Source organism: Convolutriloba macropyga, chromosome 1 (genome assembly GCF_964194025.1).
Source record: "Convolutriloba macropyga chromosome 1, txConMacr16.3, whole genome shotgun sequence".
Taxonomy (NCBI): domain Eukaryota; kingdom Metazoa; phylum Xenacoelomorpha; order Acoela; family Convolutidae; genus Convolutriloba; species Convolutriloba macropyga.
Window position 1 is genome coordinate 30,301,137 of NC_134468.1, and position 72,089 is coordinate 30,373,225.

Genomic DNA, 72,089 nt, shown 5'->3' on the forward strand with positions numbered 1-72,089 from the left:
ATCAAAATATCCGTTGCCGTCTTTAAATTAAATTTGTTTTCTCTATTTTCAAGGGCAGTAATCTAATTCAAATTTCCTTCATTTTTTTCATTCATCCTAATTGTTGCAACTTCCAGTTTGTTCATGCTCGAGACAAGAAACTGTCTATTCACGTTGTAAACAAATTTCTTTTTCCTTTTTTTTCCGTGATAACGTTGTGATCTCCTAACTTCTTTTCTTATCTTAATTTTAAAATTTCATTTCATAGTTTTATTTGTGTTCCTCCAAATCAGTTGGAATTTAAAATTAGCAAATTGCTTTTCAAAAGCTATCTCAGAATCAAACTAGTCAGTCGCGTCGAGAATTTCCAATTTTGAAATTGAATTTCAAAATCAAACTTAATAAAGTTGCAATTGCACCGCAATTGCCCAATCTGACTAAGTGGTAATCAATCGTGGCACAATTGACAAACGATAGGCTTCAGCTATACAACAAACATCATGAAAAGTGAAATCAAATTTCAAACAGGACGTAATTTTAGCAAATATGTTACATTTTTGTTCGACACTTTTCTGAGCAGTACTTGAGTTGGACTATTACCTGCAGCAAAATTAGTGTCAAAACGTTGAGTCGCAAATTGATCTCTTGTTTAAAGAATTAATTTGAAGTGGCTTGTACAATGCTTACTAGGCAACAATGTAATTGAACAGAGCAATTTCATGCAGACATATTTGTTAGACTTCAACTCTTTGGTTTTACTTCAATGTTTCATGTTTTTGTCGGATAATAAATAGCCGTACATGAATCTGTTTTCTAAAGCAAATTGTGTGCAAATTTTCATGCAGTCCTGTAATTCCAACTAAAGCTTTAAAAAATTATGATATTTTCCGTCCTTGCTCCCAATAATTTCTTCGCCCCCAGTTACAGAGCACGCGTTCTTACATGGTGAATCATTATGTAAAAATATGACACGTGCTTCCTGGGGGAAGGGGTGTTGCAAATAATGAGCACTAACTAAGCACCAAGCTGGGGGGGGGCTAATACGGAAATAAGCCAAAATTATATCGATTTAGTTGTAATTAAATGTTGCAAATATTAAAAATGGATACGTTTGCTGTAAGTTTCAATATTTTGATTATCGACTTCGCTCTGACTCTCACGCGATTCGTCGTCTTATTTTCATCTTTTCCTAAGGTATCTCCACATTCGAGTATGTAAGTAGAGCTTGAATTACAATCACCTCAATCAGATGAATTTTAGACCTTGTGCTTACAAACTAGTATATCTTTATCAAATTTTCAAAAAATATATCACAGTTTAACTGTTTGAGAACCTCAAAGATGCAAAAGATTCACAAATTGAGAGAAAACACGTATTGAACTTTACGCTGCGAAAGTTCAAAGTTATGACATTTAGTAAAATTGCTTCAATTCTTTTCAATCTTGGTATGCAGTCAGGTTTCATTAGATAGCATACATTTTGAGCATTTTAAAGTTCAACGTTTTTGAGTTTATTTTGTTATTTTGAGACATTAAATAGTGTGGCGGTGGTGTTGTTTTCAGTGGTCGCAACAAAATTCTTTTGGTAGATGGTCGAACGCATTGCAAAAGGTTTTCGTGGTTTTAATAAGTCAGTGAGGACAAAGAGCGAAATACATAATGCGGTATGTCATGTTTTCTATTTGGTTTTAGTTTTAGTTTTAACTTTTCTCTCATTCGCTTTCTCTATCTCGCGGTATAAATATGAAACACGTCAACATATCGAAAGATTATTATTATGGCGAATAAGTTTCATGCTGTTTCTACATGGTAAAGGTATTTAAAATGCTGCTTATGATTTTCTATTGTGGCTCTACTATGCCATAGTATGGTAATGGCTATAGATTTAGCCACTGTGGTGGTGGTTTTGGTGGTGGTGGTGGTGGTTGTGTTAGCATAGTGAATAAATTTTTATCAGTGAATGTGTTTGCCCAGTATTTACTTTGTGTCATTTTGTCGTTATTTTTGTAAAGGAAATGGTTTCGGTAAAAATTTGCTGTGTAAACATTTGGGCTAGAATTACTATACATTTTAAGCTCTTTTACCACTAGAGAAAGATCGAACCATTGCAAGGTTTTAGCTCAAACTTTCAAAGCTCGATCTTTTATTTGAACTTGTTCAAAACTTTTGGCAAAACTTTTCCAATTTAATTTATTTTTGCACCCTTTAGAACTCGCCAATCTTTTACAGCCTTGGAGACTTTCAAAGTGGCTAATACTTATTTTATTTAAAAGCTAACACAATTAACTTGACTGTATGCTCTGTCGTGTATGTTTTCACGTGGACACAACAGCACACTGAAACGACAAGACCGTTTTAAATAAAACCCTATTTCACCGTTCTCTTTTTTGCCCGAACAATTGGGTTTCGAAGATATTGTGCTTTTAAACGCAGTGTAGTTATTTCACTGGGTTATTATTCATTCGTAGTACAGTGTCGTACATTCATTTACTACTATACATCTGTTAAATCACGCACATTTAACCCAAAATAAGTAATAGCGCAGCTCAAATCTTAAATTTATTTCACTAAATCTTTATCTGATCTTTTAAACAGAACTATATAGTTTGAACGTGGCCGGCTTTTGATTTTGAACTTATCTCTTTTCAATATAAAACTATCTAACTAATAACTAATTCTAAGCTCCTGTTTTGCTCGTTATAACTTTCTTACTTTCTTAATCAATCTATCTCACTATCGCCATTTTACTAAACTCACAAACCAGTGAACCCAACTTACAAGCAGGCTCAATTTTTATATTGGCATTAACTCGTTTGGCGTTTTCAAAATATTCTGTTTGAATTGTTGTTTCTCAAATTTTGACCCCTGAAACTTTTATCAAGTAGTTCAGCGCAGCTGTGCATAATTGTATTACTTTCAACTTTGTAGCGGCAACTTCTCAAACTTCTTCAAAAGTGGAAACTCATGTAAGTGTGATTAAAATATTATTTTTTCAGAACACAATCAATAGAAATTGGTTTGTGCGTAGAACAGGAGCAACAATTTTAGGCAAAATGTTCTATTGAAGGTTAAACAGCAACGGAAACTTTTCCTGGAAGACGAAGAACGAGCATTATTTGTTGCTTTCCCTCAAATGTGGGAAGTAATCATAGCTCAGTGAACTGAAACTCGGTACACCTTGATAAGCGTGCATGATCTTGACAACTCTTGACAACAGTCAACAGAGTACCTTCCTTGACAACAAAAGACCTCAAGTTACTTATAAACTCCACCACACAGCAAAAAAAAGAAACAGCCTAAGATTAAAACGAAAGCTTGGCATTTTGAAAGAATTTTAAATTCTTTTTCTTTCAAAATTTTGCACTTCCGCAACCATACAGATTTATTGAACACAATTTTCAACTCATTGCAAACCACAATTCGTAACAAATATTGAACAGTCTTTTTTTACAGATTTTGTGCTCTGCCTCTACTTGCGTCTAACATTTCAGCTAACTCTCTGCCATTAATTCTCTATTAAGCGCCCTGACCACACACATTGCACAGACAGCAATAGAAACACCCAAACAAGAGCACGCTCATGCACACTTCAACACAAAAACACAAACACAAACATGGAGACGAAAAAAAGCATAATTAAAGTTCTTTTTTCGGCAAAAGATTTTTACTCATGGTCCGTCTCCGTCAACGTTCACTTATATCGTTTTTTTATTTGCCAAATTAGATGTGAAGTTTTGGAGTTTTGGAGGCAATTGTATGGGTTATTTCAAAATTGACACTAAAAAATAAAACTTCAAAAACTTTTTATCGTTTTGATTTTTCACGAGAATAACGGATCTTAAATTTTTATATCTTGCAGATTTGTTGCCTGCGTTTTTAATAGTTACAGTCTGTTCTGATACCACTTATAACACATTAGGTAGTTGTGGATTTGAAGATATTTAAAACCGCAATTTTTAGCAACTATTACTTAATTTCTCTATTTTTCAGATTTCTAACAGTTTTTGCACTCTTCCTCTACTTGCATCTAACATGTAACGGACTATCATCTAGTAGTTTCAAAGAGAATTTGTGGTCAGTTAGGTTATTCCGCTTTTTCACTCTTCATAGTAATTTTAATGTAAAGGAAATTTTAATTATTTAATAAAAACTGTAAAAGAAAAGAAGTTTTTATCTTTCTGCAACACTCCTCGTTTTTAAAATGAAAACTTCACAATCAATAAATTGTTTAGCTTTTCAATATCAGAACCGCATTTAGTCTGGAAGAGATCAATTTGAAGTGAAATTTCAAAGTACAGAGAAGTGAAATTTAATTTTTTCTGTTTTTCAAAAAAATATATTAACCTTTGTATTAAGTTTTTTAACCTGACGATCCACAAATTCTCAAGCTCTTAGTTCATTTTGTATTGCATTATGATGGAGAAGTTTAGAACGACCGCTCTGACAACATAAGGAATACAAATAAAAAAGATAAGTTTGCCATCTTGACTCTTCAATACTGAATTTGGTTTATTTGATGTTCATTATTTGAAAACAATTTTTTATGTCTCCCTGGTTTTGACGGTACTGAAAATGATAGTTTTTAGGAAACGAAAAGAATCGCTAGCAAAAACAAATTAAAATTTAGAAAAGCATAAATTGTTCTGCTTTAAGTTTTGCATTTTTGCAAAGTTGGTTTTTGCTATTTTGATAGATCTAAATTGCCTCAGGTCTTCTAGTTTCCATGAAATGTGTTTTACACAGAGTAGAATTGAATCATACAATAGTTGTCTTCAAAAGAAGCAGAGAGAGACGGTAAAAAATTATATTAGACAAATTTTTTGGGAAAGAAAAATGAAATAATTATTTTTTCGAAATTTTGGGTCAAATAGTCAAAATGTTTTTCTTTCAGGCCTGCGACAGTACGGAATTACTCCAGATAATCATCAAAACGCCGTTTAATCTATCTAATTTTACTATAAATTGCTCCGTTTGTTTTGTCTATACTTTCAACGCAATGTTAACCCCCCCCCCCTCCTCCCCTAGCGATTTTTTTCCTTTTTGATTCTTCTTTCGAATTTTTAAAGCGTTTCCTTATTTTCAATTTTTTCATAAAAGTTTAATATAAACGATGGGTTTGGTATTTTCATTTTTAATCGGTGATTAGAATAAAGTTCATTTCATTTATAGACATGATGCAGTTGTTTAAATTTCGCCTGTAGCAAATAACAAGGGATGTAATTTTGTTCTTGTCGGAAGGTACACTACACAACAGCACGTGCTTACAAATGGAACGTTATAGCCAGCGGAAAATCATCTGTTGAAATCCTTGTTCCCAAATTTGAAACATAATTGTTTTAAAAATTTTAATTTTTTTAAGGTTTTCTGCACGTTGGTCGTTAATTTTTCTCAGCCTACATTTTTGAATATTTTTCAAGGATTCTTCCTAATCGTTTACAGCGCTTTTTTTATTCGCAACTTTCAGACTACTTCGGTTAAAAACATAAACTTATTACATGTAAGTTTGAGCAATATATTGAAGTCTGTTTTACAGGGCACATTCAGCTCTTTGAGCAAGAAAAGACTTGAAAAGCACTTTGAGAAGAGCATTAAGAATTTCAGATGAACATGAATACTTTTCAGCTTCTTTATATTGTTATTTGAAAGTTCTAATATCACTTCCGGGATGGTGGTAAAAAGTCAGCTACGTTTCTAAAAAGTGATTTTGATTAATCATTTTTGTCATTTTTTCTATTATAGTTACAAAACTTTGTCCATCGAGCACAGTTTATTATTATATTGTTATTTCATTTAATAGTCAGTAAACACCGTTCAATGAGGTAGATTTAGTTTCTTTAGTTGAAGAATTTCGTAGACGCCGGGCGCCTTTTGAGCTTTGGTAAGTCCGTTTGTCTTTTCATCTTTCGAATTCTGCAGATTTTCCTAAAAATTGTTTGCTAATAAGCTTACTGGTTCAGCTTTTATAAATCGAATTTTTTAACGAAAAAGTGATTTGAGGCCCTTACTGGCTACAAAATGACAAAATGGTGAGTTTTTGTTGGATTTTTTAGCCAGGAAGAGAAAATTTATTTGGCTCTTTCATAGGGTAGCGGATAAGAACTAAATTGCAGCAGTCAAAGTCCCCCAATTTTTCTCGTTTTTTTGGCAAGTTCGCCACCAAAGAAAATTTTTCGAGTCGTCACGGTCAGAAGTCACCACGGTTATGGAATCATATTTTCAAAGCACGTTTTCTGCAGTAAAAAAATCTTCCAGCAGTAAAACTCGAAAAACCCAAGTTTTGCGAGTTTGGCTCTCAAAAATAAGTCAGAGTCATTTCGTTGAAATAGGTGTTCACCTAACCACACGTGCAGCTGTTTTAAAAAACTGGCGTCATAAAAATTTAAATTTCTAAAATCAATTTTTTCCTGGAGACGTCAAGAAATGAGACATTTTTCAATGACCACAAGTCTAAGCTAGAATAGCAATTCTGGGTGGAATAAAAGATGTTTGGAATGGAAGCAAAACGACGGTATTGAAAGCCTTCCTATATTTCTAGTCTTAAGCAATTTTTTTGCAAACTGCTTTTAACCAATTTTCAATAATTTCTCAGAAAACCCAACGGTTGGTGACCGAATAAATTTGTTCATTGAAAACAAAATTCGAAAACTCATTTTTTGCAAATAAAAGGGTTCTAAGCATTGGTGAAGAAGACTCAAACTAGCATTGTCCAAAGACAATTTTGAAGTGAGATGCAATCAATTTCACGGATAAAAATTTATTAACGAATTATTTTGGTCTCGTTTAATAAATCAAAAGTTGGATGTTTTGATTCTTCAGAAATGGATTTTAACTGTTGCAGAGATGAGAATAGCAAAAACTTAAATTTCAACTTTTAAAAAGCTGTTGCGCTTGTTGTGTTTTCTGGCAAAAGGGATTTTTTTCCTATTATATTGATCTAGCTCTAGATTTTGTAAAGCTAAATTTTAAACAATTGTTTATCACCGCTAGCCGTATAAAAATGGAACAAATACAATTTTCGTACGTGGGAAGAAAATCTTTATTTTTTTATCCTAAGAAATTTGTCCAACCCTTTTGTCTAAGTAGCGCCAACTTTTAAGCAAACTTTAAAGCGTTCCCTTTTTTTCAGTTTTATCATAATTGTTTAATATAAACAATATGTTTGGTTTTTTCATTTTTCATCGGTGATTAGAATAAATTTCATTTCATTTATAGACATGATGCAGTTGTTTAAATTTCGCCGGTAGCAAATAACAATAGATGTAATTTTGTTCTTGTCGGAAGGTACACTACACAACAGCACGTGCTTACAAATGGAATGTTATAGCCAGCGGAAAATCATCCATTGAAATCCTTGTTCCCAAATTTGAAACATAATTGTTTTAAAAATTTTGCATTTTTTAAGGTTTTCTGCACGTTGGTCGTTAATTTTTCTGAGCCTATTTTTTTGAATATTTTTCAAGGATTCTTCCTAATCGTTTACAGCGCTTTTTTATTCGCAACTTTCAGACTACTTCGATCAAAAACATAAGCTTTCTACATGTAAGTTTGAGAAAAATATTGAAGTCTGATTTACAGGTCACATTCAGCTCTTTGAGCAGGAAAAGACTTGAAAAGCACTTTGAGAAGAGCATTAAGAAATTCAGAAGTACATGAATACTTTTCAGCTTCTTCATATTGTTATTTGAAAATTCTAATATCACTTCCGGGATGGTGGTAAAAATTCAGCTACGTTTCTAAAAAGTGATTTTGATTATTCATTTTTGTCATTTTTTCTATTATAGTTAAAAACTTTGTCCATCGAGCACAGTTTATTAATATATTGTTATTTCATTTAATAGTCAGTAAACGCCGTTCAATGGTGTAGATTTAGTTTCTTTAGTTGAAGTCTTTCGTAAACGCCGGGCGCCTTTTGAGCTTTGGTAAGTCCGTTTGTCTTTTCATCTTTCGAAGTCTGCAGATTTTCGTTAAAATTGTTTGCTAATAATCTTACTGGTTCAGCTTTTATAAATCGAAATTTTTAACGAAAAAGTGATATGAGGCCCTTACTGGCTACAAAATGGTGATTTTTTGTTGGATTTCTTAGCCAGGAAGAGAAAATTTATTTGGCTCTTTCATACGGTAGCGGATAAGAACTAAATTGCAGCAGTCAAAGTCCCTCAATTTTTCTCGTTTTTTTGGCAACTTTGCCACCAAACCAAATTTTTCAAGTCGTCACGGTCAGAAGTCGCCACGGTTATGGAATCATACTTTGAAAGCACGTTTTCTGCAGTAAAAAAATCTTCCAGCAGTAAAACACAAAAAACCCAAGTTTTGCGAGTTTGGCTCTCAAAGATATGTCAGAGTCATTTCGTTGAAATAGGTGTTCACCTAACCACACATGCAGTTGTTTTAAAAAACTGGCGTCATAAAAATTTAAATTTCTAAACTCAATTTTTTCCTGGAGTCGTTAAGGAATGAGACATTTTTCAATGACCACAACTCTAATCTAGAATAGCAATTCTGGGTGGAATAAAAGATGTTTGGAATGGAAGCAAAACGACGGTATTGAAAGTCTTCCTATATTTCTAGTCTTAAGCAATTTTTTTGCAAACTGCATTTAACCAATTTTCAATAATTTCTCAGAAAACCCAACGGTTGGTGACCGAATAAATTTGTTCATTGAAAACATAATTCGAAAACTCATTTTTTGCAAATAAAAGGGTTCAAAGCATTGGTAAAGAAGACTCAAACTAGCATTGTCCAAAGACAAATTTGAAGTGAGATGTAATCAATTTCACGGATAAAAATTTTATTAACGAATTATTCTGGTCTCGTTTAATAAATCAAAAGTTGGATGTTTTGATTCTTCAGAAATGGATTTTAACTGTTGCAGAGATGAGAATAGCAAAAACTTAAATTTCAACTTTTAAAAAGCTGTTGCGCTTGTTGTGTTTTCTGGCAAGAGGGATTTTTTTTCCTATTATATTGATCTGGCTCTGGATATTGTTAAGCTCAATTTTAAACAATTGTTTATCACCGCCTGCCGGATAAAAATGGAACAAATACAATTTTCGTACTTGGGAAGAAAATCTTTGTTTTTTTTTATCCTATGAAATTTGTCCAACCCTTCTGTCTAAGGAGCGCGAGGAACGCTCTCAGCTTGGCAATTATCACTATGTTTAATTTTTAACGCAATTTTTGAGTTAATATGTCTGAAAAGACTGGTTCGTGCAAGCTGACCAACCGTGCATCTCAAAATTTAGCTGTGTAAACTACAAACAGAAACACGGTTTTGTGTGGAATATCTAAAAACCTCATATGTTTTGACAACAGTCTAAATATTAAGCAGAATCAAAGAACAAAACAGCTCATATACAATAAGAACAAAACGGGGTGACAGATCACTGATACTAAAAAGCGCTCAGAAGTGCAACTAGTCGCCCTCAGGAGTTAGAGCTTTGATAGCATCAGTGTCATCATTATAATTATCTTTTAATAAATAACGCATGGTGAATTGTAATATGACATTTTTATCATGTGAGTGTTTTAGCCTACACTTATGTTTTTTTTAATTTACGTGATTCGTCCAGAAACTACAATAGCTATTGTTTAGGACACAGCTTTCAGTGACCCTTTCTGCTCTTTGTTAACGTTTTTGGGAGTCCTGAGGCATTATACTATACAGTAATGATCTTTTTGAAGCCTTTTGCTAGAACTGGTAGATTTGATTGTACATCGTATTTTTTTCAGTTTTGCTCTTTTTTTTTCACGAACAAAATAAAAAATAATTGGTTTAAAGGAGCGCATCATCAATTCAAAGATTTATTCTGAAAATTTATTACAGAACTCAAAAACACTGGTTCCTTGTGGTTGGTTAAATACGATTAAAAAAAACTTATTTAGCCTTAGATTTATTTCTAACGTTTGTTGATGAGATGGGTGGGAATATTATGAGCGAATGCGCAAAACGCTCCTCCAGGTAACAAGATGCAGAGGGAAAGCAGAATGTTCTTTTCAAAAAAAAAATCAATGGCATTCACGGTTTTGCTGAACTCCGACTGACATCTTTTAGTTTAAAAAATATTTTTTAGAAGAAAAAGTAGCTGCCAAAACCTGCTGCAAAATGAATGGAAAATTGGACTTTCATATCTTGGAATAAATTTTGAAGTTTTTCTTTCACATGCCTCTTAGAGTGAAGAGAACGCAAAGAATATGATGTGTGTTCCCTCATAGAAAATTAATGTTCAAACACATTCCCAGCCTCGTTGTTAGCTGATAAAAGTCGTAGTTTTACGTCTGTTCACAGCTATCATCTGCCTGTTTTAATTCCTCATTTTGGGTTTTTGCATAGTTCGGATCGGCTAGTTTCGCGTATAACAGATACAAATTTTTCTTTAAGAAATTGCCTGAGTTTTTTGTTGGCTTTCGAAAGTTCAGTCAAAGTTGCATCCCATATATGAAATATTCTAGCAAAATGTTTTTAAAATTGCATCTAATATATGTTTTTGCGTTTTAAACAGGGAAAAATATTCTATTCTTTCAAACGAACGCGGTTTAGCAGTTTTTGGTTTGGTGACAACGATTAAGACGAAGCTACTCACGCAAGTTTAGTTTTTGTGGTAAAGAGGGACTTAAGTGTTTTATGTTTTGCTTAAAACTTTTCCTGCTAAAGCCACAATACAATCTTTTGAACTAAAATTATTGATAAGGAGTGTGTGTGAGGAAAATTCTTGTCAATTTTATGCGGTTTGTATTAAAACAAAACAGTGCCATAGGTATTGCGAAACTTTTATTTTCTTTTCTTTTAGTAGAGCTGCTTTCTTAGCCAATTTATTTCCTGAATAATAACCCACTTTTCACTATTGCTCATATTTCTTATCACCCCCTTTTCAACGCCAGAGTTTTGAAAAGCGCGTGAAATATTTCCCCCTAAAACATGGCTGGCATGCGTGCGCGTACACACAGTGTGCTAAAACTACTAAAACCCAACTAAAACCTCGTGTAAAACAACACCGAACTAAAGTTGCCCAATTTGCTGTAGCCCTTATATAGTATATAGCTCTTCCTTTTAACTCAAGCAAGCGTGTGCTTTTAGCACTGTAATTGAAAAGTGTAAAAGTAAAATACTTTTATCCTGTTTCCTCAGAAATTTTCCTTAAAAGAACGAGCAATCCAAATAAAAGACCCAATTGCATTGTAGTTGCAAGTAAGAGCGTTTTAGCCTGGCAATTTTCCACTTTTTCCAAAACTGCCTTATCTCCAATTCTCAGTTTTATTTTATTTAATCCCCAAACCATTAATAAATCTATCCAAGCAAAAGAATTTTCTCGCTACCCCCTGTGCTTCGTTTTATTTTGTTTTATTATTTCAACATACCCAAAATTTTCGCTCCTGTTTCGCTTGCGAAAGTAGCGTGAACAACTTTACTCCCTATCTCACAAAATTGGGTTAACTATAATCGAAAAACTCTCCCTATAGAATATTTCTCAAAAATTTTGCGCTTGCTGTTCTTGGCCTCATAAAAAGAAGAAAGGTAAGCAGTTTGTTTTCTACGTGGGAAGGGATAGGATCGAATGAATCAGATCACCGGTAGAGTTTTCGCACTGAGTCATACTTTAAGCATGCCTTATTTTTGGGATAAATTGATTATTGTGGTTTTTAACTCAGTAAAATCATGGATTCAATACGACAAAATAAATTTGTAATCTTTCAAAACTAGGCAAGAGAATAAAAAATACTTCAGCATCTGTCCATATTGTGGAAATCAGTAGTCGTGTGAGAAATAAAACCTGATATCGAGTTCGAGTGAAACAATTTTTCCCAAAGAATCAGTGACCATTGCTACTTAATTTTCATACTATATAGCAAACTAGCTAAAAGTTAATTATAGCCGTCTCCAGCAAACTTATCAACCTTTTCCAGAGACAGACGTGTCTCCGCTTCAATTGATGACTCCGTGTTAAATATTGTCTAATAAAATGAGTGAAATGAGTCACTCAATCTCCAGCGCTTTTTTGTCAATCAAAATTTTGTCTTAATGACCAGTTTTCTTAGAGCCAAAGCTCTGCCTGATCAGTTTCGTTTGTTCTCCAGCTTAGTAGGTGTCATATTTTTGCACAATGATTTAGTATTCAAATGTCCCTTCTCTGTTTCTGAGGGTTACTTAACGAACTGGAAGAAAACAACCGTATAAGATCTATTTTGCTTTATTACCGAAGTTTGAATGTAAAATTAGGAAATCGAACTCTACTTGATGGCGTGTTCGGGTGTAGGATAATCGGCGATTATCGATTCCACTGCAATATAATGTAATTAACTGACTATAACAATCGACTTCGTAGAAAAAGAGCTGGAAAACTATCAAAAAATGAACAGACTTTTCAAATATTGATCATTTTCAAGATATAGTTTAACCCCAATTCCCCCAATCGTTTTTGCGTTTTTTGCAACCTGTAGTTTAAAATTATTTACCTTAAAACTATTGATAAGATTTTTAAACATTCATCATTATTTCCCTGTTACTTTTTTAAAAACTAAAATCATTGGCCGTGATGACACTGAGTAGAGTAAAAGAGGTGCAAAACATTGAAAACACTGCTACATTTTGCATGTACTTTTAACAACTCTTTTACATGTAACGGAGACTTTTAGGACACTTAATATCTTTATGACATCGAGTGGATTATGAAGTACCTCTTTAAAAAGTTTTAATTGCTACTCGCCTAATGTCCACAAAATTTCAATAAGGATTTTCATATAATGGCTATAAAGATCAAAGTAAAATATCTTGCAGCAAAGATCACTTTTCTTTCCCGGAAAACGATTGATTTGTGAAATTTGGAAAGAAAAATTAGCACTATGCTTCAAGCACTTTATTTAGAGATCAAATTTTTTACTATTAAAATATAGACCGTTTCAAAAGAGTTGCATATATATATGTACATATATATGTATATATATATATATATATATATATATATATATATATATATAACAGGTTAAAAAGATATAAAAGTTGGTAAATATATCTTGTCCGAGTGTTAACTCGCAGATATTAGGAAAATTAACAGAAGGATAAGTTCTGAATATCAATATTTAAATTATTATTATATGAATGAGTTCATACACCAAAGTGGCTGAAAATTTAGATTGAGAAGATCTTTCTATCGGCAAGGAGGTAAAAATTACACCAATTTTGTTAGCTTATTTTTGAGAAAAGAATTAGTGATTTTATTTAAAAGAGAGGGGATATGTAGTACATACTCACCTACATAAATATCTACTTATATATGTATGTATATATATATATATATATATATATATATATATATATTATATATATATATATATATATATATATATATATAAATTTATTTATATATATATATATATATATATATTAATATATATATATATATATATATATATATATATATATATAACAGGTTAAAAAGATATAAAAGTTGGTAAATATATCTTGTCCGAGTGTTAACTCGCAGAAACTAGGAAAATTAACAGAAGGAAAGTTCTGAATATCAATACTTGAATTATCATTATATGAATGAGTTCATACACCAAAGTGCTGAAAATTTAGAATGAGAAGATCTTTCTATCGGCAAGGAGGTAAAAATTACACCAATTTTGTTAGCTTATTTTTGAGAAAAGAATTAGTGATTTTATTTAAAAGAGAGGGGATATGTAGTACATTCTCAACTACATAAATATCTACTTATATATGTATATATATATATATATATATATATATATTTATATGTACTTATCTATATATATATATATATATATATATATATATATATAAATCTCTCTCTCTCTCTCTCTATATATATATATATATATATATATATATATATATTTATATATATATATATGTATATATATATATATATATATATATATATATATATATATTACATCGTGTCCTCTGGCACCTCTTTCTGTAAAAAAAATAATCACTAATCCTATTCTTGAATGTAAACCAACAAAATTCTTTTAATTTTTTTCGCCTTGTTGATGGAGACATGTTCTCATTCTAAACTTTCAGCACTTTTGTGAATGAACTCATCCCTACAATAATATTTTTTATATTGATGTTCAGAACTCTCCTTCTGTTAATTTTCCTAATTTCTGCGAGTTAACACTCGGAGAAGATATATTTACCGACTTTTATATCTGTACATAAATTTAAAAATTTGGTAACTTTCACGTTACTTCCCTTTATGATGACAGTAATATCTTTTACTACTCTGAAAGCACAGTCTAAGTGACCAAATAGTCGAAGTTTCTTTCTTTGTGATTTTCTTTTACTTGTTTTACCATTTTTGCACATATGGATTTTTTTTTCTACATTGCTTCCCTTTTTTTTCAATGGTGATAAAAATAATAAACCTCTTCTTTCATTTCCTAACTTTGACACATAGTGGCATTTAAGCTATACTCAATGCCAGGGCTGAAATTTTGCTGCAATCAAATGAAGGAAGCTATATTTATATATCGTAAACTTATTCAAATCATTGAGACCCACAAAACATTAGCATCTATAACTGGTCCCTTTTTACAAATTGATAAAGGTATGCATAAAAATAATGGTTATTACTACCTCGTTGGGCTACGCAGACCGTAAAAAGACGCTCATTTTTCATTCACATAGGGATATAGAAAAATTATAATTTGTTCACGTGGGGATAGCTCATATTATATATAAATATCGTTCTATAATGTCACATTATAGCATGTCAATTGTATTTGCGTGTGTTCTTATCTTTCCCTAATATACTAGCTATATAAATTTGAGTGATTAACTTAAAAAGAGATGAAAAGTACTTTGGATTTTTTTTGTTATGGTCCGCAAAAAAAGCAACGACTTTTTTGTTCAACATTTTTTGACAGCAGATGCGAGTTTTTAATCTACAATGCGTGACCGAGAATTGAAAATGTTTTTTGAGGCTCTCTGATGTGTTTTTTTCCTGTTTTTCAATCGAATACATTTTCGTGTATTGCTTACTGTTACGTACAATACAAGCATATAAGCAATTTTTCTTCAGCAAAAAAAAAATCTTTTTTTTGTTCATACCGATGTAAAAACACTGGTATAAAGGAAAAAGAGTGGTGACCTATATTTGTTTTTTATGCTGTGAAAAAAGAGAGGTACACAGTGGTAAAATAAAAATATTTTTATACTCAAGCCAAACTTATCTCACTTTTTACTTGTATTGATTTTTTTCAGTGCGTCTGTGAAAACACATTTACTCCTCTAATACCTCCAACTGAATATACTTCATTTGCGTTTAAATATTTCACTATAATATAACCATCTATTTATCTGTTCACCGCCATTGTATTTGTAGTACAGTCATCCTTTCATTCCCTTCTACACAAATTTCCCGGAATGAAGCCGAAAATGAACAGGTTAGAATGCAAATTTTCTTACTAATTAAGGAAAATAATCTTCAAAATATTGAAAAACTAGGCTAAATTTATAAATATGGAAACTAAATTTGTCTTCAAATTACATAGAACGATTTGACATCGCTTGCAAACGTTTCTGTAAAAATGAGACGAAACTGACGCATTATTTCAGAATTAACTTTGGAAGTGTTTTCTTGAATTCAATCTTCTTACATGTAAAAAAGAATCGTTACAAATGATTTTCTTGTTGTTTTGCTGTACTCTCCAAAGGTGATACAGCATTTTTAAAGTTATGGCATATCAAAATAACAGTATTCGTTTGCTAAATGTAATTATGACTTTAACAAGGTAACAAACATCTACCATTTTTGCATCTACGGTCATAAGAACGTAAAGTGCAGAAATTTTCTATTATTTTTGATAAAGAAATAGACTCAAGTTCATTGTTCAACCGAATAAAGCCAAAATTAGCCAGAGTCTCCTTCGTATTAGCCAGAATCTGCTTGTTTTAGCAGCCTTTATCATAGTTTTTTTTTAATTTCAGACTTTTCGTGTTTAGTGATTGCCGAGTATAATGAGAGCCAAGATAATGAATAGTTCCTCCATTTTTCTTGCAAGATTCTAGCAGGAATTGAATTTTTCCTGTTGACATCTTGATGGATTTTGAATGTATGAGAAAACACGTTGCTGATAAACATTGCCTACCGTATCGGCCCAACTTCCATCGGCCTAAAAACATTTAATGCTCAAACAATCAAACCAGCTGTCATAGAAAACTTAGAAATTGGAGACTACAGCGACACAAAGCGCCATGACTGACAAAACGTTATCTTAAAAGTTAAGATTGCTGCCTCGACTTCCTTCGTATCATGCTGACATTGCAAAGCAGTATCCACGTCTATCAGGAACCAATTTTTAGTTTTTTGAAAATTATTGTTATTTTTTAAGGTTTGAATGAGATTAGAATTGTTAGAGGCTATTTTTCCCACTATATAGATCAATACAAGAAAATGTGCTCTTTTTCGCATTGGAACTTTCTCTGCCAGGAGCAGACTTGTACGAGCCGTCTTGGTTCATTTGCTTTTTAATTGATTTGAATAGCGGCAGCTTTTGTGGGTTTCCATTTGAATTTTGGCTTTGAACTTTTGATTAATTTCTAGGAAGCAGAAAATAAAAATTTTAATTTGTTCAGAATAGTTGGTTAACGATACTTTTTTAGTAAGTGCTTGTGGTTGCTTACGCTCAAAAACAAAGAAAACTAGCTCATAACCAAAAAATTATCAAAAATTCAAAAATAAAAAACGTCTGTTTTTTTTCAATTTTGACCGATAATTCCCTTATAAGACAATTGAATTGGTGGTCAGTTTTGTGAACAACAAAACCCAAATTTATTTAACAAATTTCTGATGATTACAAAATTCAACAACCAAGCTTCAAATGATTTTTAGACGCTGGAACAACCTGAGTCTGAACAGAACACAATTTCATCAAAAATTGAAGCTTATCTGTGGGGAGACAAACTTGATACACTATTGTTATCGTACGAAATTTTAAAAAAAACTATTAAGTTGAGTTATTTTCTCCTTGAAAGCAATACAAAGTAGAAAAGTACATTAGAAAAACAACAAGAAGACGAGAAACATCGCAAACGAGGAAAAGCTTCATTTTATGAACACAGGATCAAAAAGATATTTGCTTTTACTTCAGAGCAATGTGTTTATGAGCAATTCTATTAAACGGCTTGAATAACACAGCCATGGAGCTTATGTCATGCAAAATGGAAAAAAAAACGAAAAGTTTATCGAGAAGTAACCAAGTTGAGGCCAAAAATTCATCCAATTCAATCAAAATTATTCTTCAAAAACAACATAAATCTGTTGAAATTAATGCTGAATAGGTCTAATTGAACAGGAAAAGGAGCATATTCAGACGAAGAGAACCACTCAATGTACCATAGCTCTTTAATGAAAAAAAACGCATCTTTAAAAGCTATGAAAGAAAATGGAACTGCTTTCAACGAACGATGAAAAAAGGCTAAAAAAATTTTAAAAAAACTATAGCTAACTTTTATTATTATGCCTATCTTGCAAATGACTATGTATTGCACCCATTTTACTTTTTGCAACTTTTGGTGTAGCTCTTTTCTTGGTTTTGTTCTGTATTGCAAACGCTGAAACGTACTGTGTCATATACAGACTTTTAACAGCCGACTTGTTTTAACTAATTTTAAAAGAGTTTGCGCATGTTTGAGTTTCATTAAAGAACTCTTTATTATTTTCAGGGAAGCAAAAAATATTAACTCTGCTTATAACAATTTTGCTTGTCATACGGAACACTACTAAAATCTTGTTCGGTTTTTTGGAGCAAAAAGCGACCTGTGAATTATTTTTTGGTTTGATTAAAATTTTGTTTTTTTGTCTTCTGTTTATTGGAATTATAAGATTAAAGTATTGTTGGGGAAATTAATAACTAGAAATTGTAATTTATTCTAGAAGACAGAATTTGACGATTTTCCTTGAAAATTATTATACATCGAGAAGTCTTGTAGGTGTATATGCATTAGTTTCATGTATAGTGCTGTAATTGGATTGTCGTTGACTAATGATTTGTGACCTTTTCTTAGTTCTAAAATAATATTTTTGAACTCATGTTTCAATTTTTATGTCACTTCTTTGTTTTTTTACGTTGTTCTTTAACGTTTGTGCTGCTAGTAGCCCACCTACACAACAGTTGGCATGTTATGGTCGGAATAGTGGGAACAGGTTCCATAAACATGCATTATCACAACTTAAAGCTGACTTTTCATAACAAACGCTTTTTGTCTGAAAATGTTTAGATTTTTTGATAACGTATAGCAAACGATGATTAAAAAGTGGTCCAAGCTGATAATTGTTCAGTAAATATTTCTGTTTTTGCGGTGCAACTAATCGGCTCGCAGATAACTGCTGGATTTTTTGTACTTTTTAAGATATCGCAATGGCTTTTCGTAGGTGAGCATTTAGAGCGTTTCTAATTGTTTCGAGGTATGTGTATTTCGTAAATTATACTAATTCAGTTTTTGGTTGCAATTCTCTGCTGCTCATTTTTGACGTGCTTGGCATTGTTTTAATTGTGAAAGAGTTCTTCTAAAATCCCCAATTTATTTTAGCGAAAAATTGCAGACTGGACTTTGTGGAGAATCTACTCCAACAAAACCAGGCCTGCAAAGCAACCACTCTTCAAGAATCGTGATCTCTTTTCGAAATATTGGGACAATCACCCCGCTAACTCTTGTTGATGGATTTGCATTAGTTTTTTGTGAAGTGCTGCGATTGTATTTTATATTTTTCGTCTGCAATTTTCGGGGACTAATGATCTGTCACCTTTACTTTAGTTCTGAAATAAATTTTATACACTCATGTTTCAATATGTTTTTGTCACAACTTTGTATTCTTGTGTTATCACAACTCCATAGTGATTTTCAATAAGTAACACCTTTTGTCGGAAAATTTAGAATTGTGCGATAACGTATACCAAACGGTGGTTAAACGTTGGTCAAATCTGATCATTTTTTTCAGTCAGAACCCATGTTTTGTCCAAAAAATTTGCTGGCAGATACCTGCTGGATATTTTGTTTTGTTTAAGATGGGGCAATGTTTGTTCGTAGGTGAGCATTTAGAGCGTTTCTAAATATTTCAAATTGTGTGTATTTCATAAATTGTCTGATTGCAGTTTTCAGTCGTCATTTTGCTGACGCGCTTGACAGTGTTTTAATTGTAAAAAATCGTCTCTAAGATCACCTTGACTTTAGTGCTGAAATCAAATTTAGAAAAGTTTTCCCGCCGATGGCTCGCTGAGGCAAATCAATGCTGACTTTCAATAAGTAACACTTTTGCCTGAAAAATTTTCAATTTTTGCGATAACGTATATCAAAGGGTTATTAAAAGTTGGTCAAATCTGGTAATTTTTTTCAGTCAGAATTGCTGTTACAGTGCAAAAAGTCTGCTCGTAGATACCTGCTGGAAATTTTGTTTTGGTCAAGACAGAGGACTGGTTTTTCTTAGGATAATGTTTAAAGCGTTTTCTATTTGTGTGTAGTTCGTGAATTGTGTTAGACGTTTATAGTTGTCGTTTTATTCTGCTCATTTTTGACGTGCTTGACAGTGTTTTAATTGTTAACAAATCCCTAAAGATCCCCAATTTATCTTAGTTACGGAAAACTTGCAAACTAGCCATTGGAGAGAACCTACCCCAGCAAAATGTGACCAACAAAGCAACCATTTTTTTTAAAATATGATGTTATCATTCTAAATCTTGTGACAATCACCCCACTAAACTCACTCTCTCTATCATATTCCTTTTCACATTGCTGTTTCCTGTCGCCCTTGTCTTATTTTTTTCCGGCCCGAAGTTCGAGAAACACGGGTGAAACGTTTATACTCAAACTTTTTGTGGCATTTTTGTATGTGCCTTTTCTTTCAAAGAACACATCGCGGTGTAACATAGTTATTCCTGTACATATTAAGCAGATCATTCAAGTTTGTAAATTGAAAAATAATGCAATCTTTGATTCACAGTGAGAGCGCAGTGCTGGCCAATAGGTCACTGAGGCAATTCTGCTGCCTGTATTGCATCGGCTAAATGAACTTTGTACGTTTTTAGACCGTTTTCAGCGCCAAGTTTTTCACCGCATAGCACGATCGGATTAAATTTCAGCCAATCAAATTTCAGCGTTTGCTTCGCTTTCCCGTTTTAGTTTCGCTGTTCACATTTTAAAATTTGTTTTCCTAATCTGTGAAATACGGCACGGCAATTTAAAAATGGCGATAGCCGAATTGGTCGACAGGGTGTTCAGCCGACAACCCAAATATAAGATAGTAAGCCGACACCCCACCGAACACCAATTGTAATGTCTGGACGCACTAGTGATATCTTGAACAATCCCTTTTCTCTATCAATCGGAATTAAGTCTCGGTTAACTTTTTCTTTTTCCTTGTCGGCTACAGCTACCATCGGCCAATATTCCTAGCACCTGAAAAAATATTTGGCTGACATTAATCTAGACAACATTAAAAACCCAACACCCCCACCCCTCGATTCCAATCAGAAACCGCTTCGAATTAAATTGTCTAACAAACCATGACGGTTTTTAATCGCAGACCCAATTTTGTTATTTTGGCCATTAAAATGTTGAAGAGCTTAAATTTTCATGCGCTTTAAAAACGCTCTTAATTGCTTCACAAAAATTAAAGCGAGGACAGGTCAAAAAGCGTTTTTTTTCATGAAAAAAACCAGCTTTGTTCATGCCAAAAATGTGATCAACGTTACACAAAAAACTTCTTTCATAAACCGACTGTTGTATTTTTAATGACTTTTGAAAAAAATGCAAAGCAAAAATTTTATTTACGAGTCCTGCTTTTATGAAAGTGTGTGCCTTTTGAAGCTTGAAAATTTACATTTGTTTTTAAGTACTTTGCTAAAAAAGATTTTTTTCTCATACTACAATTATAAAAGGCCGAATGCACAACTTATTTTGCGTTATTATTTCACATTCTTTATAAAGTTTTGTTATAGCTTAATTTCGTGAAAAAACGTGCTTAATTATAATAGTTGAAAAAAAACTTGTTCGCCGACTAGTTAATAGACATAGACAATCCTACACGTTTTGTGTTCAAGTTTTTGCTGCAAATTTATTAAACATTACTCTAATAACTTTTTCGTTAACACTCGTGAGCAAAAGACGGTTTTTGATCTAATATTTAAGCAATTTTTCATGAGACAAATCTAAGTGACTTGCTGTTTTTGTTTTTATTTACTCATTATTTAGTAAATTTACAATCGTGTTTGCGCACGTTTTGCTTCCGATAGAACGTAATTGTAATAGTAAAAAGTGTAAAAATTGCACCACTTTTTTGTGTGCTTACTGAGTAAATTCTGAAACCAAACATTATTATCTCTTGCTAGATTTACTCTCTTTAGCTTGAGGCTGGCGTTTGTTTAATCGTTCTATTTATTTCTTGCGTCCCACTTTCGAGGGTCGGTCGGTGATTCAGATTAAAAACAAAAAAACTTTTTCTTATTAGTTCCTTTGCAAACATTGAGTACACGGACGCGTACTTACAAGCACAGCAAGCGTTATATAGTTAAAAGTTCTAATTACTATCCCATATTTTTACGGCTTTTGCACTTAAATACTGCCATAATTTTAGTTATCAAGCTATGAGTGTTGTTACAAAGATAATTGCTTTCTAAAAGGACTGTATTCACTATAAAAAATACCAGAGCACAAAAAAGAGCGCTTTCCCTTAAAACGAGTATTTTGTGTATAACAAAACAGCATCTTATTTTCAATTAGCGGCAGAACTAAAAGTCCATTTAGTGAGCCCTCTTTTCGGTTCGAATTCGGTTTATAACTTGGTTATAAGTTATTTTATTAATCTAAAAGTCAATAATGTTGGCTGATTATTTGTTCAGGTTACATAAACTTTTCAACATTCTTACTCATTAATGTTTTATTTCCTTTTTGTGTGTACACTTTGGCTCTTTTTGTTGTGAAACCATTACGAAAATCGTGATTTGTTGATTAATAAGTTTCACTCATTGATTATAAGTTAGTTATTATAACTTTTTTACCCATTCCAACTCAACTGCCTCCAAAATTAGAGCAGTTCGTGAATTTTTGTGGGTCGAATTAATTTGGAATACAATTCATTAGACAATTTTGTTTTAGTTAATCCCCCATTTTGTGAGTCATAATTGTCATTTATTCTTGTTTTAATTTGGGTTTTACTTTTTTGGGTAGTTTTGCTTGCGGTGAACGCAATAAAGCATTGAAAGATTGTAGTTTATAGCATTAGGTTGCTGATTATACATATAGTTGGCTGGTATTGTTAATTCATAGTTTGTTTATACTTTTGATAAGAAATTCGAGGTACAAAAAGTATAAATATTTACCAGCTCCGCGGCTTTACTTTTACTTGTTAATCTTTTAATCCCCTCTTGCTATCTTTTTCACAATACTTTTACTTTTTACCTACTTTCGACCAACTGTCAACCAGTTTGTTGAGTTCTCACCCCAAATTTGAGTCACGCAAATTTTTAAACTGAAGTGTTTTTTCAAATTCGAATCATCATTATTCGAACAAAACTTATCTTGATTATCCGCTCACTGATTTCCTCAAATTTGGTAGATTTGCACCGATTTTTATCATATTTGTGCAAATTCTGAAAAATATAAACCAAGAGAAAAATTTATTAAAAATAAACTTGCTTCTAGATTTTTCTAACTTAAAAAAAACTTGACAGGCATGTTACCAACTGAAGAGAATTTAGAATTGTTCCGACCCGAATTCAAACTTCCTATAAAGTCTATTGTCATGCACAATAGCCGAGTGCTGAGCCCGAATAATAACTGCTCGTCCCCAGTTGAGCCCAAATCGGACGAAGAGGGTTTTTACAAGGGCATCTTTAACCTCAGCCCAAAATACATTGGCGATGATTATGTGTCGTTTGAAATAAGCGCCGATCAGGTTGGTGTAAAAGTACAAGTGTGCTGTGTGTTTGTTTTAACCAAATATTGCTCATAAAGTCAAATATTTAAGGAAAGCTTTTTACTGTGGGCTTAAGTTTTATTTTGATAATCTTGTATACCGATATACAATTCATCACATCAAGAAAGCTGTTTTTCGTCGCCATTTGTAAAACTATTACTTGAAAGAATCAAAATTTACTTTAGCAATTTTATTATGGTAAGTTTGGTCAATTGAAGTATGCGAAATTATGATCTATTTTTGGAATCAACATTCTGGACAACATTTTTTTAATGCAGATTTTTTTTCTAAAGTAAACGTATATATTTTACATGTAAGCGTTTTATATAATATTTTGGAGGCCGTTTTGATGTTTTTTTTTTCAATCAGAAGCTGAAATTTTTGTATTTGGATTATTAGGAACAATAATTGAGTTTTTCTTTATGTGAATATTGATTATGTTTAGATTAAGCAGATGTCGGGAGAGATGATAGACTGTAACACTTCGACTCAATGGCTCAAACAAGATCAAGATTCCTGTGAAAAGTCAGAGGGCTTTCTAACCGAACCCTCCAGCGTCAAGATCCACGACCCCAACACACTCGTCGCCCAAGTTTCAACAGAAGATCTTTGCACAGAAGACTTGCCACTCGATTTGAGTCCAAACCCTCAAGCCGACTCACCCCTGGAGACAAACGAAACAGATTTGAGCAGTGCTAATCGCTTTGACAACTCCGGAGCCGAGAAAGCGATTGTACAAATCACCAATTTGACGGGAAATAACGAGAAAGAGAATTTCGAAAGTGTGAAAAAAGATGAAAGTGGCGATAAAGATATGGATTGCTTCTCATTCAATTTCAGTATTAAAAAGAGTTTTTTCACACAGAACGGAAACGGAAGTGGCCCCCAACAACAGGAAGTGTTGTTAATGGATAAGATGATGAAACATTGTTTTGGATATATCATTCTATCTCGATCCGCCGACTCAAATAGCAACTCGCCACCCGAAGTTACATTCCACCCAAAACTTTCCCCGACTAAAATTGAAGACTCGAACCGACTTAGCCCAGCCGATTCTGTCATGAGCAATTTTACAGATATAGAACCCGAGTTAGAAAATAAAACCCTGGATCTACCGATGACCTCTGCAAACAATATTTCATCTACTAAGACTTCTTCAAGCGCCGGGCCCAGTCCCGCTTTCGGACAATCAACGAGGAATAAAAGGAAAAGAGTTATGCCCCAGCAAAGAGATACTGTTATTCAAGTGAACAAATCCGTTGTTAGCCCGACTTTTGATTTGAAAACCGAAGTGGAAACTGGAAACGGATATCTCGACGCATACAAAACAGTGAGTATATTTTGACTTATTCAGCTGAGCATTTTTTTAAACTGAGCAATTAACCAAAAGGCTAGTGAAGCGTTGTTTACTAATGATGACTTACTGATGTTGTTTGTTTATTTCTGCAGCGGGAAAGTGTTTGTAAGTTTCCTTATAGCATGATGGTCTATGCTCTTGATGATCTATGTTAGTTACTTGGGGACCTGTTTCTCTTAAACGCCCTTTTGCATGATCATAGGTTGAGATCTATATGGTAATTGGGACTTCTTAGCACCAGTGGGAATTCTTACTGGGAAAATTGGGGGGAGTCTGTAAAAATGTTGTGATCTGTTTAATTTTTTGTTAAAATTTCTACGCAATCCTATAAATAGAAGATAACTGTACCTGTTAACTGAAAAATTATCAACATTTACTATTCAAGAAATGCAGTGTTTTGAAATTATTTTAATTTTAGAGCTTTACCGAAGTTGAGCCAAATAAGCCTTCGGGATCCGGCATTGACAATTTGGCGATGGATCTCTCAGCCAGTATCAACAACAACCACCACCCCGACCAGCAAATTGACCAACAACGGGACAAAGGTCAAAGTAACGATGACAACAATGCTCCTCTTGGTTAGCAACTGTTTTAGCACGTTTTGATAAAAAAAGAACCCAATTTAGTTTCACAAAAATTTGTTTTTGGCCTTTTGGTTTCTAAAGAGAAAATGTACACAAAAACATGCACTGTATGTAAGGTATCTACGAATTGTGTCGAATATAATAATGATTCTCATTGTTTTAGACCTGACCCAAAAAGTGTCCCCGGTGCAGAAAGTGTCAGAACCCTCGCCAGTCAGTAGACCTTCACCAGTTGTGCCCCTTGCCCCCTCGTCATCCGCCATGCCCCCAGTCTCCATGATCACGTCCACACAGAACCAAAACCAAAACCCATTTGCAGCTTTCCATCACCAACAACAGGTTGCCACACTTGCGGCTGCCGCTGCTGGACTTTTGCCCCAATTTGCGGGCGCAGCAGCTTTGTCAAATCATCGAAATGCGGCAGCAGCAGCTGCTGCAGGGTACTTGGGAACTGCCAGTCAGGTACCAGGAGCTGACAATGCTTTTGCATCCCTCATCAACGCCTCCACTTCGCCCATGTCCCAACTTTTCAACGCAGCAGCATCTCCTAACTTTGAAAGCTACCTAGACAAATACGCCCCAGCTGCCAAGAAAATGGCGTTTGGATCTAAGATGATCAAAGATGAAGTCAACTTGCTCTCTCAAATGAGTGGACAAACACCAGATCGAAACCCCCTGGGCAACTTGTCATCTGGAATCAGCACTGGAACCAAACAAGGCAAATCAATGGGAGCCTCACCATCGTCAGGAAACAAGGAACTGATTGCTTGTGGAGTTTGTGGCAAAAGATTCAAAACGTATGCTTACATTAAAGATCACATGCGTTTACATACCGGTGAAAAACCATTCCAATGCACGTATTGCCCTGCAAGCTTCCCAAACAAAAGTCATCTCAACTATCACATCAAGTCCAAACACCATCCTGGCCTGAATTCCACCGGATCTCTCGAATCCCTGTCTGGGATCTCAATGGGGACTTCCAGTTTCGAGTTCCCAAGCGGTGATTCCCCTATTTTGAAGTGTGAATTGTGCTTAAGGCAGTTCAACAGCAAAAGTGCACTTACGTTGCACATGAAACGATGCGGGCAGCGAACAGAATCGGTAATCATGGGAGCAAACACTCGCAATACTTCACCCTCGACTTCCCCTCAAATGCCCTTCTTCAACGACTGTGCCTCAGTCATGCCTCAAGCGGCACCTGGCGGTTCCATCAATGACGTCAATTCCTCACTATCCATTCCTCACGACCTGTCCAATGAATCCAGTATCGGAAACCCAAATTCCCCGACATCAATGTCGAACCTCTACGCCATAAACCAATCAATCGAAGCTACAATTCAGTCTGTAACCGGTGGACTGCGATAAGACGAATCAAAGTGGCAATGACTAATTTTGAAACTGATTTTATACCTACTTTTGCTCAGGCATCGAAACCTTTTAATTTTTTGACTTTAGCTATAAAATAGAACCATTTATATATTCAGCTATAGTTTTGATGCAGTTTTAAAGTTGCAGTAGTTTTGGAGGCTAATTTATTCAATACGGCGTCTAGTCCTTGAAGATTTTGTGATGATACTTATTATTATAACGGTGCGAAGATTTGAATGATGACTGACGATTAAGTTTTAAGCTAATTTCGACTGCTTTTTATTTAATCTTGTATAATTTTATTTAACAGGTGCTCCAAACTTGATTGCTAAAAGTGCCTCATCATTTCTTTATTGTGTGCCTTTTATATCAATCTTATTTGATTCACTTTTTTCCCAAATTTTGAATTCAATTCAATAGTACATCATATTTTCTAATGAGATATACAGTCAAGCGAATCATATCCAAGTAACGTCGAATAGAGAATACTAACCAAGCAGCATCCGGGTGAGTCTAAACTGAAACCGAGAGTCTTGGCAATGTGGGAACGCACATAATACTCACACTATTGAAAGCAAAATTTTTCTCGGGCGCACTCCTAGAAAAAAAATGAGCAAAAAAGCATGTACAGGCAAACTATTTATCAAGTAGATATGGAAATTATAGCTTTAATTAAAAATTTTAAAACCAGTTTGGCCACTCAAAACACATCACAAATTTTCACGCCACTTTTTTCTATTGCTTTGTGCAATAAACATTTTTCTACTCGGTGTAAGTATTTTCCTATTAGGCATATGAAAAAGTGATCTTCTTTTGGAAAAAATGGACAATTTTAACTGATTTTGAGGAAACAAAAAATAATGTCACACTTTGCCATTTCAATGCAATTAGTGATCGTTTATTTAATTACTCCAAAATTAGTATACTAAACACCAAAATCTCACAATATTAAAAAAATTGTTTAAGAACCCACTAAGTATTTAGCAATTAAGCTTCATTAAACTTCATAACTCCCTGAAAAAAAGTATTATTGATAAGATCCCTCGTTTAATATATTCTACTCCGTAGGATAGGTTATCCGTCGACTTGAACGAAAACGGTCTAAGTTGATTATATTGATCCACCAAAATTGATTTTGGAAAAGAAACCAGTTGAGCATCTAGTTCATTCTTTAGACATGTTTTCATAGGAGACATAACGTCACAATTTAAGCTAATTAAAGCTAAATGATCCAGTAAAATAAAAGTTTTTAGAAAAATCTTACTGATTTGATTGCTCAAATTTAAACTTCAAAAGCTAATGCTTTTTCGTTTATTCAATTTTTGAAATGTTTATACGATTTTTGAAATGTGAAATATAGAAAAAAATCGAGAAAAATAAAGCCCAATTTGAAAAATGGAAAGCTAGTTTTTTATCCGCTTTTTCAAAAGCTTTGCTACTCAGTGTGTAAAACAACAGGATGTTAAGTAAGTAGAAACTTAACTAGCTGAAGAAAAATTTCGTGAAACCTTTGAATATGCATTATTGTTTAAATCAATTTTCCAGTTCTTAGTTTGCAAAATTTGCAACTTCTTAAGTATTGACTGCATGTAAGAAGATTGGTAAAAATTTCAGATAGTTAAAGAGTTTCAGATTCGAAAAAAATTTGAGGCAGCCGCGTTGACCCCCGATGACGGTTTTGATAATTGAAGCCAACTTTGTGTATTGCGCACTTAAAACAAAATTCTGACGCTGATAAACTTTGCCGATTATTGTCGTGAACGTTGTGAAAGAACCGAAATACAGCAAAAAGAGGCGCGACCCCGACCTGATTAACGAGTAGTTTGAAATGCATCAGGACCACCAACTCGAAGTTCAGTCTTGAAATTTTACTAATTAACTGCAAAGAACTGCGGTCACTTCTGAAAAAAAAATGAACCCCAAAAAGCGAACAGCGATGAGACGAAGACTATTAGAATTCAAGAAGAAACATGATTCTGATTGTAAGATCTGATCTCGTAAGATTAGCGATTCTCATCTGGTAAGATACGGATTTCAATGTCCAGTATCTGACCAAGATGAACGGACAAATTCCTTTGAGTCTGTATTGCTAATTATTCTCCCAAAGGATACTGGATTTTAATGTCCAATATCTGATCTGACCTTCTACTATTTATTTTTTGATCCCATCTCCTATTCAGATCACCAAAAATAAAGACCAAAAAATGACAAGGAACTGCGCTACTTGCGAAAGTCAATTGTTCCCAGTGTTCAGAAATATTTATGCATTTCGTGCAACATGCATAAGCATCTTTAAACAGACTATACTGCGCTGAGTCAGGTTGTTTTGAGTGGTATCGAAAAATTCGGGCCTCCAACAATGCTTCTTTGAAACTCCAGTGTAGGCAATATCGAGCGAGACAGTTTCATCAGAAGGCGGTCTATGGAAAGATTCAACAAGAAGCACAGGGATAAAACACAAGAAATAAACAATTGTCTTAAGAACATGGAGCAAGAAAAAAACAATTTGGTGGACCAAAATTGAAAACAGTGCTTAAAACGACATGATCAAAATAAACAAAATGGAGGACAATATCTATAACAGGAGCGAGTGTATAAGAATGGAAGGGATAAGCGAGGATTCAGAGAAGAGCAAATCTGAGAATGTTGTCCCAACTACGGAAGATGATATAAAAATTTTGGATGACATTGGCGTTAAACCGACAATCCAAGAACTTAATGACTCGAGAATTTCACGAGCAAGATATTGAACGCTACAATTCCATAGTTAAACTTTCTACAGAATGCGAAGCAAGGCTAGCGTTTGCAAGAACACCAGAGAAGAGAAAAAAACTTTTTGAACAAAAATTGTTTATACTGGCTGCACTCTCAAAAGAAGATGCTCTGAAAAAACTGTGCCTGATAAACCGAAGAGAACTAAGTGATGAGGGAGTACCTGCAGAGAAGCTGAAAGTCAGAAGTCTTGAACTCTACAATGAGGGAGTTAGAGTAATCATTTTGTCGAACTCAGTTGATTCTGGAGTCCGAAAAGGATTCATCAACATCTCACAGTTGAACAGCACAATCTTTGTACATTACGAATGACAATCAAAATTAGTTATTGCAGCCAGCCTCTCAAGTTATAATGTAATTTATCACGGGCACTCAAAGTCAAATGAAGACATCGAATTTGAAGAGCTTCTTCTGAATGATTTTACCATCCACAGATCTGATGGACTTATAAACGTAAAAATATGTTACTAACGACCATGCAGTAGTTCAAATAGCTTTGAAGATTGGTATTCCTACTGAAAAAAACCCAAACTACGCGTCTGATTGGTGCGTTACATGGAAATTTCAAATAGACACTCAATTCAATGTTGTGTCTTCTTTTTATAAACTACCAAAAGATAGAAGATATAGATACCAGTTACAGGACAGCCAGACTTTGCTGTCAGCACTTCCTACGAATAATGCCACAGCAATCTGCGGAGACCTAATATTCCCCAAACCAACTGGAAGTCACTAACCAGTGATAATTTGGACGAACAAAACCTAATTCATCTATGACTGCTTGGATCACAGGGCTGTTTAACGGCCGCTAGAATGTCCACCCAAAAATGAGACGCCCAAAATCAAATGTTTTTGGAGATGTGGTAGCGCTGAATTTGATGGGATCAACAGCAAGCTTGAAACTTTGAAAATTGAACGATTTGTCTCACCAACATCGTCAACGCGTGCAACAAGGTCTATGAACACAATCAGACTGACCAAAATTCCTCAAAGAACAAAAACTTGTCAATCACTACCGCCTCGGGCTACTCCGAGCAGATCCAACTTAGTGATTAAACCGAAGACACACTAAAAGCATATCGAATCGCTTCCCGGCTCGTCTATGAGAAAGCTAGTCTTAAAATGACAGAACCTAGTTACGGTGGGGGCTATGAAAGACCGTGTAATTTACCAGGGTAAAGTTATATTGATTTGAGATACAAAACAAATTTTCAAGCGCTTCAAAAGCCTGAAACACCCCCAGTTTTTCAATCAGGCTCATTAAAGACTGAAAAGCTTAATCAAATATAAAACGATAAGTTTTCGAATTTTATCTTTCATTCAATCTACACGATGGAAATCATTTATCAGTATAAATGAGATCGATTGCGAAAACCCCCTGTTGCCTAGTTTTTCCGTGATTTGAATTTACAATCTTCTCGTTGAGTTTAATGTACAGATATTCAGCGGACCAAATGCCTGCCTTTGATATTGATTAAAATAGCTGCCGAAGTCATGAGCAATTTTGCTAAAAGGTCTTCAGAAATATTAAACGCCTTTGAAATGTTCTAAAGACATGGAAAATTGTCGCCATTACACTATCTGCAAAATAAGTAGACAAAAGGTTTGGCAGAAAACTATAGACCTAGAAGAGTGTCACTTCAGAAAGTAAAACGAAAAGTGTTCAGAAAATGTGTCTTCCTTCCTCTGTATGACTTCTTCATGAGCTACTTGACCAAGCATAAGCACAGTTTTGTGTAAAAACTGGAAATTCTAACAAACATGGTGAGCTTCCTGTTAAACAATTAATAGGTGATCGATTGAAACGCAAACAATAATCCATTGCGTTCTACGGTCATCTCCCAAAAGCCTTTGAACGAAAACCACAGAAAGAGTTAGTTAGTTAGTTGACAAACTTGCCCACATTGAGTTGGTGTGTTTTTCCAGGAAGTTGTCCTTGACAACCTCTACAAAAGACAGCAGTATGCCAGAGTTGACAATACGTACTCAAAAGTACTTGAAGTCACTCGCGGCGTTCCTCAAGGCTAACTGCTAGGACCTCTGTTGTTCTACATGTACATAAATCATCTATCCGAAGTCTTAAAATTTAGCAGCCCTTTGATCCCTGCAGATGGTGTGAAACTGCTAGTAGTGAGCAAAAGTAACGACAAAATTCAACAAGATATCAATGCAACAGAAAGATGACTAAACGAAATTGAAATTATTATCGCAATTGACAAGTGCAGACTAAAGTGGTCTGCTTTAGAAGAGGGAAAGTGGTTTTCATTTTGCTTGGAGAAAGTTTTAACAGTTCGAATGAAACAAAAGACGTGGGAGTAACTGCCTTCACCAGGGTCAGTGTGCCTTGATCATCGCCTGAGCAAAGCCATCAGCGTACATAAAAAACATAGCACACACCGACACACCGTGAAGATCCTCGTCAACTTTGGGCTATGCAAGTCACTAGTTCTGCCCGTTATACTGTACGAGATGATTTTCAGCAGCTTGTTGAGAGGAGAACTATAAAAGATTGCGCACATTCAACTGAGAGCAGTGAAATTGAATACCAGAACTGAAGAAGGAAGCTATGTCAACAGCCCAGGACTCTTAAACTTTTTACCTCATCCGCTGTATATACAAGTGAATCATCTACTGGCCCAGCCAAAACTGTTGCAAGACAAAATTGAGCATTTTGAAGTACCAAATCCGGCTTGCCAACGAGGTCAACAACTGAAATCTTTGATCTGAGGAATGTGTGAACAGAAAAAGCGAGAAGTGAATTCTTTTTACCAAACCTGTAGAATCGCGAACCGAATGCAAAAAAATGCTTTTTTGTAAAAAAAAAATACTGAAAAATAAAATTCTCTCAACCATGTAAAATGTAGAAAACCGGAAATTTTTTAAGACAGTAACATCTGCACATGGCAATTTTGATGCTATCGCCAGAGGCGCAAAAATTTGCGGATGATTGTTTAAACAGACCCAAAGGAACTAGTCCCCTCAGCATCCAGCTGAAATTTCAATTCAACAACAACAACTAGACAAATTTTAAAAAATTATTTAATTTAAGATAGCCAAGTGTAACTGCTAGAAGCCTTTACGTTCAAATGCGTGTTTACTTTAGTTATAGAGTAGTATGACGTTAAACAGGTCAAAATCAGCATCTATTAAAATGTATGGAAAAATAAGTGTTGCCTTATGTTGACTGTGAACTTTGTTCTTTTTCGGTGTCAGCAGCAACCTAATGTAGTAATTTGCAACAATACTAGCTCCTTCTGGCGGTAATAAATTAAACCATTAATACATAAAAGCTATTCGCGAGAAAAACGGAAGACTGACAATGGAAGTAAAAAACCAAAAATGGTGGTCTCACTTGCGTTTTGAGTTTTCCTTGATAATACTTTGACATAAATCTACATATTTTTTGTGTGGTCAAGGCAAGATATTTTTTAATGGGGGTTGAACTATATACTCAAATGGGTTTTGTTCAGTCAATTTCGGCGGTCCGATGAATTCATCGTACTGAATCGTGAGTGGTATCATTAAAAATATCTTGAATGCAGAACTTGAATGCAGAACTTGAAAAGATTTTTTTAATATCCATTTTTTGAGTAGTTATCGAGGATTAGATTTTACTTAAACATTATATATATAGGTGTGATTTTTCTCACTTTTAGTCTCATTTCTGTTCAATTTCTTAACTTTTTAAAAAATCTCAATGTTGATACAAAATTGCTTTTTATGATAAAAATGTGGACCGAATTTTTGTTCCTAGAATCTACCATTGATTAAAAAAAAGCTAGTTTCGGAATAATACAATACTTAATAATATTAGATGGCTAATACTTTCAAACCAAAAATAAAAAAATTCAAATCTTCAAAGTACTGTTGCTTTTAAGATTCTAAAAATACCCAAGAATGGTTGGGTTTTGAAAGTGACCACATTTTTTCTGGGTGGAAAGGTGATATGAATGTTGCAAAAACAAGGCAAATCTCAATGACTTTAGAAGATGAATCGAAAAAATTTAAAACCATTTTTATAATTTTTTTGGATTGAGAGGTCCAATTTCTACTTAAAAGCTCCCTTAAAAATTAAAGCAATGAAAATAGTTTGCACAATCAAAATCAGGGAACAAATTGTGAGCTGGCTGTATAATAATATCAATAGTGGATCGCACATTTTTCATAATTAATGGTCAAACATTTATTACAACCAAGTTATCACTAGTTGTTTGTGTCGCAACTTTAAGTTAAACAACTTAATTTGTTCCTCCTGCTACACAACAACAGAATAAGATGTGAGTTTTTAGTTTGCTTTTGTCTCATCGCAGTTTGAGTTTTAACCAAGTAAACTTGATAAAATAGTTTTTCTCAGTTAGATTTTTTGCTTAATCATAAAACTATATTAGGACAAAAATTGCTTTAGTGCTTATTATACATTTGCTAGATAATAACTGATTTTTCGGTCATGAGATATAAATTGGTCGAGTTATAGTTCTCTACGGAAAGAACGTAAAATTAGAGATAAAACTAATAGTTGTATATGATTCTAATACAAGTTGTACATAAAAAAGCGTTAAAAAATTGTTAAAAAATCGATGAAACAAAGTTTGGTTAGAGAAGAAATGTGTACTTGATTAGAATCTATTTCTAGTTTTTTACCTAATAAATTTTCCTACTTTACTCGATTGATACTGATTGAAGGAAAGGAATAAAGACTGTCCTTGAAAAAAGACTTTAATTGATCCGAAGGAGAAAAGAACAAAAAACAATATTTTTTAAAATTCTGCCACAGTTTTAGCGGTTCTTCCGGCTTGCTGCGGACAACATAACAACTACAGTCACAACTTTTTTCCAACTTGAAATTTGGCCGAATCAAATCAGTTACATCCCAAAATCTTACATCAAAACGTTAAATTTCCGAAAGGGAATAAATTTTTATTTCGGCTGCCGAATATGTTTTCTCTGAATCCATTCAACATTATAAGAGGGTTGCCTAATGCTGCAACATAATATTGCAACATATAAATCGTCTGCCTTATACTACAACTAAAGCTGCCTAATAATGTAACATAAGTGATATTCTCGTTTCAATTTTTAGCGATCTGTTCTCAATTTTCAATATTCCATGAGATGGTCATTGGGTTAACGAAAGTTAGAAGAAAGTGTCAGTGTTGAGTGTCAGCTATTAGTGTTTGATAAGTCCGAGAAAACTTTCAGCAGATGCTAATACTTTGATTAAATTCAAGAATTTTTTTAAAAAAATAGCCGTTAAACCATTAAAAGTCACAGTGATAACCCGAGAGCAAAATTCTCCAAAATGACCCTAATTAAGAAAATAGCTAGATGTGGAAACTGGCATTTTTAGTTGTAAAATCAAAAAAACTATCTAATGTCACTTTTTTGTGTTAATCGGCCTTCATGATTGAACGTTTGCTTGCTATTTCTATCTAATTTAAGAAACTCGAACAGGATTTTAATCAATCAGGCTCACACCTTACTTCGCATGTAAGAACTATACTTTTTGGGCTGGTAAAATTTTGAGCGTGTAGGAGAATAGTTTCAAATCAACTTATGAATGGCATAGCCCTGCTATCAATCATTGTTCTATTCATATAACTCTATAAGTTTGCCATTAAGTTGAGGTATGATCGCTTTTTACTTGAAACTAGAAAATACATAAATTGAAAAGAAAAAAAGATTCATTAGCTCTAGAAAACGTAAAAAAGCTAAATTCCTCTAACTACTACAACCAGTTTAACTTGAAATTATAATTATTTAAGGCAGCTAAACTGCTAATTACATTTTAAAAGACATTCGATAAAGCTGTTGTTTGTCCCACATAATCCTCTTGAAAAGTATATATCCGAAAAAAAAGTAATATGTTCATTTCCGTCTAGATGATTATTCAAGTTCTTAACAAAAACATTCGGTAATGTACGATCCCACTTAAGGTTCCGACCCCGCTCTTCCACAATTTTAGCATGATGTCTACCAATTGAGGAACATAGAAAAACACAAAAATTCATGTATCTTTCAAAAAAAATGGTGTATGAACGAAATGATAGCCTCCAAAGCGAAAAACTCAGTGGTGGAGTGAAAAATGGTGCATTAGATTGATGAGATGTGCCCATATTAAGAAAGCAAGTCAAGACGAACAGCAAAATCAAACAACAACAACAACAAAAATTAATTACATCAAAAAATTCATGTACGTTTTACAAAACAAAACTTAATAACAAAGTCAAAATAGCGTCAGATGAAACTGAAGCTCAACAAAAAAACTGAAGCTCAACAAAAAAAGAACAAACAGTAAGGCTGAAAAATTCGCTTATTTTTTTTTTAAAACAATTGATTTCAAAGAAATGAAAACCATTAGAAATCCATTAAAAATTCCCATAGGTTTATAATGACCAATGCTTCCATAGAAGGAATTAAGAACTGTCGGTATTCAAATTTTTATGCGGTTACAAAGAGAACAACAAATAGACAACAAACAAAAATCAATTAGAGCTTGGCAGAAAACGCTTATGAGGCCGTAAAGCCATAGTTTGGACCTCAAAATTTGTTCGATTGCAAACGCTGATTATGTATTATGTGCCTTCTTTCTAATGAAATTAGGTAACAAGTAGACAAAAATGAAAAAAAAAAGCAAAGATAAGTAATACTTTATTTTTTTTCGAAAAAAATTATTTCAAACGACATGAAAGCCATTAATTCTAAGATAGAATAATAAAATAGGTTCGTTTATTCTTTCAAAGAAGCCATTGAGAATTTCAGTTATTCAGAATATGTCTTACGTCTACAAAAAGAACGTCAAACATGACAAAACTCAAAAATCAATCTACTTTTTTTTCCGTGTCGAAGCGAGTAAAGTAATAACGAGTTCTTTAAAAAAATTTTTATATTGTGACAACAATACCTATTGACAACTCCTTTTAACAACAATACTGTCATGTTTGGCCTGTAATTAACGATAATAGATGACAAACAGACAATAAACGGAACAAAATTGCGCAGTTAAAAAAGTGTTTTTTTTATCTTGGAAAACAACTGATTTCGGAGTCGTGAAAGCCCATCAGCTATCTACTAATATCAGAATATAAGCATATCTAATTTTTCTTGAAAAGCCAATAAAACCGGGTCATTATAGACGAATATTCATACGACAAATCGACAGTTAATGACAAAATTTAAAAAAAAGTCGGTTGAATTCTTCGAGAAAGTAGTGTCGAAGCCGTTAAAATAGCAATCAATATCTCGAATGATTTTAATTATCAATTTTGCTTTTTCTGAATGCCAGAAATGTGATATATGAACTCTCATTAACGTGATAATGTGATAAAACTAGAGAACGTAAAAAATGCGCAAAGAACTAAAAATTGAAAAAAAAGTGAAATCTAGTAGTGTCAAAGCCAGAAAAACAAAAACTTGAGGCGTAAAACCGCAACAAAGATTGAATTTGAATTCAGTAGAAAGAGGAAACATTCTTTCATTAAGTGCAATAAGCTACAAGATAACCATATTAAGAGAAAAATGGAGGAAAATTTTATCAAGCCATTATATATTTAAAAATCGAATACTTTTAAAAGTCAAAATGATAACAAGTTTTCAGGTAATAAACTAGATATAAAATTGTGGAGCTAATTAGGGAGCCAATTGAACCTTCATTAGTGAAATTTGGTTTAAAATGCTCTGTTATTTAATTAATGTAAGAAAATATAAAATTTTTTAATAAAAAGACCGACTGATTACAATCCGAATTTTTTTGAACTATACCAGTACAAGATTGGTCCAAAACTAGCCCTGCTATTGCTATTTGTGCATTAAGAACACTTTTTTGAATATTATAGGTATAGATATTTTGTTAGATAAAAAATAAAAAATGAGTGCTGCGTTTTTGATAATCAACGAATAAAGTTAGCAAAAAACGGTTTTAATTACAGAGCACTCTAATCGGAATTTGAAGTAGAAATGGCCCCTTTTGAGTTTGTAAAGATTTTGTTACTGGCATTTGGGTGTGTATTTCCTGTGAATTTAATCAAAGTGAACTAAAGAAACTTATTTAATGCTGTTTTTGACGGAAAAGTCTTAATTTTGAAATATTAGGCCAGAGTTTTTGTAGAAAAAATTTAATAAAGAATCCGAGAATAATTTTCTGTCCTTACAAGTATAATTAACAAAACTTTAATAATGAAATTAACAAATTTCAGCAAAATTGGCGAAGTTCTAGTCAAAATTCCGGAAAATGTTAATAAAATCAAAGGAGTTCATTCTATTTTCTGAAAACTTTAAACCTCGATAACTCCCTGTAAAAAACGAAAATTAAAAAAATCTTTTTAATTCCATATTCTTCGCTGGAAAAGCTTTCTAATGACACCAGTCTCTACTCTCTACAATGAAAATATCGATCCAAAATTGTCTGAATAAAAAAACCTATTTGAGTATTTAGTTCTTCCCCCCCCCCCCCCTCAAAAGGGGTCGGAACAACAAAAATGCACAAAATATTTCAATCGACTATGTATTTTTTTCAAGAAAAGTCTTAGTTTCCTCAGAATATCAGAGTTATTAGCATCTAGAAACATTTTCTGTTATATGAACTTTTGGCAATTTTTTAAATTTTTCATAGACCCGAGGTTCTTTTGACATCCCATGTATGAGTAATTCAGATTGAAAAAGAACAAATTTATTCTATTTGTTGTGATTTTAGTAGAATTGGTATCCTGAAATTTCAAGTTATAGAAAGATTTAGCAATCTGTAAATTCGTGCAATTTTCTTGTTTTCCAATACTAAAAAGCAGTATTTATCTTTCAAAACAATGAGTTGCAGTATTGCGCCATTTGTTTTTGGCTTGCTAAAATAATCAAAATCCCAAAACATAAAACTTCACGATTCTTCGCTTGATGTTTTTTTTGTAAGGATGTGCCTTCTGGGATGCGTCAAGGTGATAATATTATCATAATTTTGCAGATATTTTCATACGAGATACCACTTTGAAAATTTTACGTTGGTGCTTATTATCTTGTGATCTATTCGGACACTTCAATGTTCTTACTTACTGTTAGATTTTTTGAGTGTTATCTAAAAGGAGCAGTGGAGCAGTAATTGCTGACAAAAACAAGGTAAATGACAAGGTAAACAAGGTTTTGACTTTATGATCCAATTTTTTTTAATTAAATATGTTAAATAAGCAGCAAACAATATAAGTGAAATGTCTACGTTTCCAATGAAAACATAGACGGTGGATTTTTGAAACTACTCCAAGATTCGCTTCCGTTTCAAAAACTTCTCTGTTATTGAACAATTACTTTCTGAAAATAGTCATGAAAAACAGAAAAGAAAAGGTCGAAGAAACCTCAAATTAACGCCAAAAATTAGATATACAAAATTTAGAAATTTCCTTCATTTTTTCCATTTGGTAGAAGTGCTGCATAAAAAAAACGGGGAATAGTAAAATGAGAAAAATAAAAAGCTCACAGCAAAACAGGAAAATCAAAAACTTGTTGCATTTTTCTTTAGTTTTGCCGAAAAATCAGAAATCTACAAGAACTTGAAAATTTGTTTCAATTTTCCTGATTTGTTATAGTTCTCTAAGTAAACACGGTTTGATGACTATAAATATGTAGTCGAAGACTTTTGAAGGATTTTAACTGAAATTAGTTTTTATCACTTTCAAAATACAGCAAAAACGCGAACCAAGGGCGAAAGATTGCTAAAATAGCTTATCAATGAGCAAAATGGACACCAAACCTCACAAATTAGTATCAAAAACGGAGCAATACCAAAAAACTTCTAATCATACTCAAATTAAATTGAAAAACAGTACTAAAGCATATTCAATAGTTCAAAAAATGTTTAAAAAGACACTTGCTGAACTGTTCCTTTTAAGTTTTAAGTATAGAATCCGAATATTTAGGGTGGAGGTTTTACCCTTTTCACAATTCCATAATTGTCCCTAGAATCTTTCTTTAGAGAAAACTACTGGACTGGATAGTAACTTCACAAACCTTCTACTCTTAACTAGACTAAAGGGTTATACCAGGCCCTCCGTTCAAGTCCTAAAGAAAGTATTTTCAGGCGCTATAGAACTATAGTCAATTGCCAATAATAATGATGATATTAGAATATTTTTGTAATGCCTCTCTATGTTATATGATATTTTAGCTTCTAAGAAGTGTTTTACCAAATGAAATAAATTGGTGACTCTAAGATTGAGAATCATACCAGGACCTCAATTCACTTTCTAATTAATCGATCAACCAATATACATAAAACAAATAGTAGATGACGTGAAGAGATCGTCGGTGTTCACTCCACAACGCAACCAGACGAGTGAACCAACTTGATAGAACGTTAAGACATTGCCCATCAGGTACTTCAGATTACTGCAGACCTTTTTAAATGTCTACTTTGTTCACCATTCCATACTACATGGGTTAACTTAACTTGCCAAGTTTTCTCCGAGCAGGCAGGCCTACCCTCAGAGTGGCTTCACTATGGGGTCTCCTAGATGCAGCTTGGCCGATTAATACTCTCAGAAATCAATCGTCTTGATGTTTCCCGGGATTTGATGCTGTCCTCCAGTTTGTTAACCTAATCTAACCTAATTATTGATTGGTTGATCACTACTTTACTAGTCACCAAAATAATTTAAATCCAATAAATTGAAGCTAGATTGAGTATGATTTCAGATCCTTAGAGATGTATTGTGAAGTTACTAAAGTTGTACAATTACGCTGTTGATTAACAGAAAACCGAAAGAAACGTTTAAGTCTTACCCAGTCCTAATTATTACAGGCTAGGGTTCCTTCAGAACAACTAGTTACAAATGCCTATGAGTGCCAAGTATCGAAGCGTTTAGCAAATACCTACTAGATAACAGTTTAAGGTCTACTAAGTTATAAGAAAATGTCTAAAAAGAGAAAGTAATTGAAAATTTGCTAGGTTCATTTAACGAACAATTATTTTAATTTTCAGTACCACGACAGAGATCTGTTAACTCACTCGTCTAATAAAATTTACTCCGCAATTCGGATTATCACGACAATATAATTATTTTTACACTGATTTTGGTTACAAAAATGGCTAAAATTGAGCCGTATATATACTGCTTATCTATGTTTGGCTATGATACTTTACTCCTATTTTTACCAAATGCTCTGAATCTTTGTGTGAAAAATGCCTTTTTGGGAAAAGTTTTCAGAAGCTTAATCATGACTTTGATAACCTAGGCCCCTAATTTGGGTTTCTAATCCAATTTTACGTGGGTGAGATTTTTGATGTTCAATCTATTATATAATCTTTATCAGAGTCCTTATTTACTTAATCAACCGTTCTCATCAGTTTATATCTCTTCACCATTATTATCTTTGTACAGTTTCAAATTTAGAATTCGCTTTTGTTTTGGGAATAATTCAAGGCGAGTATTAATTTGGTTCTTTTCCAAAAAACGCCTAAGTTTAGCTTTCCATTCCTACATTTCACTCATCCAGACTAAACTATTCTCCTGAATATTACAATACAGTGAAATTAGTAACAAGTAAAAATTTATAAAAGCACCATCACCATATTTTGGTACGACAGTTTCTTTTTAATAAGCGTTTGTCTCCTCATTTCGCATTCTCTCAACCAAGTTCAGTCTCTCTTCAAACAGCATGTCAGTTCCGATATCTCGTTGATCATCGTTGGACAAATTGTGAATATGTTTTGTAGTGTTTTTGGACTTGTAACACTTCCTCGCTGCCCAGACAGCCAAAAGGACAAATGCAAGACACCATCAAGAGAAACCAAGCAGACCAGCCAGCTCTTTAAATGTATGCAGTGTTGACCCATGGCGAAAGGAGTTGAAGTTGTTTTCCTCAAAGAGTTGTTGATGGATTTTGTCTACCATCTCACTGACTGATTCAAGCGTGACATCAAGCGTAGGGACATCCTTGAGTGCCGATCTGACCTTATGCAACATCAAATTCCGACTCTCTTCTGTTGGAGTGACCGCTGGAATGCTCGGGATGTTGAAAGCGGTATCCAGTAGTTCGGGAGTTGTGATTGTTGTTATTAGTCCACTGTGTTGAAGACAATATGCTGGATCGGGCAACATGGCCAGTCTATTCTTCGGGTGAACCAGTTTTCCATCGCAGGGGGGGTGTACTAGGCAATTTTTACAGGCTGGTTCACGGTTTGAAAACTTTCTGCCCCCACTGTACGTTATGTTATAAAGAAATTGTTGATCGTCTGCCGCGTAGAGGAGGTACATAGAGTTCCCAAGGTAGATTGCTGTCGGTAAAATTGGCAATTTGGTTACTTCTCGTGTGAAAGTCCTCAAAACAGCTGCCTCGTGATTGTATAGAAGTGAAGTCAAGCAGAGTTGATCTTGCGCGCTCACCAACGCTACTGGCTTGGTGCAAAGTATCAGCAATTGTGTCCCCAAACAAGACAGATATTCCTCACTCTCCATTTCGGCATAGCTTTCTTCTCGCCTTGATACGATCAAATAGTTCCTTTCCAAATTTAGAGTTGCGGTCGTCGTTGTGTTCTTGATTGGTTGTGGCAAGAGGGATTGCTTTGTAGGCATCCTGAATTGGTTCACCACTGTATACTGGCACCTCCATTGCGATTAACAGTCCGTGTGGATTGGAAAAAAAATATTTTTCTCACTAAGGGCAGGCTGTAAAGTAAACTTGAGTGGTCGTATGGTATAGAACACTTTTTATCTCCCAGCTTCAGAGTTGTAATTTTTTTTTGTAAATCCTCGTAGGGTACTAGTGCGGCTGGCAGTATTCCCTTGGATAGCACTCCAATGCTTGTAATAAATATGTTTCTCTGTTCCGTCAAATATAGTGTTTGTACTTGTAACTCGCTGTGCATAGCAATGAGAGTCCATGATACGTTGTTAATTGCACTTTGGGCGCAAAAGGCATACATCAGACCTTCGATGATCACAGGCTTGGGCTTGTTCTATTTCTTCCATTGTTTTTGGAAGCACTTCCAGGTTTGTTTGCAGAATCTCAAAGTTATCCTCTGAGTAGTTTAGCACTTTTCGTGTGTCTTCAAGAAGCTTCAAACCACTGCTAGCCATGACCTGAACAGACTCTCTTTCTTCGTTGTGCAGCTGAACCATTCTTGATTCCAAATAGTGCAATCGTCCTTCCAATTGTTCCATCTTTCGCTTAGAACTTTCGCACAGACCAAAAACTGAGAGTAGTCTACAGCCCGCTTTTTCCAGTAAGGGTTCTTAAGTTATCGCCGTCGCAGCTCCCATTGCAAACAGCAGTGGTGATCGTCTCTGTCGCTGAAGAGTTATAGTCTGTATTACAAAAGATGCTACTTCTTTGACAAGCTTTGTCCTCTCTTTCTCTGCTCTTTCGTATTTTATCTGAATAGATGAGATTGTTCCGTCAAAGTGGTGCTGTAATAGTGCGCTTATTTCTGGGTCGTTGCAAAACTGGGAGCTCTTCCATGTTTTCTGTTCCAATTGCTGAAGTATTGAAGAGAATTTATTAATTGGTTCACGTTCAACAGCTTTGGAAGTGGGACTGCGATATCCACAGTCAGATATGAGTCGGCCAATGAAACTGGAGTTTGACGTTGAAAAAGAGCATGCGCAGTAGTTCGTGCACTCTCCGCTGTTTGCTGTCGCACCGCAAGTATTAATATAAATATCAGAAAGTTGTACATCCAAACATTATTATGGTTAATTACTGCGCTAAACCTAGATAGCTTTTTTTCTGTATTAGAAAGAGTGCTACATTCTCTAATAATTCCCCCCAAATTCGCTGAAACTTATTTGAGCTAATTAGCTCTTTTCATAATACCGGTGATATGTTAACTTGCAAGATATTTTCTTTTATGGTGCTATTTAAATGTTTTACGATCGTCCCCAACTTTGACTATTTCGGCTCATCTTTTGATCTTTACAATTTGTTAGGCAATGCTATATAGAGAAACTTAATCAAGTTTCTTTTTTATTTTTTTGTTTTTTAAACACAAACAAACACACACACACATATATATATATATATATATATATATATATATATATATATATATGTGTACATATATATATATATATATATATATATATATATATATATATATAGATGTATATTCTTCTTTTTTTTTCGTCGTCGATTCCGAATCGTTTTGGGTACTTCACTGCGCGTCTTTCTCGTGTTTTAGCGATGGAGTTTACTGTTTCGTCAATTTTGGTTCCCAAGTGTTCTGCAAAGGTTTTTGGTTTGCACATTTCCCTCTTGGCGCTTGCAGGTGTTGACTGTGTTTCATTGAGGTCCCTCAAGACAATTTTTAGCTTGTGTGGTCGTTGGAGCAGTGGTGTAGAGTCAATCTCTTTGGCTGGGGTTACAAAAGGGATCTGGTTCTCTTGTATTTGTCTTGTTCCGGAGTGATCGGTTCTGCTGGTTTGTTAGTCTTAGTGGGCCTTTTAGTTGAATGTTCTCGCTCTGCAAAGAGATCGTAGAAAAATTCTTCATCCTCTTCCATCCATTTGAAGGGACTCTCTTGATTGGGTCGTCTTGATGTAATTTCTGGGGTGCAAGTTTTATTGCTTTCTTCAATGTGCACTTCCTGGTCATACGTATTTTGGCATCATTTTTGGCATCCTTCACAGGCTTCAATCGATTGTAGTGGACTATCTGCCATTTCTTGGAGTTTGTGTCTTTTTAGATTTTATAGTTGACTTCTGAGGTCCTTTCGATGATGTTATATGGTCCAATCCATGGAAGAAAAAACTTCCTTGATTTTGCTTTTTGGGGGTGCGAAAAGCCAAACTTTCTCTCCTGCCTTTAGTTCCTCTCCAAAGACGTTTTTCTGGTACAAATCGTCTTGTCTTCCTTGTCTGTAGCCAAGTGTCTCTCTGGCATTCATATGTGCTTCCCTAAACTGTTCATTGAGCCATTTTGTGAATTCGTAGTTGGCAATTTCGTGACCAGGTGCTTTCTGGAGTAGCAGGTCAATCGGGTATTTGCATTCTTGTCCAAACAGAAGTGAGAATGGAGTCTGTCGTGTTGTTTTGTGTACGGTCGTATTATAGACGAAGTTGAGATAGGGAATCATTTGATCCCAGCTACTTGGATTGTTTGCGCAGTATTTGGAAATAACGTCCGCAACAACTCTGTTGTGACGTTCTACCATGCCATTTCCCTGTGGGTGATATGGAGATGTTCTTGTCTTCTCTATTCCAAAATTTTGCACATTCCTAGTAGTAGTTCGCTGCAGAAGTTGGCTCCTTGATCGGTGTGAAGGCAATCAGGTGCTCCAAACGTCAAAACCCAATTCTCCACAATTGCCCTAGCAACATCTTCGGACGTAGTTCTTTCTAAATGAACGCAAACCACGTATTTCGTGAAATAGTCTGTCAATACGGGTATGTATTTAGCACCGCTTGCCTTTCCTCGGGTAGCAGGTCCGAGGATATCTGATGCCACTTTGCTGAATCGGATCCCAACGTTGATTGTCCGGAGGGGGGCTATTCTTTTCTTTACAGCGGTACTTCGTGCTTGACACAGGGTGCAGTTGTCACATTTTCGTTCAATGTCTCTTCTCATATTTGGCCACCAAAACCTTTGTCTTGCACTGTCCAAGGTCTATTGAAAAGCAAAATGGCCTCCACTGAGTTTTGAATCGTGAAGTTGTTCCAAAACTGTCTCTCTGAGTCCCTGCGGTACTACAAGTTGTTTTTGGGTTGTATTGCTTCCTTCCACATGCCATTTCTTGTACAGCACGCCATCAGTCAGTTCCATCTGGTCCCAGAGACCCCAAATCACTACTGCATCTTCTCCTTGTGCTATTGCGTTTGCCTTCTTGATTTTTAAGTCTCTCAGCGGATTTTGGTCTGGATGTTTCTCAGCGTTTGCCCATTGCAAGATGAGACGTAAGCAGGGATCATTTCTTCGAGCCAGCCTAAGTGAATTTACGTCTTCTTGAAATTGGATACTCATTGGTTCGTTCGCGTCCTCGGCTGTAACTAAGTTAATTCTTCCGAAGGCGTCTTCCAAAGAGTTAGCTGATGGGCAACTTCCAAACATAACCAGTCTCTCAGCTTCAGTTAGCTCAGGTGTAATGCTACACTGTCTTGACAGTCCATCTGCATTCCCGTGCTTGTCTCCTGTTCTATGTACTGCTTGAAAATTGAATTCTTGCAGTCTTTGAAGCATCCTGAAAATCATCCCGTCATTGTTTTGCCTAAATAACCACTCTAGCGATGCATGATCTGTTCTGAGCACAAATTGACTCCCCCAAATGTAAGGCTTAAACCATTTCATCGCCTGAATGACTGCTAATGCTTCTCTTTTTGTTGTTGAGTAACGACATTCTGCTGGCGTCAAAACTCTGCTAGCGAAAGCCACTGGGTATTCTACTCCATCGAAAATAATCGAGAGTACTGCCCCTAGACTGTTGTCACTTGCATCCGCGTCCACGATAAAAGGAGAGTTGTAGTCCGGATGTTTGAGTACTGAGCTAACAATGAAAGCCTTTTTCAGTTTCTTGAACGCATTATGGCATCCAGGGTTCCAAGTGAAACGGCTGTTCTTTTTTGTTTTCTGGTGAAGAGGTTTCGCTATTCCAGCAAAGTCTTTGATGAAACGTCTGTAGTAACTGCAGAATCCAATAAAAGACCTCTCTTCGGTAACGTTTTCTGATTGTTTCCAGTCCCGTACTCCAATGAGTTTGTTTTCATCTGGTGCAATTCCCTCTGGGCTCAGTTTGTATCTTAGATATGTTACGGATTTTTGAATGAGGCGAGATTTCTTGGGTTTGAGTTTAAGATTGGCCTGGCGAAGAGCGTGAAAAACGGGGCGTATGTGTTTTTTCTGTTCCTCCACATTCCTACTAAACACCAGAACGTCGTCCAAGAAGATGAGGACAAACGAGAAGAGATATTCATTGAAGATGCTTGTTATAAGTCGCTGGAAGCTTCCCGGTGCATTGCAAAGTCCAAATGGAAGTCTGAGGTACTCGTAGTGTCCACCATCGGGAGTGACGAACGCAGTTTTTGGTATAGCACTCTCAGCTAATGGGACTTGCCAATATCCAGAGGCTAGGTCGAGGCTTCAGAAAATCGTTGCTCCCTGAAGATGATCCAGTATCTGGTCAATTCGCGGAAGGGGAAAAGCGTCTTTCTTTGTTCCTTCATTTAGTCGTCTGAAGTCTGTGCACATTCGATAGCTCCCATTTTTCTTGGTAACAAGAACGATTGGTGCACTGTACGGGCTGTTTGATGGTCGGATAATGTTTTGTGCCAGCATGATGTCCTCAATCTCCTTCTTAACCACAGTGATCTTTCCAGGTGAAAGTCTATGGGGTGCAAGCTTGATGGGCAGCGTATCACCTGTGTCAATTTCACGATGAACCAAGTGTGTCTGTCCAATTTCGCTGTCGTTCATTGCAAACACATCTCTGAACTCTCGTAGCAGTGTTCTTCTGTCGTCTGTTTGTTGGTTAAGGTCTGGAATTGCTAAAGAACAAATCTGTTCTAAGTCTTCATTGCACGATAGGGTTAGGTTTGTTTCTGCAGTTACCCCGTGCTGTATTTCTTCCGTTGTTCCGATTTGATCAGGACCTGATTCTGCTTCCGTCTCACAAAGATGTACGTGCCTGGGGACTACAGGTTTATAGGCAAATTGCAAATTTACAACATTGCTTTCTTTCTTCATCATAAGTCGATTGATACTTTATTCTCCTCCATCACCTGGCTTCCAATTATCAAAGGCACGTCTGTGTTTGGGGTCACCAAGAGATTGGCTTTCACTTTAACCCCGGTGTCGAACGTTATTTCACCAGTGAGAACGCCAAGTATTTCGAAAGAATCATTGGTGGCCGAAATAACTTGTTCTCGGAATGGTCTGAGTTTGTAACGCTGTTCGTACTGCGAGCAAGATTTTTCTGATAGAATGTTCACTTTGTTCCCAGTATCCACTAACGTTTTGTGTTTTCGTCCGTCAAGATCAACCATCACGTAGACTGTAGGTCCAAAGACTGCTTCGGCTTGAACTTTGTTGATACTGCTCACTTGCTCTGAGTTCGCTCTCTTTAAAATGCTTTTTACGATCGGTTGTCTATCGGTGTCCAAGTTTGCGGAAATACCCGGTTGTATTGTTCCTTTCTGTGGACACTGATTTGACAAGTGCCCAAACTCGCGGCAATTATAGCACTGCATCGCAGACGTTCTGGGTCGAAAGCCTTCCGGTCTTCTCGGACCTCTACTCTGAAATCTGGGTTGACTTGATTCGGATAGAAATCTTGTTTGGGTCTCAAGAATCTTCTCCATGATCTGTGTATGTCGCTTTTGCTGCTCTAGCATCTTATTGAAGCTTCTGGTCTGAAACTCGATCATTTGATTGAAACCCGATGACAGACTGGTGTTAAGTGCTCTAAAGTCAGCTGTTACTGACTCATCATGATCTTGTTCACCCTTTGTCCATCTCACATGTCCGTTTCTTCGTCCCCGCAGTCGACTCGATTCCGCTTTACTGATGGCGTCTAGAGCAATGGCCCGTTGTGTAGCTGCATTGAAGCTTCCCGGTTCTTCCTTCAGGAGTGTATATCTGATTTCGCTGTCCAACAGTTCGTCCATAAAGGCATCTTTGTTAGCTTCCTGTCGTCCCGCAACATCAAGATGAGCATTGGCTGCTTCTCCTAACTTACGAACTTGCCTTGAGAACTCTTGGATTGACTCTGATTCCAATTGCTGAAGATTTGTGAATTCGGTGTGGGCACTCCCAGCGTTCGGAAAGTCGCCAATTCTGTTGTTAAGAGCGTTCAGAACTCTTGCTATGGTCGGGGCTGGTTGTCCTTGCACTTGTTGAAAGTAATAATTGGGGAGTTTGTAATACTCATCTAACGCATAACTGTCCAAACACGTGGGTAGGACCTCGCGTTGTCTCTGGTCATCCCAATTATTGGCATTTGAAATCGATTTGAAGTATCGAACCCATCTTTCGAAACTCTCGAAGTCGCGGCTAGGGTATCGGAGGGGGTGAGAAGGGGTGGTGCTACGACTATTTGCTGCTGATTGTTCGCTTGGTTCTGTTATTGCTCTTGCTGGTGCGTTGTTCGTTTTTGGTAATTGAAGTAATTTTCGATGTAAAACCAAATGACACGGAAAAAATATATAGATGAGTTTTACCTTTGGAACGTATTCCAAAGATCTAATTCATCGGTTCTTTCAAATTCTAATTTTTCGTTTTTTTTGTAAAATGCAAAACCGCCTTCTAATCAGAAGACTCCCTCTGTGGTCGCCAATATGGAATCTGAATACTTAGGGTGAAGGTTTTACCCTATTCACAATTCCACAATTGTCCCTAGAATCTATGTTTAGAGAAAACTACTGGACTAGAAAGTAACTTCGCAAACCTTCTACTCTTAACTAGACTAAAGGGTTATACCAGGCCCTCCGTTCAAGTCCTAAAGAAAGTATTTTCAGGCGCTATAGAACTATAGTCAATTGCCAATAATAATGATGATATTAGAATAAGTTTGTAATGCCTCTCTATGTTATATGATATTTTAGCTTCTAAGAAGTGCTTTACCAAATGAAATAAATTGGTGACTCTAAGATTGAGAATAATACCAGGTCCTCAATTCACTTTCTAAATAATAGATCAACCAATATACTTAAAACAAATAGTAGATGACGTGAAGATCTCGTCGGTGTTCACTGCACAACCCAACCAGACGAGTATTAACCAACTTGATAGAACGTTAAGGCATTGCCCATCAGGTACTTCAGGTTACTGCAGACCATTTGAAATATCTACTTGGTTCACCATTCCATACTACATGGGTTAACTTAACTTGCCAAGTCTTCTACGAGCAGGCAGGCCTACACGCAGAGTGGCTTCACTATGCGGTTTCCTAGAAGGAGCTTGGCCGATTAATACTCTCAGAAATCAATCGTCTTGATGTTGTCCGGGACTCGATGCTGTCCTCCAGTTCGTTAACCTAACTTAACCTAATTATTGATTGGTTGATCACTACTTTACTAGTCACCAAACTAATTTAAGTTCAATAAATTGAAGCTAGATTGAGTATGATTTCAGATCCTTAGAGATGTACTGAAGTTACTAAAGTTGTACAATTACGCTGTTGATTAACAGAAAACCGAAAGAAACGTTTAAGTCTTACCCAGTCCTAATTATTACAGGCTATGGTTTCTTCAGAACAACTAGTTACAAATGCCTATGAGTGCCAAGTATCGAAGCTTTTAGCAAATACCTACTAGATAACAGTTTAAGCTCTACTAAGTTATAAGAAAATCTCTAAAAAAAGAAAGTAGTTGAAAATTTGCTAGGTTAATTTAACGAAAAGTATAGTTACCACAGTATACTAGTTCATACAATTATTATAATTTTCAGTACCACGACAGAGATCTGTTAACTCACTGGTCTAATAAAATTTACTCCGCAATTTGGATTATCACGACAATATAATTATTTTCAGACTAATTTTGGTTACAAAAATTGGCTAAAATTGAGCCGTATATATACGGCTTATCTATGTTTGGTTATGATAATTTAGTCCTATTTTCAAATGTTCTGAATCTTTGTGTGAAAAATGCCTTTTTGGGAAAAGTTTTCAGAAGGTCAATCATGACTTTGATCACCTAGGTCCCTAATTTGGCTTTATAATCCAATATTACGTGGGTGAGAATTTTGATGTTCAATCTATGATATAATCTTTATCAGAGTCCATATTTACTTATTCAACCGTTCTCATCAGTTTAAATTTCTTCACCATTATTATCTTTGTACAATTTCAAATTTAGAATTCGCTTTTGTGTTGCGAATAATTCAAGGTCAGTATTAATTTGGTTCTTTTCCGAAAAACGCTTAAGTTTAGCTTTCCATTCCTACATTAAGTTTAAACTTTCAAGTTTGAACTGTTAATGTTCTCAAAACAAAACTTTGAAAAATAGGCATTATATACATTAGTTATCTGCAATTATATACATTAGTGATAATTGATTTTATTTCGTTTTTATTTCTGCTGTTTGTTCAAATTTTATGTTTCTACGTAAGGATTCAAAAACGTTTGCTGTAAAAAAATTTGATTAAAAATATAAAAATTGTCTTTTCAATTAAAACCCTAAGCACAGATTCCTAATAAAATAATCAGGATCTTTTAGGTGCTAAAAAATGCCAGTAATAAATGGCAGAATTTTTAATTCAGCCTTTCTTTGTCCAAATTGGCGTCATTTCAGCAACTTTTTGCCAATTTTGTTCATTTTTGATGAACACACTCTTATAACTAAAATGAGGGCCAATGTCACCATCTTTAGTTGATCCAGTCTATACAAAAACAGTTATTTTGATTTTTTTAGTAACTTAGTTTTTCTTGTTAGCTAAAATTTTCAACTCTAGTTGGTAAAATAGGCTGTTCAAACACTTTTAGTAGTCAAACCGAGCTGGTTTAACTCTGTTTGATCTATTTGGTCCTTTGTTCGGTTATCTAAAGAGTTTATCCTGGAATTAAAGCTCTGCCAGATGTTTAGATAACATATTTTTCACAAAATTAGGCATCTTGTCTGCAGTTCGTAGTTCATTTTGTTCAAAAATTGACCGTATTGTTGTTCAATTTAGAATAATTTCCAACCGATTTTAAATATTTCAATCAAACAATTTAATATTTGCAACACTTTAACGTTGTTAATTTTAGCGCGACACACTAGTGTGTCTGTTTCTTCTTAAGAATGTTTCTTCTTAAGAACTTTTTAAATGTCAGTGAGAAGTCAAATTTTTAAATTAATTTTTATTGACAAATGACTAGGCCATATTTTGTAGGAGGAACTACAAATGTCAATTAACAGAAATCTAAAAATCAATAGTTATAACATTACACATCCTTTGTTAGTTCTTCTTGCAACGTATAATTTTCACCATGGCTTTTTCCATAGACATTTATTTTGATGTTCACAACTGTAACGACCTGTTAATCGATTCAAGATCGCAAGGATTTGCATGTTTTGTAAAAATCATTAGCTTTCGGTTAACAAGATTTTAAGCAAGAAGTTCAAGCAAAACGGAAAAAAATAGTTCAATAGAAAAAAAGTTCAATAGTCTCAGAACTGTATGATGGAGACAAAAGCTAGCAGCTTGCTCTACTCTCTCTAATAAATTCTATTTTCCCCCACCAAATTCTTTATTTTCCAATTTTTTCATAATCTCGAGCACCAGAAACAAAACTGCAAGTATATTTTATGATTGCTGTGAATTGTTCTTAAGCACACTAGTTGAATATAAAGGAAATTTATTTTATGTGATTTAAGATAAGCTCATGTTACCGAAAAGTTTACATGAGCTTAACTTCATGTTGAGTTGAGCTAAAACCTATTTGCTTTAAATCTAGTTAAATTTTTAAAAAACAAGGCGGCTCGTTAATGTGCGTTCACACATGATATTCCGACCCGAGCTCATCTACATTTTTGACTTAATTGTCAACCAAATGAAGAAATAACAAAAATATATGTTTGAGTTTAAGACAATCGTTACACAACCTATCTACTAATTGAATTACATAATCCCATGCCTTATTACAGCGCCAATGAGATCTGACCTTAAAGAGACTACGACACAAAAAAACAATTAAAAAATTAGCAAAAACAAAACTTGACGGCAAAAAGTGAAAATCTAAATTTAAAAGCACATAGTAACAATGTCAAAATGAAGTCAGATAAAACCTTAACTACTCAAATTTAATTTCTCCTAACTATACAGCGGACGGAAAGTTTAGGTCAGCAGATTCAAGAAAAAAATTGAGCGAGAAAAGTGTCGAAGGCATTTATCTTCTCTAAAAACTTTTTTATGTTCAATTAATTTTTGAAAGGCAATGAGATCCCCCTTTTTTGTCAAAATAGTTTTAAAAAATCAAATATGGACAAATACAATAGAACCACGAAATTTTTGAGAAAGCTCGTAGTATCAACGCCATTGATTTCATTAGCTTTCAAAGAATCCACTAAATACGCTAAATTATGCCTCCATGGGACAAAAAGGTTTCTAGCTATTCATATTTGATCAATAAAACCTTACAAATTTTTGAAGATGAAAATAACAACAAACAAAAACAACAACCAAAAACTCAGTAGAAAAGTGCCAGAAGAAAGTGTCAAAGCGATTTAAATCATAAGTTCTTCTCTGAAAAGCTTATATACGATCCCTTGAATGTCTTACCTGAACCAATGGGAACTATCAGTATTAGAATAATGTGATAAGTATTCAAAAAGATCCAAAAATAAGAAAAAGTACCCGAAAATTTGAAAAAAATTTGAAAACTATAGGCCTTGAAGTTTTAAAACTAATAGGTAGAAGATAAAACCGCTAACCAGATTATTTTTGACCACTTTAGGAATAAAAGGCTATCTTGTACGTACTAAGACCAACTAACAGTCCACGAAAAAAGGTTTAGGATCGGTTAATGTTCAAAAAAATTTCGAGAAACTTTTTTCAAAGTCTTAACAGCCATTAATCTCAAAAGGTTTTAACGGAGGTCAATAACTACGCTCCGAAACAACACGATGGCAGAAAACAAATGATTGTTATGTATAGATTATCAATAAGAGATCACAATAAATCTTAAGACTATGAAAACAACAACAAAACATGCGAAAACCTAAATTCAGTAGAAAAAGGAGAGAAGAAATTTTCGAAACCATTTAAACCATTAGCTTTTCTCTGAAAACTTTTTCTGTGATCAACTGAAATTTTTTTCCAGGACGATATAATTAGATAAATTTGGATAATATGAATATTTTTGGATAATGTGATAAGAGTTCAAAAGTAACCAATAATACAAAAATATCCAATTTTTTTTCAAAAATTTTAAATTCTTGTTATTGAAGCCATTTAATCAATAGTTAGAAGATAAAACCGCCAAGGAAATTTATTTTAGTTTCAGTAAAAAACAGGTGGGTTCTGTCAATACTGAGACTGACTAACAGTTAACGAAAATTTTAAGATTGGTTAATGTTCAAAAAAATAATTTCGAAAAATTATTTTTAAATTCTCGACAGCCATTAAATCCAATAAATTTTAACGGAAGTCAATAAACACGCTCAAAAATGCTTCAATAGGAGTATGAGGATGTTTGTCATGCATAGTTGATCAATATGACATCACAACAAGTCTTATGACTATAAAAACAACAACAAAATCAGGCAAAAACCAAAAATTCAAGAGAAATGCGAGAAGAAAAGGTTCGAAGCCATTTGAAACCATAAACGTTTATCTGAAAAAAATATCTGTGATCCATTTAATGTCTTCGTGAAGCCGATAGGAGCTTTCAATTTTAGGATAATGTGGAAAGATTTCAAAAGTAACCAATAATACGGAAATATCCAAAAAAAAATTAAAATTTTTTGAAATATTGTGTCATTGAAGTCATAATACTAAAAGTTAGAAGATAAAACCACCAGCTAGATCCAATTTGGTTACAGTAGGACGGAAGAGGGTGCTGTCATCACAGAGACTGACTTACAGTTCACGAAATTAAGTTTATGATTGGTTAGCGTTCGAAAAAGTTTTCGAAAAATTTTATTTAAAGTCTTAACAGCCATTAGCTGTCCACTCAAAGCTCTAGATATTTTCACTTAAATCTCATTACGGAACATTTTGCACTGTTAGTCAATGATTCCATGCCATAAGACTCCAAAAAATTAGTAAAAACTCAAAAAGGAATTTAAAATTTCATTCAAAATTACGAAAACTCAGAGTCGAAGTTAAAAAAAAACATGAGCAATTCCTTGAAAACTATTTTTTTGTTCATTGGGCTTCATTTGACTGTAAAGGAGGTTTTTCATTAACGGAACCTCGATATGAAAAGTGGCTTGTCTCTAGGTGACTTATAAAAGCAAAAAAAAGTAGAAAAGTTTTATAAAAAAATAGCTCTCCAATAGATTTCGATTTTGTTTATATTGAAGCTCCCTATGAGACCAGAACTAGTCTCTTTTATCGCCTTTAGTCTATTAAGAACACAAAACTGGTTCATTTTTGGCAAGCAATTTATGTTTGAAATACTATTTTTTTAGAAAATATCTTAATTTGAAGAAAAATCACACTAAAAGTGAACAATTATCCCTTGTTCACACAAAACTTCAATCCTCGATAACTCCTCGAAAAAACGAAAATAAAAAAAAACTTTTTAATTTTAAATTCTACGCTGGACCAGTTTTTTTAATGATACCACTCACATTTCTCTGCGATGAATATATCGATCGGCCAAAATTGACTGAACAAAAAAACCCATTTGAGTATATAGTTCCTCCCCCCACAAGTGGGGTCGGAACAAAAATACTGTTAATTTTCTCCTTAACCTGAGGCTTTTGTCATTTTAGTATAAATAGTAATTTAAGTTTGCAGGAAACTTCTAATCTTTATGCAATACTTTTTGAGCAGTATAACGTTTTTTTGGAAGTCATGTAACCGACAATATGCAATCTAGAATTAAAATTGTCGGTCTCACGACATAGGAAGAACGTTATCCTCTTTCATATTTTTAAATATAAGAAATTGTCCAAAATTTTGAGCATAATGACAAGAGCGTACTGACATTTTTTCTCGTTCCCCTTTTTGTTAGGTAGGTGTTTACTTATAGGAAAATCGATATCATTGTTTTTAGAATATCATATACCGGCAATTTCATCAATTTACAATTTTCTTTCGAACAAATTTCCTTGGTTTAAAAACTGGAGCCAGTTTACAACGCATTAAAGTTTAACCCTCCTCAGTTTAACCCTCCTCCTCGTCTATTCGTTCACTTTAAACTTAAAAATGAATGAAATTGGATCTGGGAAATAAACTTCACGGATATAAACTCCCAATTTAAAATTGAATTTTGGTCGTGATAATTTGTTGGGTTATCTCAATGTTTTTTGTTCCGACCCACATGTGGGGCGAGGATCTATATATTTTATTCACACTTTCCGTGTCTTTTAAGCAAGTTGTAGCCAATTTTGATAGAGTTTGTTAATATTTTTAAAAAACAATGTTATCGGTTTTACGGTTAGGGATAGAAAACGCTTACCAATTTGTTTCATCTGAGATTTTGGTTAATATTTCTGGTAAAATTTCCGATTTAAAGATTTTTCAACTCAAAAAGGGCTCCAATTAAGTTTTTGTTTCCTATTTTGTTTAAATTTGCAGGAAGCAGAGACCTAACATCAGCTGCCACAATCTTTGAAAACTCCCAAAGAGATAGTTGTACATTCTCTTTCTATAGGAGTTTTCTGAAATTAATTTTTGCCGGTTTTTCCAATTACAAATCGAGAAAACAAACAAAATGCAGGATTTATTTGTGGTTAATTGAAATATTACATTTGCTAATTTATTTATTTTTCGCGTATTTATTTTGCAAACATGTGGAATATTTAATTGTTTTTGTTGGACGCCGAAAAAAATTAGGGCTAGGTTTGAACTCATCGTGGATTTCTACAATAATAATTCTTGGGATTATATTAGGGCGCGGTCCTTTTCAAAAAATTTTGCCAATTTCTTTACATTTATTACTGACAAGACTTATCTCAGATCACGGCCCAATCAATGACAGATCATACTTAAAACAAAAAATGCCATATGAAATATAGTTTGTTTTCAGAGAAAAAATCATAGTTTTATGGCTTTGACAAAATATTATCGTAAACCTTAATTTTTTTGTTTTGGATTACTTTTTGGTTCTTTTTGGAGCCTCATGACTACGTTTTGTTGATTTAAAATTCAATTAGGTTCTTATAGAGCAGCAGGTGAGCCTAGACAAGGACGACAGTTGTTATCCAATGCCTCTTTTGATTTTGAAAATAATTGTGTTGAAAGAATGTTAGTGAAAGTTTAAAATTTATCATTTCCTAATCATATTGTTTTCCACATTTAGCTTAAATTCAGGACACAATTAATTTCAACTGAAAGCAAAAATACTTTTTAGTCCATTTAAGTTCAATTAATGTTTTTTGGCTTTCCTACTAAATTTCAAAAAGGTTTGTGAAATTTGCATTTTTTCCTGTATTTGATGTAATTATTCACATAGGCATTGAATGAATGCTTGAAATATTTCAATGAATAGCTGATAGTTCTAACGACAGCGAAGCCGTTCTGGAATGGATTTTTGTTTTTGCCTGTAATTGAAATTCTTTCGGTTTAATACGGCCTATTTTTGTAAATCAAACGTTTTAGTTGCATCTATGGATCTTTAAATGAATCTATTTACTGATATCGGATTAGAGGTAAAAGTTTTAATGACTTTCAAATAGCTTTTTAAAGAAAATAAATTGTTCTTCACTTTTCCTGGCATAATTTCCTGTACTTGGGGAATTGTCTGTTCTTTTTTCAATAATTCATATTAAAAATAGTTTCAGCTGGCATTGAAGGAACGCGCAAAGAAACCTTTTTAAAAGACTTAACTGATTAACCTAACGGTTGCTCATACGTGCTCTCCAAAATTTATTAGGATTTTTTGTTTTTTTTATCTAATGTCATACTTTTTGCTTTAGTTCGGCACATTTACGAAATTGCCAGGGGTCTTTATTGCAACCCCAATTGTTTAAATAATCTTCTTTCCTAATTTTAGTTTAAAACTAGCGGTTTCAATGATTTTCAAATAATTTTTTTCAAGAAAACAATTTTGTTATTCCAATATTCTGTTCTCTTTGTCGTCAGCAAGTAACTAAGTCTCAATTTTGACAGAACGGTCTCTGTTCTGTTGCTCTATAAAATTTTTTGCGGTTGTTTATGTTTCGACAGATATTTATAGAGCTTAGATATCAGTGTTCACAGGAAAATTGCAAGTTTTCGATACTAATCAATAATTGTGGATCTTTTTTGTCTTTTCCACAAAGACCCTTTACCAAGAAGTTAACTAGAAGACCCAGTTAATATCATAAGACACCAAATATGAATAGTTTATTCTTTTCGTCAGTTTAATAATATTAATGGTTTTTATTGTATCATAGATTTAAAGTCTCCAACACTATGGCTTGATAAACTATGTGTGAATTTTTGAGTTCTTCCCGTATTTGCTGTTTTTGGTCGTCCTATGATTTGATCTCAATAAAAACGAGCGCACTTGGATTCTTGACGAGGCGCAAATTGATTTATTTCTGTTTTAAGTTGAAACCTTATGGTTTGCTTAAACTTTTGAATAAAATTCTTTTTAAAAAATCGGTGGATTTTAGAGCTTTGTCAATTTTAAATTCTTTCTTTTATTTTTTTAAACTTTAACTGTGTAGAAACGGTTTGCATCGTCTTTCCAGTAAATGGAGATCCAATCTTTGTAATAGTTTTTGTTTCAAACTAATGGTTGCTTGGTTTTAACAATACGCATTTTTAAAAAAAAATGTAATTTTTGGACAATTGCTCATTCTGAGGTCCTTACTTCTTTTCCACATTATCACACTATTGGGTGGGCTCAAATGGCGTTCAAAAGTGCAAACTTAAGATTGTTTAGCTTCTACATGAATAACTTGTGGTTTCAACGGTTGCTGCAGAGCGTTCTTGTTCAAATCAAAGATTTTTTGTTTCGTTTTGGCTGTTAATTTAGCAGTCGTTCGAATTTTTACAGATAATGACAAATGTCAAGGGCTTCCTATAATTTCCTATAGCGTAAACTCCTATAACGTAAAAATTAGTCTTTCTAAAGAGCCGAGTTCATACGAAGTGTCTATAATCAATTAGAAGTTGGTTATTTTCGAAAAAAACTCACGTAATTTTAAACTTTGTCCTTTGTAAAACTTTTTAAAATTTTGCATATTTTCTGTATTTGAGGTATTTTTTCACATAGGCAATGAATGAATGCTTAAAATAAACATTTCTATTGAATTCAAGTCATAGCTGATAGTTCTAACGACAGAGAAGCCGTTCTGGAATGGATTTTTGTCTTCGCCTGTAATGGAATTCTTTCGTTTTCGTACGGCATGTTTCTGTAAATCAAAAGTCTTGGTTGCATCTATAGATCTTTAAATGAATCTATTTACTGATTTCGGATAAGAGGTAAAAGTTTTAATGACTTTCAAATAATTTTTTTAAAGAAAAGAAATTGTTCTTCACATTTCCTGGCAAATTTTCCTGTACTTGGGGAATTGTCTGTTCTTTTTTCAATTTTTCATATTAAAGATAGTTTTAGCTGGCGTTGAAGGAATGCGCAAAGAAACCTTTTTAAAGACTTCAGTGATTAGCTTAACGGCTGCGCATACCTGCTCTCCAAAATTTATTAGGATTTTCTGTTTTTGCATCTAAGTGTCATTCTTTTTTGTTTTAGTTCGGCACATTTATGAAATTGCTAGGGGCTTTTTTTGCTACCACAATTCTTCAAATAAACTTATTTCCTAATTTTAGTTTAAAACTAGCGGTTTCAATGACTTTCAATTAATTTTTTTAAAGAAAACATTCTTAAGTCTTAATTTTGACAGAACCTGTCACTTTTCTGTTGCTCTAAACATTTTTGTGTGTTTGTTTATGTTTTGACAGATGTTTATAGAGCTTAGATATGTGTTTTCATAAGAAGATCGCGAGTTTTCGGTGCTAATCAATAATTGTGGACCATTTTTTGTCTTTTCCGCAATGACCCTTTACCAAGAAGTTAACTGGAAGACCCAGTTAAAATTAAAAGACACCAAAATGAACAATTTTTTCCTTTTTGTCAGTTTAATAATTTTATTGGTTTTTAATGTATTATAGATATAAAGTCTTCAACAATATGGCTTCATAAACTGTGTGTGAATTTTTGAGTTCTTCCCGTATTTGCTGCTTTTGGTCGTCCTATGATTTGGTCTCAATAATAACGAGCGCGATTGTGTTCTTGACCAGTTGCAAATTGATTTGTTTTTGTTTTAAGTTGAAAGCTTATAGTTTGCTTAAACTTTTGAAAATAATCCAATTAAAAAAATCGGTAGATTTTTGAGCTTTGTCACTTTTATGTTCTTTCTTTCATTTTTGTAACTTTATCTGTGTAGAATCCATTTGCAACGTTTTTTCAGTAAACCGAGATCCAATTTTGTGATAGTTTTATTTCAAACCAATGGTTTCTTGGCTTTAACGCTATACATTTTCTTTAAAAAATTGCAATTTTTAGATATTTGCTCATTCTGAGTTCTTTGTTTCCTTTCCACCTTATCACATTTTTGCGTTGGCCCAAATGGCAAACTTTATAAAGTGCCAACTTAACGGTGTTTAAAATTTTTTATTAATATATTGTGGTTTTAACGGTTGCTGCACCGTGTTCTTGTTAAAACTATTTATTTTCTGTTTCATTTTTGCTGTTAGTTTTGTAGTCGTCCGATATATTACAGATAATGACAAGTCTCAATGGCTTCCTGTAAGTTCTTATTGCCTATTTTCCTATAACGTATAAATTAGCTTTTCTTATGAGCTGAGTTGATACGAAGTGGTTTTAATCAATTAGAAAATGGTTGTTTTCAAAAAGAGTAACACAATTTTGAACTTTGTCCTTTTTGCTCTACTTTGTTGGCCTGTCACCGAATCGCATTATTGAGAGCCCTTTCATCTTATCCAATGAACATCTATTGAAGTACAGGTTGATTTGTTTAGATCGGGTTTTATTGAATTCTTTTTCCATTTTGTTATTTTATGTTTATTTTTAAAATAGCCATCGAGTTTTGGTCGTAATTAATGTTTGCTGTTATTTTTTTTAGTCTTGTCCAGTACTCTCATTGATAGCAAGTATCATCGGCTCTCTAATCCTGCATAATGTTTTCACCTAATTGTTTGTTGAAAGATATGAGATTTTTTTAACCTTTTTCTTCCTCATTTGGTAGACTATTAAATCAAAACGTGGATGGGCGGGGTCGGAGCATCATGTGCGAACGCACATTACCGAGCCTCATTGTTTTATTCCAAAGAACAACGATACCGATTTTTTCTTAAAGTAATACCTTCAAGAATCAAGTTGATGCCAAACAACTATTTAGCATCGCACCTTTTCTGGCTTATTTTCTCGATCAACCCTCTCAACTAGGGCAGAGGTTCGATGTCATTTTCGGCGACGTAAAATCAGATGTTTTCTTCTCAGATAACAGAAAGCAAAGTAGCACATCGAATGATATATTTTGATAAAACAGGAACTCTTCTAATTCATTTACGTGATCTAAATAAATCCATCAAGTCATGTCAAAGTCCTTTAGAACTACTTCCAGCTGCAGATGCTCTCATATTGGCTCCAGCACTTCGACTCCCCCAGCCCTGGGCTATTTTACCAGATCGATTCCTGGCCGCCTCTGCTTCAGCTTGCAACTCATTTTCGAGTAACTTTAGTTTTGTCAATACATCGGAGGTGGGTGCTGTATCGAGCACTGGTGGGGGAGGGGGAAACGGGGGTCGATGAAGTGTGGATACTCCATGATATGAGGGGTAGTAGGAACCTGAAAATTTCACAACTTCATTTTTTTAGGAATTAAAGGTGCCTGAGATCAGATATCGATACTTTTGCAAATAGCAAACAAGTTTTGAGGTAGTGCAGGTAATGATGCTTGAGCGAAGCTGACATAGTTTTGATTGAGTCCCACTTTTGAGATAGATTTGCTATTTCATATATTTAACACACATCACTATATTACATATCAAGAGATGCCAAATGTTACGTGCAAAGCAGCTAAAACTGTTACTCTTTGCCTTCAGCAGGGGTTGAAAGTATGAGTATCGAAAATCTCCACCAAAAAACGTCACCCCCCCCCCCCCCCCCCCGTGGAATATAAAGATACACGCGTGTTGTATTACCAGGAACAACTCTTGCCAGTGGATCCAGCATTGCGAGCCTCTGCAGTCGTTTCTTCTCCCACTCCTCCAGCATGACCCTGGCATCTCTCTCCCTCTTCAGCCTCGTTCTCAGTTTCTCATTTTCACTCAGCTGTAGGTCGTTGCTGTTCTCAAGGTGTTTGATGGACTGCTCAGCCTTCAGTTTCTCACCAACAAGCATCTCTGTGTCTGTATAATAGCAAATAACAAAAATTACTGTGTCATTGTGTTATGAGGGAACTTCATAAATACACAGTGTTTCAGAATGATTCACTTCTCACTCAAATACTTCACCGGCTCCAATTTTATCATACATCTCAAAATTAGCTCACTTTTACCATTTAATCTTAGTTCATCATTTTTATGCACTTATCAAATCGGATTTCTGTTGAGTGTCTGTTCAGATAATGGCAGCCGGAACTTTAAATGCCAAACTCTACCTCAGCTCTAAATCAGCCTGAATTTCACCTGAGCCCGGAATCTGGTACGTTTAGCCGATTTTCTTACAGTGAAACCGTGTCATTAAAAATTGTTTATACAGCCAAGCTAATTATGTGACTGATGTCCATTACTTTAAGCTATCTTAGTGTATGATGATTGCAGCATTTTACAGGCTAGATTTTTCACTTTGGCCTCTGACCAGATTGATTCTGAACCAAGTTTAAAAAATCGCATTCCATGCACAGTACCACAAAAGGTCTCAAACAATTTTTATTCATAATTGATTCATTGCCCCTCAATTTGGTAGAATCAATTCGGTTCTATAATCTACCAAATGTTTCCCTTTAATCAGACCAATCCATACAAATCTTTTTAAACTTGATGTAAGTTCAGTCTTACAGTTATTCTGAGACTGATTGCAAAGTGGAAAAACGATTCTAACCTTTCTGTTGTTGGACGTATTCCAATTCGAGCTTGAGGAATTTCTCTTGAAGTGAGTTTTTCTGATCATTTAGTTTGATCAGCTCATCGTTCATCCTTTTGATCTCTTCCGAGTTTCGCGCCTCTTTTGTCTAAATTCATATTTATCGAATATGTACAAGCATTTTGAAGAAAAATGGAGGCCAGTGGCAGAGCAAATTGGCGCTAAATCAACCTACATAAATTCTGTTTTTCCTGGATGACTAATACTCTGTTCATGTCACAATTTACTCTGGCTAGTCTTTATTTTTGAGCTAAGTTAACTGCATGAAAATTAAAATGTCCAGCTTAACATGGTTTGCTTTATCTGCTGTTTGAGCTTTCGCATAGGTCTCTGTATCATTTAATTTGCGTAGCATGTCGTAACCAACGAGCTGAGTGGGCTTTATGGTTAATACATACAAGCTAGCATAAAAATAAAGGGCTTGTATACTACTAACTACAGTTAATAAGCTACAAAATTTATAAGACTTACCCTACCTGAGAATTGTTGTCTGAGAAAAAATTTTTCCCGTTCAGTCTTTATTTCGGTACCCAAAAATTCTTCAGATTTTGCAGGATATAATTAACCTGGGAGAATTCAATTATCTCAATATTATCAAAATGAAAAAAACTGTTCATAAGAAAACTTTAAATACCCTTAAAATACAAGGTTTCAGTAATGAATTGATTTGAACAATCGCATCTAAATCAGTAATTGTTTTTAGCTAGATATTTGGACTGAGAATTTTCGAAGAAACTACCAAAGAGTATTTTAAATAAAGCTATCAACTATAGTCAAAACCAAAATGTCAACAACGACGGCGAGTTTTTGAAAGGCTTTTTTTCAAAAAAAATTTTGAGCAGTACTGAACAATACTGACATCTAGTTTTAGAATATGAACGTTTTGATCAGTACATGGTAGCAGATGACCACATGTTATTGATTTTTTCCATAAAAACGTACCGCTTAAAGAGCGCACTTGCGGATGTAAAACTGATAAGTTCTAAACTGAATTTCGCTTTTTTTCCACACAAATTGGAAAACATTTTTTTTTCGTTTTCTGAACTTATTTTGGAAATTAATGAGCATAGCAACTGCATTCATTTAAAAAGTTGGAGAAATTAATCTAAACGTTGTGTTTTTTGTCTGGCTGGTGTTTGTGGGCCAGCGTGAAGTCAACTTCATGGCGCCCTTAGTTGCCAAAACGACTGTAACCGAAAAATTGCAAATAATGTTCTGTTTGTTCTGCGTGGAAACGATTCAACGATTTGAACATTTTAAAGAGATGCTGGTCAAAAACGGCTAAATTTTGTTAATTGATGGTTTAAAACAGTGGTTTTGTAATTCTGAAACTTGAAAGAAACCGCTTGGAAAAATCTTAGAAAGTTCATGGCTGTTTAAGAAACAAGGCGCTGCAAACATTTTTCCCACAGACGTTTCTTTTTTGGTTTTCTGATCGAAGTTCAACTATATCCCTCAAGTTTTAATTTGCAATCAGTTTAATGACAAAATAAATTGAATAATTTTAAATTTAACTGCAAAACTAAAAAAAATTCTTTTCCATGTGTTGGAATTTGGCATATAGAATAGCAATATTTCTGAAAAAATATATTTTGACACAACGTTCCTGCTAGTGATTGTACCTTATTAGTTTTGTTTAAGCAAAAGCTCCCAGGTATTGCAACATAAATGTTTTTTCAAGAAACTAGCATGTTTATGTGTCAGCTAAATTGATTCATTGTAACAAATATATTAAGGATAGTCATTATTTTCTGCCAACCATGCTCGGAAAGATCTGTCTTTATATTCAGTTTTCATCCTTTGTTGGCCGCTTTTTCATCATATAAATGCAAGATTCGTTAGTAGAAACATAATTGAACAACGACATTCTCTCAAAAAAATAACATAATCAAGCTAACTTCATCTACTTATTCGTTGTCTTTAGTTTTAAAGAGCAAAATCATTATTGTCATTTTTAGTTTATATGAGTTTTTTCAAACAAATTCAGGAATTTCAATACACATTGATATCTTGACACAAAAGTGGGCACCGAAACTTCAGCATTTTTTGCATGCTATTATGATTGAGAATAATTGTTTCCACGTGAAACAATTATTGACTAATTTCAGTGGAAAATAACTTGAAATCAAAGTAAAAATTGTAAAACAGCGTTATAGTGAAAACAACAAGAAACTAATCCGTTTGTTCTTTTTTTGAAAATTTAGTCTAGTTGCTGTTTTTCGTATTCTTGTTTTCTTTAGAGGCAATCATCAATCAAAGGTTTATGTTATGACATAAATTTTTGAACCAATGAAATAAACAGGCTCTGAAGTTAGCAAACTGAATGAGATTCAATGAAAACATTCCCTATAATCCTAATAGTCTTTAATTCTGAATCTAATTCGTTTATTGCATTCATTTGATGCATCGTATTTTTGCCTTTAAGTTGTCCCTGGGAACAAAACTGTGGACGAGCGCTTACTTAAGCTTTTCTACGAAAACACATTTTTGGTTACAGGAAGATGAATTATTTCACACTTCGTATGTCGTAATTATTTATAAAAATCATTACTTTGTTTATTTCTATATATTGTTCAATTTAACAAGTTTTTGATTTAGACTGGCAAGATCTTCATCAACTGGTTTTTGCTGATTTAATGGGACACAATCTACCTGTGGCTAAGACACAATCTGCTTAGGTCCATACTTTTATGCGTTCAAAGTTGCCTATATCTGACGTTCGTACGTTCTTTCCTGTTTCCAGACCATATAATTTTTAACGCACTACGCCCCTCTTGTGAGATCATTTTGGCCTGGATATATCGATTATTGGACTGGGGTCTCAACCTGGGCATATCTAATTCCCCAGAAAGTTAATGACCAGCAAGGGCAAGAATTTAATAAAAATTTTCACTTTTGACAGGCGTTCTTTATCACGTGTTTTTCGAAATTTTCCCGTCAATTCAACGTTAACCAAGCCATAAATTCTTTATTTAAACTGTTTTCCCCAAAAATGACGTTTTGCTACAGTGGTCGTATATCCCCAAGTTAATCAGATATCTAGAAAAAATTATCTGGCATGAACAAAATTTTTGTTGTAATCTGCATTGAAGCAAAATAGAAAGCGTTTTAGCAAAAACATGCGCAACAGACAACTAACATTTAATGATCAAGTTTAAATGGCATTATATATTTATAGCGGGATGAAAAGTTTGTAAATTATAGACAGTTGTGATGTTGGTAACTTACGAGTAGTTCCTCGCTAGTGACATCCAATGTCTCCTGCAGTTCCCTGTTCTTCTGCTCTAAGTTTTCCATGTATAACTTCATCTTGTTCTTGTCCTCTGCCAGTCTCTGGATCTCAGAATGCAGCTTGGATGACACTGACTTCAGCTTCTCATTGTCTAATTCTTGCGCTACAAGTACATCAGCAAAAAGATGGTTATCATCAAAATGAGCAAACATATTAGTAAACATTTTGCTTTTATCGCAGTTTTTAATGAAAACATGACAAAAAGAGAGCAATCTTACTTCTGTAAACGAAAAAATGAACAATAAAAATTTGAAATTCGTATATTCGATTGTTTCCATCTGCTCTTTTGAAGCCTTAAGAATTTGTTCGCATCTTCATTTAGCAAAAATTCCAAAGTATTAGTTAATGATGAAGCTTTACAAAAGTCATGAAGGATCGTTACTCATGAGAGAAAACAGATAAGAATAACTTTCAGTGAGACCAGGTTATGAATTAGATGATTCCGAAGTCAGCAAAAAACTGATATACCTAACTTTATTATATGTCATGCTAATAGGCCCTTTATGAGGTCTTGATGTGAACTACGCGCAAAGTTTTACGCAAAAGGTACAAGCAATTGAAATGTCGAAACATAGACAGTATGAATGGAAGATAATTAACCTCTGGAGTTGCATCATCTTGGAGTAAATTTTCAAAAGTCACTTTTATACGTAAGAATGATTGTCAAAAAATTGTACCAGTATAGTCAAAGTATCATTACACTCCTAATCATACATCATTGATTTTATTCAGTTTACCGCACTAAGGCGTGATCTGGGTGCTCACCGTTGATAGGAAACTCTAGATAGTCTTATGGGTGTCTCAAGAATAATTATTATCTTGTTCTAAGTCTCTATTCAATTACTCTTCGAATATGAGGAATAGTAGACAGTGCACGGGCCCCAATGCTAGAGTCTAAACTATATCTCAGTCTTAAATCACGAGAGCAGATGAGAGAGAGAGAGATATACTTCGTTGTTATATCAGGTCTGACACCAATAGTAACCATCTAGAAGAGTGAAAAGGCAAAATGCAGAAAACAGTGTTGGGGAAGATTCACATATTCAACCGATCAGATTCGAGCATTTTAGTTTATTAAGATAAATGAATCTTCGTCTTTAATATTGGATGTCAATCAATATTGTCTCCAGCACCAATATCACATCTTTTGCGAAACTTCTGGGGCTACTGTGGAGGCAGTGGGGTTTTGAGTGTCACCTAAGCGCACAATTACCACAGTGCAAAAAAAGTTCGAAAAAATCACGATGTTGCAGTTTTTTGTTGCAATACCAAATAGCGACAGTTCTGGCCCGATGAAAAGTTAAAATTTTTTCTAAATCTTTACTTCTTTTTTCTTTCGTTCTTTCTTTCTTTCTTTTTTCTTTCTTTCTATCTTTTATTCGTTCTTATTTTCTTTCTTGCTTTCTTTCTTTTTCTTTCACTCTCTCTCTCCCTCTCTCTCTCTTTCTCTCTCTCTCTTTCTCTCTCTCTCTCTCTCTCTCTCTCTCTCTCTCCCTTGCGAGTTCCTTTTCTTGCAACTTCATTCTGCTACAATTCATGTATCCTGATCTGCAGGTATCAAAAGCAATTTTTCCATTTTCAAAACAGCAGGGTAGAGAGTGACGTAAACTATAAAACTCTCGCACAAAAAAATCGGTGTGTTTTGACATACAGCAATTTCTGGAGTTTGCTGCCTTCATCTCAATGTAACGATTCAGGCGGAAAATATCACAGGCAGTATCTGAAACAATTGTAATTTCATCTCTTTTTTGTAAATAAACTCATTGGGCTAAAATTGAGGAAAGAAGTTTTGACTTTGATGTCTCCCAAAGTTACAGTTTTGACCGTGACTTATATAAACATATGTATCAATACATTGTATTTACACTAGAAAAATGATATCTTATTTCCAATTGAAGATATGATAAGTTTCAGGCAGGGCAGAAACGAAATTTTGTCTTCTATGTTTTTGTACTCATTGATATAACACTTTTTTCACATTATGATGAAAGATTTGAAGGACCTTCTTATTGCTAGTTTTGCTGCAATTTGGTCAGTCGTAGCAACATTTTTAATACAGTTTTTGACCAATTACAGTAGCAAGTTTTTTCAAAATTGATGGTTTTTTTAATAACGTTTTTTCTTTGAAAATTTCATTGACTCAGTCCTGACGCAGTATACCTGTCTCAGCTACCCAAGAAGAATTCTATGACGCAGGAAGGTTTCAGATCTGTTTGCAATTGACGCAGTTAACTATATGATGGACTATACAACTGTGATAATATACAACTCCATGAATATGTCTGTCATAGGCCATAGAAATTTTTGCTACATACACTATGCTTCCAAAATGCTATACACGCCTTGAGATTTTTTAAAAAGCGCCACAAACATCAAATACTACATTATTTTGAGTTCAAATTAGTTTTCTATTATCAGGCCAATACGTTTTTAGCTTTAAACATCTAGTAGACGGTTTGTACAGTTTTCACACAAGTTTCTTCCGAAATCTGAGTCAAACTTCCGACACGTTTTCTTCCAAATATTCCCCAAGTTCTGTATGTTTTTTCAACAATTGCTTCAAAAGTGCACATAACTTTTCAACTGAATTCAAATCAGTACCATTTTTTGACTATTCCAGAACGAAAATTTTCAATTTATTTACAGGAGAACTATCTTGTTGAAAAATAATGTCCTGAAAATGAACATTATCTGTTTAATTACTCAAAATTTCTAAGTAAACAAGAATTTTGAGCTAACGAACAGTTTCCATCCATACCGAGCATGGCTTTTCTGAAGTTCCTCAGATCTTCGGCTTGCTTCTCGATTTCATCACGTGCACTCCTGGCCACCTCCTGTGAGTAGGCGTGTATGGCTGAGTAGTAGGGATCATAGCCACTGGCATAGGACATGTAGTAAGGATCCCTGTATCGGAACATTAGTATAGCAGATGAACTCAGAAGTAGGAGTTGATAAACAACAATAAAAAGTTATCGGAATTGCAGCGATTTGCATAAATTTTCATTAAAAAACGCTATAAAGAAAAATTTGTAAAAAAAATACATTGTATACTACCAGAAGACCTCCTGAGAACAAGATTAAAAATAATTCTTATCCGTCCTGTCCGTTCAACTTGGTGCTGGACCGTGTATTAAAAGCGAATATACCCCCCCCCCACACACACACACTAGAATTTTAAAGTCTTTTCACAAGCAGAGGTCTACCTGGGTCGTTGTCGGTATTAAGTGCAAATCAGAAGGCTGGAAAAACTTTAAATTTTTTTTTAATTTGCCAATCTGAACTGCAATTCTGTGAACGTCAACGGGGAAGCAAGAAAATGTATAGATACATAATTGCGAACTATTTGACGATATTTGTGGATCAAAAACACTCAAAAGGTCCTTATAACTTTAATGGCTAAGTTACGCAGGCAAAGTTATGGCTCTCTAGTTAATTTGAATACGAAACTGTTTGATCAAATTGTCACTAGCGGGACAGCGTGAACATGAAAACGACAAAAAAGCCCATACTGTGATGTAATAAATGAAAAAAACTTACATAATAGGTGGTCAATGAATCTGTTATGCTCTTATGTGCTACACGCAAAAAACGCACACAAGCTGTCGTGAATTCATGACTATATTAAAACAATCAAGAATGGTTTGTAAAGCAAAAGTTATAACTTTCTTTGTGCCAGAAATGTTCAATGCAATTGTTGTTAGCGTGACTGCTGTCAACAACAACGTTTATTTAAATTGAGTATTCGTTCAAATTTTTTCAGATAAACCGAGATGTTCGTAAATTTTGTAAACTTAAGAGCTTTCCACAAGACAACTTGCGAATACGACAGCCCGTATCACTGACTTGTAATAATCAAATAATAAGCAAAAGTTATCCACAGAAAACAAACTGACTCTATGAAAAAGCGCTGATTTGAAATTGTTTGATCGCGAATTCAATTCGAGTATTTATAAAAGTATATTCAACAAAGTACAACTGTGAAAAGAATTTGACTGGACTGTTGTCTAAAATGAGTTTGGATCGAAATATTCCGGGTTTAGACACCATCTTGTGAAACGACTTTATAATTCTAGCGGGGGAGCCAACAAGGACTAGAAAGAGACGGTCGAGAACCTAGTTAAAGTCTAGGTAGCGTCTTTCAGTGAACCAGCTACTATCTTTTCCATAATACATTGCGGTCGAAAATGGTCCTCCCGTAGTTCGAGCAAAAGATTTTGGTTTAATTTTTTTGTTATAAGTATAGTTGCTTTCTCCTTATTGTCATTTCATTCTGTGGATACGAAAGTATCCACAAGCCACAACACTTAACTATCATTGCAAGAGGTAGTCCAGCTTAAGAAACATTTTAAATTTGTCACAAGTAGGCAATAAAAATGTTGTTCGGCTGAATGAAAATGGTAAGTATAGCTCTAACAATCGCCATTCATAACAAGAGAGTGGGATGCATCAAATGTTAGTCAACTTAAAAAACAAAAAATTTGACATTCATGATAACATGTGTAAGAGCCCAAGATTCTGGTGAGTCATTTTGCTTAGTTATTACAGCTTGGTAGTTAAGATTTCGTTGGTCGTTCTTAATAAGATCATTGTACTTTAAACAAGTAAGAAAATGAACGTTTTTCGGTAACATGTGGTGCAAACCCCCAGAGGCAAAAAACTCTCAATAATAGATTGTACATAAATTTCAATTTTACTGTTCTGATTTCTTATTCAATTTCAAATAGGCGCTTAGAGTTAAAATCTTTTGAATCAATTGTTATTCAAACCAAATCTTAGAGAAAACCATGCAAGTGAAATAAGTATATTTAACAATAAGATTTAGAGGTTTTCTGGTAACCCTTTTTCATAAAACCCAACTCGAACCCATGCGTATAGCAGCATTTGAGTTTTAATTAATAGTAACGGGTAGAGTTGTTAGATTGGTGACAGGAGTTCCTGAATCACATCCCGTACAATAATCAGACTGGTTTTCAAAACAAAAGTTCTCTTGGAATGACATCTTTTAATTAACAAAGATTATTTTGTAACTTTTTATTTTAATCAGAAGAACAAAATACTATAACCATAAAGTTGCAGCGCAACTTATATTGCATTCGCATATCTTCCAAACAAAATTTCGAGCAATTTCTGTGTTTATTGATGGATGTAATCAATAATATTTACCTGCGGCGCACTTAGCAGTAGTAGTTATTTCGGAAACAATCCTAAAGCGAACGAACGCCGCGTGCCAAGATGGCCGCCTCAACGGATACCGCTCGTATGCTTTTGTCGGAACCTATTAATGGCACGGGAGATATAACGGCATATATCACTCAATTTGAGTTATCAACTAATTTGCAATATTGGATGGCGCCTCGTAAAGATGCTGATTGTAGTCCTGAGTTGAATGGTGATATTAATCAACTATACATTGAAAAAAAGACATCAGATTTTTCCACTTATCTTAAGAGTTGTTGCAATAGAGTTCCATCATATGCTGGACGATGATGCTAAAAATGATTACAAAAGCCTTCAAAATGCTTTGGAGAAACACTATTTAGAGCTCCCGGAAATTTTCTGAAACGCTTTTAGAATTCGAGCTCAAGGAGAGTCTGAGAAGCTTACTAAGTTCTTGACAGATCTAAAATTTCTAGCTGAAAAAACTTAACCTGATGATTCTGAGGAAACCAGAGCATTTCTTTTAATGCAAACTTTTTTGGAAGAATTGCTTGATCAAAATGTTAGATTAGAAATTAGAAAACAAAAAGATATATGCCTCGCCGATGCTTTAAAGAGAGATTCCAATTCAAGGTGCCGTGAATACTGGTTTCAATAACAGTGCTCACGGAGTAGGGTCAATTGATAGATTTCGATTATGAATAAAATGGCTATCAGTCAAAATAACACTAACTCCAGGAGAGACTCTAAGCATCCTAGTAGATCATATAAGCCAAACAAACGTTCTCAATCACCGAGTTAGGGGTTTTCTCGAAATCAATATAACTCTAGAGAGAGGTACAAAACAAAGCAAAGGAACAATACGGGTTCCACAACATCTGCCAACCGTAGAAAGTCTCTTCCGCTGTCTCCTCGAAGACTTGATTTTTATTCATTTTGCTCATCAAGCGTCAATCGGCGCGTTAATTTTGATAAAGAAAATGTTTGCTATCAATGCAACAGGAAAGGGCCTTCTCAAAAAAATTGTCGCGACTGCTGGTCATGTGGATCTAGTTCTCATACAAGTAGAAACTGTCCACAGGCAATCAATTTATGAAACGAAATAATATAGAAAGTACTTTGTCTCTTCGTGTTTACTAATTGACACAAGTGGACCCCATATTTGGGATTAAACCACTTCTCATCCGTCTTAAAATTTCGAATGTGTATTAACAGTTCTAACTGAATCTTGGACCATTATCAGTGTTATACGAAATTCAACACTGACACCAACCCTTCTCTTGGGTGCTTGGAGTCATCTGACTAACAAGCCGCCTCTGTAAATGGAGTGGCGCTTTATTTAGTGAGAAAAAATCGTTTATTGTGTGATTGGTTTCATGGCAGCGCAAAGTTTAAAATTTTTTGGAATTTTTCGATGTAACTGTTGATATAAGACTGCCAGTAATTCTGGCAATGGAATTGTTACGTCAGCATAAATGCAAACTTAATTTCTTTGGGGTCAATTAGATGTTAATGAAGGAATTATAGATTGCATTAGTCCGTTGTTACTCCTTAAATCATCAGGAGTCGGCACTCCTAAAATTAGAAGGACTTCTGACTCCCGAACAAATTGCTGCTTTAAAGAAAGAAAATGCTATTTTGAAAGACTGGGTATCATTATTGCATAAGACTCTACATAGATCAACACATCAACTGTGGTCAGCTGAGAAAGAAAAGGTGACATTACCAATGGAAATGAAACGTTTATAAACGGAAAATGGAAACCTCATGGAAAGGATGGAAGAACTGGAACCTAAAACTACAAGAAAAGGTGGAGAAATACTTCCAACTGATTGAACATTGGAAAGGAAAAAAGTAATACAAAAACTGCAGGAGGACTTAAAAATTGAAAAAGGCGAAACAGAGAAACTAAAGAAAGAAAATGATCGATTGAGAAAGGAAAGAAACCAAGACTGGAGTCGTCGGTCAGTAACGGTATCAATTAAAAGAGGCAGTTG

The 72,089-nt window shown here is 34.3% G+C and overlaps 2 protein-coding genes across 7 annotated transcripts; one reads left to right on the forward strand and one right to left on the reverse strand.

Annotated features, from left to right (window-relative positions):
• The first annotated feature begins 1,769 nt into the window (after positions 1 to 1,769).
• LOC142337743 (uncharacterized) lies at positions 1,770 to 26,643 on the forward strand. 6 transcript variants are annotated; one of them, XM_075387237.1, is made up of 4 exons: positions 1,770 to 1,793; positions 23,358 to 24,242; positions 24,688 to 24,847; positions 25,017 to 26,643. In XM_075387237.1, the coding sequence occupies exons 1-4, from the start codon at positions 1,785 to 1,787 to the stop codon at positions 26,216 to 26,218; spliced, it is 2,256 nt and encodes a 751-aa protein (XP_075243352.1). In that variant the 5' UTR covers positions 1,770 to 1,784; the 3' UTR covers positions 26,219 to 26,643. The 6 variants fall into 6 exon arrangements, with proteins under 6 accessions (XP_075243352.1, XP_075243378.1, XP_075243385.1 ...); XM_075387263.1 differs by lacking the exon at positions 1,770 to 1,793 and adding an exon at positions 1,970 to 2,944; XM_075387270.1 differs by lacking the exon at positions 1,770 to 1,793 and adding an exon at positions 10,957 to 11,490.
• Positions 26,644 to 60,012: 33,369 nt separating this feature from the next.
• On the reverse strand, positions 60,013 to 68,657 carry LOC142348198 (uncharacterized). Its single transcript, XM_075399463.1, has 6 exons — positions 68,473 to 68,657; positions 67,694 to 67,839; positions 64,872 to 65,038; positions 61,602 to 61,731; positions 60,701 to 60,907; positions 60,013 to 60,345 (listed from the first exon to the last, which is right to left on the reverse strand). Coding segments are annotated over exons 1-6 (903 nt in total). The 5' UTR covers positions 68,475 to 68,657; the 3' UTR covers positions 60,013 to 60,094.
• Between the last annotated feature and the right edge of the window lie 3,432 nt (positions 68,658 to 72,089).

What these genes read in the sequence shown, in the direction of transcription:
- LOC142348198 (XM_075399463.1), bottom strand. An exon ending in CTTCAGAAAAGCCATGCTCG is followed by an intron (nt 65,039 to 67,693) that starts GTATGGATGGAA and finishes ATGTACTTGTAG; the next exon opens with CGCAAGAATTAGACAATGAG. An exon ending in TCACTAGCGAGGAACTACTC is followed by an intron (nt 61,732 to 64,871) that starts GTAAGTTACCAA and finishes ATATGAATTTAG; the next exon opens with ACAAAAGAGGCGCGAAACTC.
- LOC142337743 (XM_075387228.1), top strand. Translation starts at nt 22,670, where the DNA reads ATGTTACCAACTGAAGAGAATTTAGAATTGTTCCGACCCGAATTCAAA. An exon ending in ATCTCGACGCATACAAAACA is followed by an intron (nt 24,243 to 24,687) that starts GTGAGTATATTT and finishes TTTTAATTTTAG; the next exon opens with AGCTTTACCGAAGTTGAGCC. An exon ending in TGACAACAATGCTCCTCTTG is followed by an intron (nt 24,848 to 25,016) that starts GTTAGCAACTGT and finishes TCATTGTTTTAG; the next exon opens with ACCTGACCCAAAAAGTGTCC.